We start from the raw sequence: 72089 nt of genomic DNA on the forward strand, positions 1-72089 counted from the left end.
AATAACAATTTATCTAGTTTACTAGTCTTTTAGCAAATAAATAATCTAAGCCAGATAAAAATAACAAATCAATTTAATCACAAAACAATCACGAAAATACATATACCATAGTAAAAAGTAACTAATTAACATTTTTAACAACTAATAACAATTTCTCTATTTTACGAATTTTTTTAGCACACATGTATGATGGGGCTAAGACTCAAGTTAGGACAGTAGGAGGCGACTCTGAGAATTTTTCGGTTGATATGGGGTTACACCAAGGCTCTTCGCTCAGTCCATTCTTATTCGCCCTGGTGATGGATGCATTAACAAACCATATTCAAGGGGAGGCGCCATGGTGCATGCTATTTGCCGATGACATAGTTCTGATTGATGAGTCACGAGCCGGTGTTAACGAGAGACTAGAAGTTTGGAGACAGACTCTTGAATCTAAAGTTTTCAAGCTGAGCAGAACGAAGACGGAATACCTGGAGTGTAAGTTCAACACTGAGCCGAGGGAAGTGGGCGTGGATGTGAGGCTTGAATCACAGGTTATCCCAAGTAGAGGCAACTTCAAGTACCTTGGGTCGGTTATCCACGGAGAGGGGAGATTGATGAGGATGTCGCACATCGTATTGGGGTAGGATGGATGAAGTGGAGGTTAGCATCCGGAGTTTTGTGTGACAAGAGAGTGCTAACGATACTCAAAGGTAAGTTCTATAAGGCGGTGGTTAGACCGACCATGATGTAGGGGGCTGAGTGTTGTCCTATTAAGAACTCACATATCCAAAAGATGAAAGTAGCAGAAATGAGGATGTTGAGTTGGACGTACGGGCACACTAGGATGGACAAGATTAGAAATGATGATATTCGGGAGAAGGTGCACGTGGCTCCCGTTGATGGCAAGATGCGGGAAGCGAGGCTCAGATGGTTCGGACATGTACAGAGGAGAAGCCCAGATGCTCCAGTATGGAGGTGTGAGTGACTGGTTGTGGAGGACACGAGAAGAGGTAGAGGGCGGCCTAAGAAGTATTGGGAAGAAGTGATCAGGCAGGATATGGCGAGGCTTCAGATTTCCGAGGACATGACACTTGATAGGAAGTTGTGGAGGTCGAGTATTACAGTTGTAGGCTAGGAGGTAGTTGAGTCTTGTGTTACCTTGTGCTATTGTGAGCCTAGTCTGGTAGAGTTTTGTTTGAAATAGCTAGGGGCATTGTCGTGTCTTACTATTTTCTCTTTTCGGTGCAGGACCTATTTACTAGCCATCATTTTTGTTTTGCGTTTTTCCTTCTTCATTTTATGTTCCCATTTTTCCTATGATCTCTATGGTGAAACTAACATTCTCTCCTTTTTGTTTTTCTTATTATCTTGAGCCGAGGATCTTCCGAAAATAGCCTCTCTACTCCTTCGGGGTGGGGGTAAGGTCTGCGTACATACTACCCTCCCCAGACCCCACTTGTGTGATTGTACTGGGTTGTTGTTGTTGTTGTTATTTTTAGCACACTAATACTACAGTCCGGATAAAAAACAATAAATTAGTTAAATCCAAACAATCACAAAATAGTATAGAGCACATACAAAATAACTAATATGCATTTTTTATACAATTTTTAATTTTTAATAAAAACTAAGTCGGAATATCTCAAATTTAAGGTTTTTTAGAAAGTTGAAGATTTTGTGATTTGGAGCCGAAACAAGCAACAATGTCTGAGATAACGCCTTAGCTAGCACGTGGGACCGAGAATCTTTACTTTTTTGGGACGAGTGGGCTTCACTCAAGTTTTTTTTTGATTAAAAATGGAAGGGGGGACCGCTGGGATTTTAAAATTGGGGTGGGGGTGGGGTTACGATGATTCTGTTTTGGAAGAAGGAAGAAGACGATCTATATTATATATATAACGTCTTTTGTTAAGAATATATATATAGGGTCTTAACAAAAGACGCTATAGTTTTCCGCTTTTTTTAATTCAGATATAGCGTCTTTTTAAAAGACGCTATACTTAACTGGCCAAACGGCCGTTAAGACACTATATATATATATATATATATATATATATATTTTGGTCACTATGTTTTGTTTCTATATATTTTTGTTCTTTGAGTCTAAAAGAACCACATTTTGGTTCCGGACTCGGCAGGTTAGAGGTTATGTAACTTTTTCTTTTTTTTTCCTGTTGTCTTTTAATAGTACGAGTATCATTCTTCTTTTTGAATAGCAGTATAACTTTTTATCTAACTTTATTGCCAATAATTTTGCGCGTGATGAAATAAGGACAAATCTAGAGTTGCCCCAATCTTTTGGGGTTGGGTGGGGAAAGGCAAAAAAGGGGGGTTTTGTGGTTTAAAAGAGTAACAGCACAACATTTTGGTAAGCATTCGGTATTTTTGCCTCTAAAGTTTTTTTGACATTACTAGTTTTAGTATCCGTACGACATGCGAATAATATTATGATCCTGCTAAATTCTATAAATTAAAAAGAACAAATTATATGAATAACTATTGACATAAACTTAAATATTATAACCCCATATATAGCCGGTGATTCTAACAAATAAAAATACAATATGATTCAAAAATAAATACTCCTTCCATTTCAATTTACATAAAATATTTTCTTATTAGTATATTCCAAAAGAATGACACGTTTCTGTAATTGGAAATAATTTAACTTTAAATTTTTTATTTTACCCATTTTACATATAATGAGAAGTTCTTACACTGATGCAAATATCATGGCCCCACAAAACTATTAGGATCATAAGTTTTAAAAAATTTCTTTTTTGTTCTTAAATTTCGTGGCAAGTCAAACTATCTCATCTATAGTGAAACTGAGTGAAATCATACTATATAGAGTAATAACAAATAAAAATACATTTAATAGTATCTTAATTTAAATTATAAAAATATTATATTATTATATCAACATAATAAATTCTCACATTAACATCAACTTCTACCAACTTAAAATTACACAATGACAAATTAATATATACATACATGATAATTTATTAACAACCAATGTATTCTAACTTTTGGGAGTTACCAACTTATAAAACAGTTGCATCGTAATTTATATCTCAATAAATTTGCTAATTACCTCAATTTTAACCGCACAATTAAAGTCACATTGTTTTTAACAATTTAAATGATACATTTGGAATATAGTTAAGATTAATATATTATAATTAAATAAATGTTAACCTACTTTAAATATTTTTCCTTCTACCATGCAGATGTACTAAAAGAAGATGAGTTCTTATATGTAATTCTTAATTAAATGAATCTTACCTTATGATTTTGTGATTCACTTTATTTTGTGTAAATAAATATCCCAAATAGTGAAATTATATTCATCTATGTGTTTACCCTATCCAAATCTATTTCATTCTAATTGAAACACGCGCACACACGCGCGCGGCGCGCGCGCGCACACACACATATATATATTCGACCCATTGGTTGCTCGATCAATTGGCTCATACAATTTGAGAGAACATAAATAGCAACAACGTGCTAAAAAGTTATTTTCCATACCTGAGCCATTAGAGAAGAATCTGTCTTCCCTTCTTATATATTTTAGCATAGCAACTGCTAGCACTAATAGAAAAATAAAAATAAACAAAAAAATGTATGTATTGCTTCCAAACAATTGAGATATAAAATACGATCCAATTGTTTTATAAGTTGGTAACTCCGAAAAGTTAGAATATATTGGTTGTTAATAAATATCATGTATGTATATATTAATTTGCCACCGTGTAATTTTAGATTGGTAGAAGTTGATGTTGATATGAGAATTTATTATGTTGAGATAATAATATAATATATTTTTATAATTTAAATTAAGATATTATTAAATGTATTTTTATTTGTTATTACTCTATATAGTATGACTTCACTCAGTTTCAATATAGAAGAGATAGTTTGACTTGACATGAAATTTAAGAGCGAAAAAGAAAACTTTTGAAACTTATGATCCTAATAGTTTTGTGGGGCCATGATGTTTGCATGAGTGAAGAACTTCTCATTTTATTATTTGTTTAGAAAAAAAATTCTCTATTTTTTGTTCTTTGTCTATTGTTATTGTGTTACCCGTTACTTAATAGGGTTACATTATTACTTAACTTTTTATTAGATTGTCACCTACTTTATATCCCTATATGCTACTTCTATTATAATATACTATAATGAATATGGGTTTTCTTTCTCTTAAAATAATCTTTTTATTTATTTTTAATCTTTCACTATATAATATTTGCATTTATCAATAGTGTTTTTGAATATTAATTATTTATTTGCTTTATTTTATCATTTAAATTAATTCAAAGTATAAATTCTCTCACACTATCTTTATTCCCCTCTTTCTAAATTATTTTACCTGGTAAGTATGATATTTTATTTAATTTTTTCATTTAGTATTTTATTCAATAATAGACAAAAATAAAAGTGCATATGATCAAACTATATAGTACTTCACCAAAATATTACAGTATTTTTATTATTAAACTTCTAGTAATATTATTTTTAGCCTTTAAAAAAATTATTTTTATTGTATACTTATTTAAAATTCAGAAAACTTAGCCTAAAACAGATACTTTGGATTATCAATTATGAAATAAATAAATTACTAAATATATCTACATTCTGAACTTTAGGTTAAAACCTTAAAATATGTTCTTCAACTCATTAAAAAGTATTGAATATTAAAATAAATTAAAATTGCACATTAGATTATGGTAGGATATATTCTTCTCACTCGATATTAGAAAAGGAATCCAAATACTATTGATATCAAATTATTTACTTTCCAAATAAAAAATTTCAATTAGAAATTAAAATATTAGTACAATGATTGAATTTTATTTTTTAAAAAAGAATTTTTATTTCAATTTGATTTCAATAAATGAAATTTCATATATAGTTCTTAAATGATATTTCCTTATTTGACAATCTCCCACAAACTCTTTAAGATTGCCAAGTGGCTTTATAGTAACTTGCCACTTCGCCTAACCACAATGCAGACTTTCTTGCTTTAATATATATATAGATACTACAATGTGTACCCTAAAAATATTGGAAATTTGGAATATACAATTTTCAACACCGTTTTCTATTTCGAATTTCTTAAAGTATCAAGTTATTCTATTATTATTTTTTCAGTTGATTTTAATTTCAGACTTGAAAACCATTGGAAGAAATAGGAACAGAATAGCATTATTTTGGAATTTGATAGATCATAAGCTATAAATTTATCTTAATGCTAGTAATCAAAATTCAAAAAAAGTAAAATTTAGATAATAACAGTTGTCAAAGGTAATCAGAAATCAGAATCATAGTTGTCTAGGAAACGAAAAATCCGAATAAATCTTTTTTCGTTTGATAAAATATTTTTGAAGAATCAGAAATTTTTGGAATCAAATTGATTAATAGATTATGTGACATAAATATACTAACACTAGGTTATTATGCCAATCCAATAAATACATTATATGTATTTACATAAAAGTATCACATGATTTACTAATCTAATTCCGGATATTACAATATTTCTTTAGGTCAAAATATCACATGAGACAGTGCAAAATATATCCTTTTTCTTTATTTTTTGGGGGAAAGTGCACGGTTGGCCACTAATAACACATGTATTTACTTTTAAGTCACCGTTTAAAATGTCTTTAGTATTTAGCCACTGCTTTAATAAACTTTAACTGCCCGGGCGAAAATACCCTTCTGGCATGTCCTTAACTTTTGTACTTAACTTCAGGACTACATGTCCTTAACTTTTGAACTTGGAACTCTAAGTTCAGGACTTCAGGGCTACATGTCCTTAACTTTTGAACTTAGAATTCAAACTTCAAGACCAAACGTCCTTAACTTTTGAACTTGTAAGTCAAAGTTAAGGACATATTGTCCTTAACTTTTGAACTTGTAACTGTAAGTTAAGGACTGCTTGTCCTTAACTTTTGAACGTGCAACTGTAAGTTAAGGACTGTCTGTCCTTAACTTTTGAACTTGGAAATCAAAGTTAAGGACCTATTGTCCTTAACTTTTGAACTTGTAACTGTAAGTTAATGACTGCCTATCCTTAACTTTAGAACTTGTAACTGTAAGTTAAGGACTGTCTGTCCTTAACTTTAGAACTTGTGTCCTTAACTATTGAACTTAACTTTAGGACTTCAAGACTACATTTCCTTAACTTTTGAACTTGAAACCTCTAAGTTCAGGACCATGTCCTTAACTTTTGAACTTGTAACTGTAAGTTCAGGACCAATTGTCTTTAACTTTTGAGCTTGTTAGTCTAAGTTCAGGACCTATTGTCCTTAACTTTTGGGCTTCTTAGCCTAAGTTCAAGACTTATTGTCCTTAACTTTTGAGCTTGTTAGTCTAAGTTCAGGACTTCAGGACCTATTGTCCTTAACTTTTGAGCTTGTTAGTCTAAGTTCAGGACCTATTGTCCTTAACTTTTGGGCTTCTTAGCCTAAGTTCAAGACTTATTGTCCTTAACTTTTGAGCTTGTTAGTCTAAGTTCAGGACTTCAGGACCTATTGTCCTTAACTTTTGAACTTGTAACTGTAAGTTCAGGACCTATTGTCCTTAACTTTTGAGCTTGTTAGTTTAAGTTCAGGACCAAGTGTCCTTAATTTTTGAACTAGTAACTCTAAGTCCAGGACCAAGTGTCCTTAACATTTGAACTTGGAACTCGAAGTTCAAGACCATGTGTCCTTAACTTTTAAACTTGTAATTGTAACTCACAAACCAGAACCAAGACAAATTAAAAAGAAGAAAAGAACAACGAAATGAAGAGGACGTGCCAAGAAATGATATTATTGTCAATTCCATGGTTAATAACTTGAAAAAAAATCATGTTTTTGACATGCTTCATTAACAAGGGTAGCTGCTTGTTTTGTTGCAAAAGGATCACCTGAAAGTACTCCTCCTAAGTCAATATGTGGTACTTGAAGTTCTCGAGCATTAGCACAAGGTTTCTTGTTATCTAGCCATATGAATTGGCTTGGTATATTCGACTCATTTCACCACTGAAGCTCACAAACCAGAACCAACACAAATTAAAAAGAAGAAAAGAACAACAAAATGAAGAGGACGTGCCAAGAAACGAGCATCTCTGCTGCTAGATCCACAGCTTCTACTGAAAGCAAGGTGGAAACATAAAGTACTAAAATTTTTGCTGGCCTTCTCACCGAGCAGAGAACCTAAACTATCTTCATTAGAGGAGAGACGTAGAAGAAAGGGTAACACAGTCTTTTCATATTAATTTTAATAGACTAGTGACTACTATTGTTAAGCATTAAAAATGTTGGATAAAAAGTAAATACCACTTTAAAAAGTGGCTACCCCACACAATTTTTACTTATTTTTTTGGGTAACACTAAGCATTGTTAGTAGAATATTTAGCTATATAAAATACTTATAAATTAGTTCTTTGTCCCAGGAATCTCAGTCTGATTATGAAACCAGAACCTTACCTGCTTCCATAAAGAGCCAAACGTAAAACGATCATCTTCCACCTCCACTTCGTGGAGCTTGTAGAGCTTGTACTGGATGGGTAAAACTTTAATACGTTTGACACTTTAGTTTAGTGTAATATAGGAATTGTGAATGATATAACTGTAAAAATCTTAATACATTTGGTGCAAGCAGCATGCTAACTGGTATGGCTAGTTTGGTTATATAGTCATGAGATTAGTTTTGTTAATCTCAGACATCCCTCCTTATATTTTTGTTAACTATACTCTAAAAAGATGATTTTTGTGTTACAAAGAAAAAAAAAAGTAATTTTTGTGTTACAAAGCCAAACTTGAAAGATTATTGATAAAATATACTTTTAAAAAATATATAGTATTTTTTACCAAATATTGTCCAAGCAACAAAGCATTCAACTCAATTTCCCATTTGCATTAACATTGATAGTTAGAATTACTCATAAAAGTACATGATGGAACAATGAAGGTAAACTCACACATGTTACTTTAAGGGGAAAAAGATAACTATACTCTAGTTGAAACTATTAATTACCATGGTTTTAGGAGCTAGTAAGAGGAAAAGGGTTGAGTTGAATCGCCTTTTTGTTTACCTTGAAAATGGTAATTACAATTAGATTTGATTTTGTGGTTCTAAAAATACGTGATCTATTTTTATGCTAAGGCAATAGATGCTAAGTATGGGACTAGAAAATAAGATAAGAACTTGAAAACAATAAGTTTAAGCAAACTGAGTGGCTGAGAATTGGGGCTTCGAGCCTGACTATACGTGACCTCAAGGTCGAGCTCGATACTAAGCTATTGGTAGCCGATGAAGGGCTAACAATATTGGGAGCTTTGATGGAGGCTCTTTATGATCAATAATGAGCAATAAATGAAGAACAATTAATAGAACACAATAAATTTTGGCAATAAATATAAGTAGTGAAATCAAGAGAATATGTTTAAGTTAGAGAGCAGAGAATGTTCTTGTATTAAATGTTGTGAGTAATGATGTGTTACAAAATAACAAGGGTCCCATTTATATACCAGGGGGAATCCCAACATATTACAAATGCATTTATTACAAAGATATATGGCTGGTACATCCATTTAATGCCACAATACGGGCTTGAACTAGTCTAATAGACTAGGTCGGCTTTAGTCACGTGCTTTGGGAACTTCCCATTAGCCCATCATAGTCGCTGATTTGCACTGCCTCAAGATCGAGCGTATGGAAGCGCTCGGAGTCGGGCCTCGAACCTAGACTCGAGCCTTCCGAGAACGGACTGCAGGATATCATAATGATCATAAAATCGGGCTCTTTGATTTTAGCCGTGTACAGATAGTCCCCACGTTTCTTAGAATGAAAATGATAAGAAACGGTCTTGATTCTCGCCTATTCAATACTTACTACCATGACGTCAGTCCATCAGAGCATTAAATGCCATGACTTAAAAGCCATGCAGCAGTCGCTGTCAACACGACTATCGAGAAGCTCACAGACCGCTACTGGTTCGGCCCTTCCGCTTCCCAAACACTGCCCATACGTCCTCTATAAATACCTCAATTGCTTTGTTATTCACACTTTTACAACATCTTCAATCCCATAGAGCTAAGTTTACCATCTCCTATATTCCTCTCTTTTCTGCGCTTGCCTCCTCGTTTCCTTTATCAGAAAACTTTTTATAGCCATGACTAGGACCTCTAAAACAGTGCCTCGGAAAGAGGGCACTGCTTCTTCGTCTCGACTATCCAGGGGTAAACCAAAAGTACCCCCAACTGTCGAACAATGTACCCCTACTAAATTCGATTTTGTATCCGATTTTTTCGTCAAAAATCCTCCTGCTACACAAGGCTGATGTGAGCACGTGTCTCGATACATCAGCGTGGTGACCGATACAAATAGAGTGAAGGAAGACTGCCAATGTGGGGCAGCAGTGTTAGTTGAGATTCCCAGACCTGCCGAAAGCATAGTAGACCATAAGGCTGGCTTTCTCAGTATATATACATACCCCTTTACTTTAGGTTCCGTAGATTCTTCAGACCCTTCTTCTCCGTCGATAGATCCGGTGATCCACAACTTCTGTCATGAGTACCGGGTGATGCTTGGCCAAATTTATCCTTCATTTTGGAGGATAGTCTATATGCTCCGATATTTCTCTAACCAAGTCGAGGGAATGACCTTCACTCTCAATCACTTGATCAGACTATATAGCCCCCCGTCTCTTTCGCGGTTTGATTAAGCTTCATCCTCGATCTACGAGGACATTCTTTTCGAGCATTGATGAGGACAAGGATCAGGGGTGGATGAGCTGGTTCGTCCGAGTGTGGACCTCGGACATAATCCCGGCCAATAGGATGCCATTCCCTGAGGAATGGAATACGCAGCGTGAGTGCCCCTACCTTGAGCATGTTTTATTTCCCTTTCATCCCCTTTTGAAAAATGACCTTTCTTTTGATTGTGAAGCCACTGTTTGGTACCCTGGGACAGTTAAGAACCTATCGGGATGGATTAGACAGTCGGACTCCAAATTTCCTTATATTGAGCGTCTTGGCACAATTTGGCCAGAACGCGGTGGCAGGCCAAGAGCCACGGTATATTTTACCGTTATTTTTAATATGTTTCCTTATGAGTATCCTTTTGTTTGATGCATCATGCTTGTGCAGGCCTCGGGGATGGAGTGCCGATGAGGCTGGCTTCTGCTGGTGAAGAGGATACCTCGAAACCGGGCAAGGGTAAGAAGAGGAAGAAGGATTCCACGGTCTCGACTTCGGCTGCTATGGCAAGTCCTCGTACCAAGGATGAAGGTAATGATGATGGTGAATGTTCTTTGGTATAAAGGATGAGGCGAGGCAAAGATGCTCCGCAAGTTACCGGGCGGAAGGCCGCCGAATTGGGGGTGGTCGATTTGGACCAGACCCGCGATGAGGAGACCCTCGAGGAGGGCTTAGGGACAGTCCCCGAGTCTCAAGTCGAACATGGCACAGTCCGTGCTGATGAACCCGCTGCTGGTGACTCCGAAGGGCCCGAACCCGAAGCATCTTGCGGGAAGATGAGTCCCTTAAAGAAATTAATGCCCTGAGTGGCCTTAATCTGGGCCCTCCGTACTCACCGAGGGAGATCAGGATACCGCTGGTGGGGGGGCCTTTCATGGAGGGGAAGATGAGCTCAAAGACCTCCTCGCTGGTATCGACGATAATACTAATCTTGATTCTCCCGTTGCTCTGGAGGAGCTGGAGAGGCTTCAGCAGCAGGTGATACTCTCAACATATCACTTATGCTTTAAATCTTTGTGCTCGACTTTCTGATTTTTCTGTGTTGTTGTAGGCTAAGAAGATATATGATCATGCCTTCTCTAGGCTCCAAGGTGAGTTTTCAAGCTGTGGGAAGGAGGTCGAGAAGCTTACCTCGGAGTTAAAAGAGTCGAGGACCTCCTCTGCCCGAAAAGGGGAAGAGTTGAGCCGCCTTCATGCCAGTTTAGAGGGGGTTTGCCAGGAAAGGGCTGGCCTTGCTAAGTAGGTAACATGACATCCATGAGTTCGTTTTTTTATTCTCGTAGCTTGATACTTACAAACTTGTTTTGTGTTTGCAGATAGGGCAAAAGGAAGCCATTGTGGGGCGACTTCATGATGAGGTCGTAGCCTCGGAGAGAGACATTTTGTGGCCAGAGCTGGCATCGACTCAGGGTTTTCTTCAAAGTGTCCAAAAGGAGGCTGTTGCACTATCTGCGGCCAAGTCTGAGGCCGAAGAGGATGCGTCTTCGTACAGGAAAGATGTCGCTACTGCGAATGAAAGAGCCCGAGAAATATTGGAGAAAACCAAGTAGAAGATGGCTCGGGCCATCACTTATGCTCATGCAAAGGCAAGGAGGCAAGCTCTTGAGGAAGCAAACGCTAAAGGCGCCGATCTCTCAGCTGAGATTGAAGAAGCCCGAGACTTGGAGGAAGAATTGGCATTCTCAGCCACTTCGAATGAGGGTTCCGGAGATGACCCGGAGAGCAGTGAAGGCGAAGAATAGACCCACATTGTCTTCCATTCCTTTTTGTGTATGAATTTCTTGGGGGAAAAGGTCTTTGTAAAGACACCCCTTGTAAATATATTTTGGCAATATAAGAAAATTTTTCCGCTTCAAGTTTTTGAATTTATTCTCAACGCTTAAGCAAAGTTAATCTATTGAATTTTGATGTTGGCTCTTTGGAGCCCATATTTGGAGTAGTCGAAACCCTCAAGATGGGGCACCGTCTCGAGATTAGGTCGATAGCTTTTTAGAATCGATGCTTGTAATAACAGAAATCCTCGGGGTTTCAACGGCTCCCGAGCATTGTATGGCAGTATCATTTATGTGCCACAGTTGTGAAGCGACCGGGGTAGTCCCACCAGTAGACTTCCCCCAAAATGGCATCGACATGGTCAGAATTAATTGGCCTTCGGGATAGGCAAATAGTCGTTGTTTGCTCTATATATATGCACTTGCTTATCTCTTTTCCGAGGACTCCGCTACTTTGAGTAACTATCCCTCTTATAGAGCTCTTTTCTGTGCTAGTTCTCTTACTATTTCAAAAGCTTTCGACCAAGTCTTTACCTTCCATGGTTGCTACATCCAAACCCGTTCACCAAGGAGAGGAGAGTTCCGCCTCTGCTTCGCGCTCGGTCGGTGGTACACTGCCGATATCTGGTGAGCTAACCTTGAGATGCTTTGTCACGAGAAGGGACTTTGCGTTAGAGAGACCTCCCAATGTTTAGGGTTATCAGGAGCACGCGTCGACATTTATTTCCTCAATAGGGGAGGATCACCTCGAGGTAGTTAGAAAAGACTGCGGATGGGGAGAAAAAGTGGTATTGCAGGTACCTTTCCCGGAAGAGAGCATCATGGCTTATGTCGAGGGGGTTTTGAACGTATATACGTACCCCTTTACATTGGGCCCCCTCGATAGAGTCGTGCTCGAATTTTGTAGGAGTTGTCGGGTTACCCTGGCACAGGTTCACCCGTTGTTTTGTAGGATAGTACTGATGGTAAGGTATTTTACAGATAAAGTCGGGCTCGAGTTTACCCTCAGTCATCTTCTTAGACTTTACCGACCCTTGCATAATCGAGGCCTGATTACTGTGCGACGCCGATCCACTCGGCCCTTTGTTGCTAGCAATGAAGAAGATGGGGACCGAGGTTGGATGATTCATTTCATTTGAGTGCAGACTGTCGATATCCCCGCAGAGTTCCTTCCATTTCCTGAGAAATGGAATTTTACACATAAGTGGTACACTGGTATTCTTATTATTTTTGCCTGTGGTGAAGACAGACTTTGTAAAGATGCTTTCTTTTTCTTTTCTTTTTTTGTAACAATCCCATGGATGCCACATAAGGTTCTCGACTTGGTGGATTGGTTTCGGAGACTGGCGACTTGCTCGACTTATGATGAGCATAAGTGGCGAGATTTGGCCAAGGGTAGATAAGAGGCAAAACTTCATGGTACGTGGTGTGTGGCTTGCTCTCTTTGAAAGGTACTTTCTTTTATGTGTACTAACTCCGTCACTGCAGGTATTAGAGATTTTTCTGATATGAGGCCGAACCCCCTTGTGGAGGAGGAAGAATCGTCGGCTTTGGGATCGAGGACTAATAACAAACGGAATGAGTCTTCGAAAGGCGAGGGTGCTCATAGCGAGTCAAGCCCTACTTGAAGGTTCAAAGAAGATGTATCCGCTGATCCTGCGGCATCTGAGGCTTCTAGCCTTGGAGAAGTGGTTCCTTTCTTACCGCCGTCTTCATTTCCCACCGAAGATACTTCAAGGGATACATGTGTTTAGCCGTCGTGCTCGCCCCCCGTCGAAGGTACTTCGAGGGATGTTCGAGGCCAGGGGCCGCCTAGATCAAGCGGGGTCTCGGGCGACCATGCCACCAATGAGATTGGTTCAACTGGGGCCGGTGAGACCAAGCCAGTAGGTGCACGCTCAACCTTTGAGGAGGCTCAACGGCTTTGTTCTATGGTGAGCCTTGGTCGACATCGTTGATCTTTTGATTTTATATTTTTGTTTTCTTATTGAGCTTCTTTTTCATAGGCCTTTGACAAGCTCAAGTCTGAGTTGCTCCGCTGTGAAGCCCGGTTAAGGAAAGCCTTGGATTGGGAGAAATACCTCAAGCTTTTTTGTGATGAAAGGGGAAAATAATTGAGGCACCTTCGGTACGAGGAGAATCGAATCCTGAACTACGAGAGTCACCTTGAAAAATAGGTAACTTTTGCTCTGAGGGAGTGCATGCTCCTTCTTCTATCCTCAGAGATTAATATTTTGATACCTCAGTTGCAGAGCAAGACAGAGGATTTGGAATGCCTTTGGGGCGAGGTTGGCCAGGCCAAGCGTGAGTGTAATGAGCTAAGGGCTTATATTAGATGCTCGTGCTGCGGCCAAGAAGAATGCTCTGGCCAAGGTTTTTGCCCTCGAGGTGCAGCTACGGAATGCCTGTGAGAATAGCTCGATTCAGACGAGCAAGATTGCAAGGCTCGAATCCGACCTTTTAGAGATGAAGGCCAAGGTCGTGGACGCCCGGGCTGAAGCAGAAGAGATTCGGGCTAAGGCCGATAAGAAACTGGCCGTTTATTTAAGAGACGCTACTGATGTTCGAGCAAAGTTGAGAGATGCTTCTGATCAAGAGAGCAGAAGCAATGAGTATGTCCGGTGCAAATCGCAAAGGGAAACCCTCGAAGAGATTCATGCTAGGGGCTTCGATCTCTCGGAAGAGATAGCATAGGCCAGGCGGATGAATACGACGCCAAATTCCTCTTGTCTGATGCCGAAGATAGTGGAGAAAAGGCCGATGGGGCCACAGTCCCCGAGGGGAAAATAGACTAGGCTTTTTTCTTTTTAATTATTTGTACAGTGTTCTCAGCGAACTTTGCGAATGGAGATTTTTGTATTTTTTCGCGTATGCGTGTAAAAGAAAACATTTTGGTTTCATCTTTCATGCATTTCCCTCTGCTTGTGTATGTCTTCCTTTGTTTCGAATTCATATGTTTGTCGACGATTAGCCAGGTGAACTGGACCTCGGGTAATGACCCTTAGGTATATAATTCGGCCATGAGGCATGTTAGGCTGGCCCGTAGGCTATTACGCATAAGGTCAGTACGACCTTTAACATAGGCTGGCGACAGTGGCTCTTATGTGTTTGCCCTTAGGCGTATTTAGTTAACTGTTTTGGGCTCAGTCTTCGAGTCGAATTTCGACTCGAGCTCATTGACCCTTAAGTTTTTAAATTTTAAGCTGGCCCTTAGGCTCTTATGCATTGGGTCGGTACGACCTCTAATTTAAAGATGACAATAATGGCTCTTACGCATTGGGTCCGTACGACCTCTGTTATGGGCTGGCGACATTGTCTCTTACGCATTGGGTTAGTACGACCTCTGTTATGGGTTGGCGGTAGTGGCTCTTAAGCATTAGGTCGGTACGACCTCTTATGTGGGCTGTATTTTCCCTCGTTAAAGACTTTTTGAAGTTTTATGTTCGCCTAACTCTTTGACGACTCGATAAGAACCTCGATTGTGAGCCGTTATGTAGCGATAAATGAGCACCCCGCGAGGTTTCGCTCGACAGTTGAGTTGTTTTGAAGCCTATTATTTATAGTTGATATGATCGAAGCTCTTTTGATTATAACGAGGGTAGCCTGATTAACCGGTTCTTTTCAAAGTTATTTCGAAGTAATTGAAGGCTTGTAATTTTGTAGCGACAGTCGGGCATCCCCGAGTCACATGAGTTTGGCCGGGTCATGTGACCGGAGTCATTGTGTTTGGCCGGAGCTTTTTAGTCCCCGAGTGAAGTAGTTTCGACGTCTATATCGAAGGTATGCCTTTTTAGGGGTCTTATAAGTTCGGATATATGTCCTTAACTTTTAGATCAGGATTATGCCTTTTGTAAGGTCTTATAAATTTTAACATGCCTTATTTGAGGTCTTACAGATTTGGTTACTTGGCACAAGTATGATTCATGCCTTGCTTGAGGTCTTACAGGTTTGGTATTGCCTTATGGGCTCGGGGTTGCCCGCATGGGGTCTTATAGCCTCGACTTTCAGCAAATCGATGGGGTGACAATCGGCGACAGTCCCCGAGACATCGAATGTCTTTTGGCTCTGTAGCCATTTTTTATTAACTTGGTGCTGCCTCATTAAGGGCTTGCGAGTTCGAAGTTTCTGACCGGAGGTCGAGTTTTTGACGTAAGTCCCCGAGTGTTCGGGAAATTTCTGGCTTTGGAGCCATTTCTTGCGAAAGTATCAGACTTCTTTGAAGCGTAAAGCGTTTTGACAGAGGAGGAAATATTCTTTGATTACATGGCACAAGTATACACATTTTTGCCATCAAGGGCTCAATTATTCTATGCGGACACGGTTCATTCGATTGTTTTGCCTGGTACATCATTTTCCTATCGAGACCCATTTTGGCTCATCTTGACTTCTCCGAGAAAGCAATCTTCCGGGGGGATGCCCCCCCCAGTGTTCGAGGTTGATTGAAGAGAAGCCTTGAATTCTTGTTAAGTTCTCCCTAGGTAGCATATAGATGTTGCCTCGTTAAAAACCTTGCCTGTAAAACCCTTTTAAGGATAAAACCCGATCGAAGGATAAGAGTGTAACGTATGCTTTGAAACCTTAAGGTCTTCAAGCTGGACAATGCTTCGACTATTCTTGATCGGACGTCTGCACAAAGGTTAGTATAAGATGTACATAAAAAGGGAGATGGTTGTACCTTAGTGGTGATGGCTCTTCGAGCCTCGAAATGCCTTCAATGTTTGCTCTGAGGATGCGGCACTGTGCTTTGCTTGTTTTATTCGGATATAGCCGAGAATGTTCCCTATACACAGTTTTTATTTCGTCCTTCGTCGGAAACTTCATCATTTGGTGAAGGGTTGATGGTACTGCTCTCATTCAGTGTATCCATGGCCTTTCGAGTAAGGCGTTGTACTTCATGTCTCCTTCGATGACATGGAATTTGGCATTTTGGGTCGTGTCGGCCGCGTTGACCGGGAGGGTAATTTCCCCTTTTGTTGTTTCGCTTGCCATGTTGAATTCGTTGAGGACTCGAGAGGCAGGCACAATTTGGTCAAGGAGTCCGAGCTGCTCTACTACCCTCAACCTGATAATGTTGGCCGAGCTACCTGGATCCACAAGTACATATCTAATTTGAAATGTATTCACAAGAAAAGAGATTACTAGCGCGTCGTTATGAGGCTGAGACAGGATCTCGATGTCCTCGTCGCTGAATGTGAGAGCGTCCTCGGGTATGTAACTTTGAGTTCACTTTTCCCGGGTGATGGATATTTTTTTTCTTCTAATAGTGGGTTCCTGTAGGATGTCGATTCCTTCCATGATCATGTGGATGACATGTTGCGGCTTGTCTGCTTCGTTTTTCCTGTTTGCCTCTCTTTCTCGGAACTGATTTTTGTCTCGGTCGCTAAGGAACTCTCGGAGGTGCCCTTTGTTGAGTAGCCAAGCTACCTCTTCTCGGAGTTGTCTGCAATCTTCGGTCCTATGATCGTGTATGCCGTGAAATTCGCACACTAAGTTTGGGTTCCTCTACGATGGATCTGATAGTGTAGGTCTTGGCTATCTAGTGTCTCTGGTTTTATTGATGACGGATACGATGTCTAAAACATCAACATTGAAGTTGTATTCTAACAGGTGGGGTACCTCTATCTGTCCTATGTGTCTATTGAATTCGAATCTTCTCACAAGTCCCCGAGTATTATTACCTCGATCTATTCTTCGATTATTTAGGGGTATGTTACGCCTTGGGGCATTTCCTTATCTTCGGTGTATAGTTGGTACCTTTCTTTGTTTGGATTTGGCTCATTTGCGAGGAGTCTGCTTGGATATATCGAGCCTGAGGGGGCTCCCAATTGGTCGTCCTTGCCCTAATCTTCGACTGATACCGGTTGTGGACATCCGACCAAGTCACAGCGGGATTTTCAACCAAATTCTGCTTCAGCTGCTTCGAAGCCACTGAGCTTTGTTTGTTCAAACCTTGGGTGAAGGCCTATACACTCCAGTCATCGGAGACTGCTGGTAATTCCATTCGAATGTGAGATACGAACTCCTGCAGCATCTCGTTTTCCCTTCGTTTGATTTTGAAGACGTCGGATTTCCTTGTGGCCACCTTGATGGCACCGACATGTGTCTTTATGAAAGAATCTGCCAACATGGCAAATGAGTCTATTGAATTCGAAGCTAGGTTGTGATACCATATCATGCCCCCTTTCGAGAGTGTTTCTCCGAACCTTTTTAGCAGGACGGATTCGATCTCGTCGTCCCTCAGGTTATTACCCTTCATCGCACAAGTGTAAGCAGTGACATGCTCGTTGGGGTCTGAAGTTTCATTTTACTTTGGAAGGTCGGGCATTCTGAATTTCTTCGGGATGGGCTTTGGAGCGGCATTTGACGGGAATGGCTTTTGTACGAATTCTTTGAATCAACATCCTTCAGGATTGGGGGTGCGCCCGGGATCTGATCAACCCTCGAGTTGTAGGTCTCTACCTTTTTGTCAATGGCTTCTATTATTTTTTCGCCCGACTCAATTCTCTTTGTGAGGTCCTCGAGCATCTTTATAATAGCGGGGCCGGTTGCTCACCCGTTGTTGCTCGACCTTTCAGGGACTTGTTCGGTTTTCGGGGTCGTTTTCGGGGCCGCTGTACTTGGGGTTTTTTGTGGCTTTGCAGTTGAGCAATTGCCAACTGTTGTGCCTGTAACATTTTAAAAATAACGTGAAGTCTAACCTCTTATTCCTCTCAAGCTGGGGTTTTCTGAGCTTCTTGTTGGTCTTCTTGGTGTATGCTCCTGTTAGTGTGGGAGCTTATATCGACGTGTTGGGAATCGCATGAGACCACATCTGCGGGTATTAGCTCCGGTGCATCCTCAGGGTTTCGTGGTGGTACACCAATACCTGGAGCAGCTACGCCATTCTCTTCATGGTCCTCAAGACCGTTGTTTTCATATGCATTCACTGAGTTAGACATTTTGACCTGAAATCAAAGATTCTTGGACAAGAAAAAATGTGAAAGATAACTTGCGTTATGTAGTAAACCAGCAAGAAAACAATCACTATTATTTTTAGCCCTACGGTGGGCGCCAAATTGTTTACCTTGAAAATGGTAATTACAATTAGATTTAATTTTGTGGTTCTAAAAATACGTGATTTATTTTTATGCTAGCTGTTAGGCAATAGAGACTAGTAAATAAGATAAGGACTTGAAAACAATATGTTTTAGCAAACTGAGTGGCTGAGAATCGGGGCCTCGAGCCTGATTTTACGTGACCTCGAGGTCGAGCTCGATACTAAACTATGGGCAGTCGATGAAGGGCTAACAGTGTTGGGAGATTTGATGGAGGCTCTTTATGATCAATAATGAGCAACAAATGAAGAACAATTAATAAAACACAATAAATATAAATAGTGAAATCAAGAGAATATGTTTAAGTTAGAGAGCAGAGAATGTTCTTGTATTGAATGTTGTGAGTAATGATGTGTTACAAAATAACAAGGGTCTCCTTTATATACCAGGGGAATCCCAACATAGTACAAATGCATTTATTACAAAGATATATGGTTGGTACAGCCATTTAATGCCACAGTACGGGCTTGAACTAGCCTAATAGACTAAGTCAGTTTTAGTCACGTACCTTGGGAACTTCCCGTTAGTCTATCATAGCCGTTGATTTGCACTGCCTCGAGATCGAGCGTATGGAAGCCCTCAGAGTCGGGCCTCGAACCTGGCCTCGAGCCTTCCGAGAACGGGCTGCAAAATAACATAATGATCATAAAATCGGGCTCTTCGATTTTAGCCTTATACACCTTTGTCAACAAATTATATTGTGTAAATATAGTGAAATTAAAATATTTTATTTGATTATATATAAAATATTGAATTCTCCTAACATAAGAAAAACTCGTATAATGGTAAAGGTGGTCGAAAAGTTGCTTTTATCACAAGCTTGAATCCTTACTATGACATTTTATTATTATGAGATCTTAATAGTCGGCCAGATTTACTGCTTACTTTCCTAGTTTGTATACATAGATATACAAATTATCAAATATTATATATGAATTATATTTATTATATACATTCGCCAGTTATTTTTAGTTTAAGCAGTTGGTACGATTTAAAATAATTCTTTCATATAACTATTAAGCAAGATGGGCTAGCATGTTGCGAAGAGCCCAAACAAATGATCACTAATATTCTTATTTTTGGAGATCGCCCTTGCTGATACATGTAATGGGCCTAATTATGATGAAGAGCCCAAACAACTGATCAATGAAGCCCAAGCCCAAGTTGTCTAGGGCTCTATAATATCCTCCGTCCCCTTTCCCTTATAAATGCAATCACCTAACTCTTCTTAACTTCAATTTTCAACACAATAGACACCAGGTTAAGAGAAGTTCCCCTTTCTCTTTGTGTTACAAAGAAAAAAAGAAGTAATTTTTGTGTGACAAAGCCAAACTTAAATGATTACCGATAAATTTTACTTTTAAAAAATATATACTATTTCTTACCAAAGTCCAAACAACTAAGAAAATATTTTATTTGATTATATATAAAATATTGAATTCTCTTAACATAAGAAAAAAACTCGTATAGTGGTAAAAGGGATCCAAAAGTTGCTTTTATCACAAGCTTGAATTCTAACTATGACATTTTATTATTATGAGATCTTTAACAAGTAATCGGCCAGATTTACTGCTTACTTTCCTAGTTTGTATACATAGATATACAAATTATCTAATATTATATATGAATTATATCTATTATATACATTCGCCAGTTATTTTTAGTTTAAGTAATTGGTAGACGACTATTTAAGATAATTTTTTCATATAATTATTAAGTAAGATGGGCTAACATGTTCTGATGAGCACAAACAAATGATCACTAATGTTTTTATTTTTGGAGATCGCTGCTGATACATGTTGGTAACCAAGATGGGCCTAATTATGGTGAAGAGCCCAAACAACTGATTAATAAGGGGGAAGTGCACTGTTAGCCACTAATAACACATGTATTTACTTTTAAGCCATTGTTTAAAATGTCTTTAATCTTTAGTCACTGCTTTAATAAATTTTAACTGCCCGGACGAAAATACCCTTCTGCTCATGTCCCTAACTTTTGAACTTAACTTCAGGATTTCAGGACTACATGTCCTTAACTTTTGAACTTGGAACTCTAAGTTCAGGACTTCAAGACTACATGTCCTTAACGTTTGAACTTAACTTCAGGACTTCAGGACTACATGTCCTTAACTTTTGAACTTGTAACTGTAAGTTCAGGACCAAGTGTTCTTAACTTTTGAGCTTGTTATTCTAAGTTCAGGACCTATTGTCCTAAACTTTTGAGCTTGTTAGTCTAAGTTCAGGACTTCAGGACCTATTGTCCTTAATTTTTGAACTTGTAACTGTAAGTTCAGGACCTATTATCTTTAACTTTTGAACTTCTTAGCCTAAATTCAGGACCAATTTTTTTTTCTAGTACCGTATAAAAACTAATATTCTCATCAAGGACATGACAAAATGTGCCTTGTTAATTAAAACTCGACAGCAATATAATTATGTGTATGCGCACACAAGCTCTGAATTTTGCTTATATAAACAATAGCTTGGAGATAATCAATATAGTAAAGTTTGAATTCAAGAGACAACTAATTATCAACAACAAAAAAGAAGAGAAAAGTACTTTTTCTTGTCTTGAGAACTGAGAATTTCAACTTTGAGAAAAGCTTTCGAATTTTGTTGCCGACGACTAAGCCATCTGAACCGGAGTTTCGAGTTCATAGAGAAGCGAGGGTTTGAGAAGAAAAACAATGGAAGAAAGGGTAAAAATATCTTTTCATATTAATTTTAATAGAGTAGTGGCTATTTTTGCTCAACATTAGAATTGTTGGATAAAAAATAAATATCACTTTCAATAGTGGCTACCACACCCATTTTTACGACTGAAGCACAAGCCCAAAATGCCTAGGGCTCTATAATATCCGCCCTTATAAATGCGGTCACCACGTCAATCTTTCAATTCTCTTCTTAAATTTTAGCTTTCTTCTAATTATTTGAAGAGGCATATCTATGTAGTCTTTGTTCATAAGTATTTATTTTCCTATTACCTTTTTCCCTAATTTGTTTTGTGTTTAGTGCTATCTTTTCTCAAGTTGTTATTTTTTCTAATATTTGATTTTTGATACTCCTATTAAATAAAGATCTATCTTTGTCTCTGATGATGATAAAAAAATATAACTTTCGTTCTTCTGAGATTAATCATGCGGAAAGTTATGGAGACCTGAACTGAAGAGACAAATAGATTTTGATTCATACATCATTTCCTTTTAATTTCAATATTTTATTTGCAAAAAATAAAATCCCAATCTATTGGAAGTGGGCTTGTTCTTTTATTGAAATTAGTTTTTTGCTTGTTGAATTCGTTATGGTGATCTTATTTGTGTCTAATGATGATTATTGACACATTTACTGAGATTTTATCATGCTGAAAAATCTTTGGAGACCTGAACTGAATAAGATCAGTATTTCTCACGTTTTTCTGTCTTTTTTGGGTATTTGTTTAGGACTTACTTGTTCTTGTAATTTTCCGGTCCTTAATAATACTGAGTTTCAACTCCAATTAATTAATGCGATCCACATAGGAATTCAAACAGATAGTAAGTAAATTTTTTCACCCAAAAGCAAGTATTTTAAAACCTAAAATCCTAAAATCAAGAATGTTGTTTTGATTCAATTCTAGATCCAATTGATATCTTCTCATCGTATTTATTTAGTAACCTACATATAACTTTAGATTAAAAAATCCTAAAGTGTAGCTTCGACAAAATAGTTTTCTCTATTCTAGTAGTGAGATAATTAATTGTGGATATTGCACGTAGAAAGGGGTATTAATTATTAGGTTTATGTAGAATTTGGATGGTTTAATATCATTACTCGATCATGATTAAACTCGCAAATTTGTTCTTACCAGTTAGGTCAATAATATGTTTCAATTGAGAGTTATAATCGAACAAAAAATAGGGGTTAAATCAGATTTGCTCAGAAAAAAATAGCATATCAAAGCAAGAAACAAATACTAACAAAATTTAGGCCTTCAATTTCGTCAGAAGTTATCGTATTGTCACCAGCTAATGTCTAACAAACATTGCTTCAAATTCTTCAGAAATAGGATAAGTAGTTAAGTATATGCACAAAATTGGGTTGAAATAAAAGGAATTAAACGAAAATTTGTACACAAAATTAGGTATTTGTAGGAGCAGCATCAAATGACTTTGCTTCCTATGTTAATTTGCACCTAGAAAGTGGCATGAAATGGACAGATTGAGTGAAAATTGGATGGTTTGAAATCATCGTTGAATTATGACTAAATCAGCAAATGTGCTATTACTAGTTAGTTCAATAATATGTTTAAATTGAGTTATAATCGAACTAAAGTTAGAGAGTTAATTCAGTTTGTGTTAGAAGTAAAATCATTATAAAATCAAATAACACAAAATAAAATCATTATCAAATCAAAAAACAAATAATAAATAAAATGACACCTAATCTTTTGCTCATTTATGGGCTTTTCTTCCCTAACACTAAACTCTTGAGAAATGGGAAACAACACGGTGGTTCAATTTGTTTGCTTCTCTAGCTTCTACTTTCTATTTAAATGGTACAGGAGAGAATAAACACACAAGTATTAACTTTAGGTTGAAAATTCTTTTTTAGTCAAAGAAGCTGTAAAAATTGTGTCGCCCCCATTTAATCTATACCCATTTTTTAAAAACTTTTAACTTGTACCCACTTTTTAAACAACTTCAGCCCTCTTTTTCCTCCTCCTTCTCCTCCTCAAAATTATATCCCCCTCAACCTCTTTCTAAAGTCCGAAACAGTGTCTCCAAGCTCTATGATATCATTAGAGGTATTTGTGTATGAAAATCCAACACCAACAGAGGATTCCAAGAACAATAAGTTTGCAGATGGAAATATTAATATTAATATACACAATTATTAGTACTACGAAGAGACTTTGAAGATATTTGGTTACACAAGTGAAAGAGGCACAAGCTAAAGAAGTAATTGCTGCAGTTCGTTTTCAATTTTGTTTTGTATTTTAAATGTGAAGAGTATATCGGAAACAAATCTCTTTGTAATTAATCGTCTAATATCAGTAAAATGCTAAGATTTTTTTGTCGACCATGAAAAACACTTGGCTTGAAAAGAACAGGTAGCCTGCTAAAGTTTAATTCACTCTTTTTCTTCCCTGATAAATGTTATATTTTTATGTTATTGGTTTACAATTTGTTTAAGCTTTTCAAATTGATCTTATCATGATGAGGTATTGATGTACTAAGATTACTTTTCTGGGACGTTCTTGAATAATCAGCCTAGTATTACTCCTTCTAATGTTGATTAATTAGAGCACATATTTGGTTATATAAGGAAGATTATTTTCTTGATAGTATCATTATGAAGGGAAGAAGGCTCTAGAGCTGAAGTTCGCCAGTTACAAACACAAACTTCAGCTTTAGAGCTGAAGTTCGCCAGTTACAAAATAAAAACTTCAGCTCTTGAGCTGAAATTCTCCAGTTACAAAACAAAAACTTCAACTCAAGAGCTGAAGTTCGCCAGTTACAAAACAAAAACTTCAGCTCTAGAGCTGAAGTTCGCCAATTACAAAAACATTAAATTTGCTACTTCAGTCCCGTCTACTAGAATGCTGAAGTTTTGCGTGATTGCCTTTGCTACTTCAGCCCCGTATGCTGAAGTTACGCGAAAAAGTGGGTACGCTTGCAATTTTTTTTACAAAACGGGCACAAATTAAAACGTGACCTAAAAAGCTGGTATAGATACAAATGCCCCAAAGAAACTGTTATTACACTCAAAATATTGATCCAAAACCAATATATCAAAAATTCCTTTAAATTCAATATTTGCATATACTCATGATCGAATGAATAATTTCACACATTATAATTTAGTATTTGTAAATACTAAAAACTAAGTATTCCAATATTTATGCACTAATAGGTTAGTGTTTAGGGAAATTTTTATAATGCAATACAATTTAGAGTCTAATTACCATATATAACTTTAATTTGCCTAATTATCATTCGTACCTACGGTTTAATTGCTACGATACACCATTTACTGACTGTACTCATTCACGCAGCAAATACAATCAAGGCAAAATACAGAAATATAATTAAATAGAATGCTCTCATTGAGAGCCGAACTCAAGATTTCCGGTTACTAAACATGCGCTCTAACCAACTAAGTTGCAAGAGCTTGTTACTCTTTTGTTTCAGTTCAAAACAACTAATCTTTTCTTTTAGTGCTATACATGGATTTGCTATAAAATTCAAATATAGCTAAGAATGATAATTTTCTGAAACTATATCTACAAATGATAATTACATATATATATATATATATATATATATATATATATATATATATATATATATATATATATTTGCTGTGTCACGTAATTTTCGGTAATTTTACGGATCATTGCAAGTTGGGACAAAAAAGTGATTTGCAGGGGGCATTTGCATCTATACCCGCTTTTTGTGTCACATTTAACCTTGTGCCCGCTTTGCAAAAAAAAATTACAAACGTACCCACTTTTTCGCGTAACTTCAGCATACGGGGCTGAAGTAGCAAAGACAATCACGCAAAACTTCAGCATTCTAGTAAACGGGCCTGAAGTAGCAAGTGTGTTGAACCAAGTGTGCTGAAGTTTTTATTTGTAATTGCTGAACTTAAGCATAGTAGCTGAAGTTTTATTCTCTATTTGCTGAAGTTTTTGTTTGTAATTGCTGAACTTAAGTATATTAGCTGAAGTTTTGTTTTCTATTTGCTGAAGTTTTTGTTTGTAATTGCACTAAATGAGTTGAAGTTTTTTGTCCTGGATTCATTAGTTTTGCTATTAAGTTTTTTCAAAAACTTCATCAGAAACTGCTGAAGTTATTTAGTTCATTTATAAAAACTTCAGCACTAAATAAGTTGAAGTTTTTTTTGTCCTGGATAAGCTTTTTCAAAAACTTCAGCAGAAGATGCTGAAGTTATTTAGTTCATTTGTAAAAATTTCAGCACTAAAAACTGAAGTTTTTTTGTCCTAGATTCATTAGTTTTGTCGTAAAGCTTTTTCAAAAACTTCAGCAGAAGATGCTGAAGTTATTTAGTTCATTTGTAAAAACTTCAGCATTATATAAGCTGAAATTTTTGAAAAAGCTTTCTAACATACTAGATAAATAATCAGATTGCCAACAGTATCTAAATCATAAATTTTGGAAATAATAAACGTGAAAAGAATATAATTATCATGAAAAGAATCACTAAGTGTGACCTTAAACTTCCCAGGAAATATTCACAAATTATTATCTACTAACTTACATATTTATTTATAATTTATTTTTAAATAATCTGATAAACCTTATGACAATCATCCCATGAATTAAAGTTTCATAGCAGCACCAACAGCAGCAGAAGAAAAAAGAAGAAGAAAACGAAGGAGGAGAAGGAGGAGGAGAAAGGGGGTTGAAGTTGTTTAAAAAATGGGTACAAGTTAAAATTTATAAAAAAATGAGTATAAGTTAAATAGGGACGACCAAATAAAGCGCCCGGTACAATTTTTACGATTTGCAGTGCCACCCGTGAATGGGCTTCTTTTGGTGCCTCTCGTGAGGACAGTCAAAATCACGCTTCAGAAAAACATACGCTAATGATGAAGCGTATGATGAAGGTTATGCACCAAAAGAACCAAATGATGAAGCCAAAAATTGTTAGAATTGATTGTGAAGGTAATTAATTAGGTAAATTAAGTGGAAACAACCAAAAGAATGTCCCAAAAAAGGTCTTACATTACAATTTCAAATGCACCAAGTTGTCACGAATTCTTAAAGTCTAGTGGTATTAGTGAATTAAATACAATAATTGTGCCTATAAGCAATTTTTTTTTTTTAAAAAAAAAAAAAGTGCGCGAGTTTGGGAAATATGCACGGATGGATAATTAGTGGTTCACCTGATAGAACAGGGGCAGCTTTGAGTGTTGACCTAAACTTCATGAATTATTCTTGGATTTTGATTTTTCTCCAATTTAGCTGCTTTTCTTTCAATGATATCGGTTTCATTATGTTTGACAATATTATTTTTCAATATATTTCACGTGATTTTAAAAAAGCAATATGCAATATTATGCAAGAGTAGCGTAGCCATTCACATAAAGTTATTGACAATCTTTTTTTCTGATATATTTCAAAAAATATATACGTTTTATACTAAAAATTCGTTAGTTTTAGTGTTCTCATTTTACCTAAACTCGTAATATTGTAAGCAACTATGATATATAGTATATTTTTATTTATATGTCAAACTTCTTAACTCCTTGTTCGATCTAACACTTTTCTGTTTGTGTAAAATAAAATTTGAGAAAATGACAAAACTGATTCCTTATGTTTGGATATAGGTTTACCACGGTGAATATATATATATATATGAGTAGTTTTGAAACTCTATATTTGCCAAAAGTGAGTACATTAAAAGGACTATTTTAAATTTACCTCCAATATAAGGATTATTTTGTCATATTTTCTCAAATGAAGTGCACAAGAGCAACATAGAGTGTGGTATAAATCACGGGACTACTAATTCCGTATCTAAGAATTCTATCGAAAGTGAGAAAATAATCTCATATTTATCACGATATTATATATAATCCATGTAACCAAACAACCCCTAAAAAAATGCTAGGGAATAACATTTGTTTGCCAACGATTAAGGAGACATTTGGACATAATAAAATAGTTTTTTTTCCCGAAAAATATTTTCAAATCATATTTATTTATAAAAACTGAATTTTAAAAGATGACTATCAAAATACTTGAAGAAAAGTTTCTATATTTGAAAAAGTTGATTTTACCACTTTTCATGTAACATTGGTTTCTCCTCGCCACAGATAGAAATATCGATTGATGATTGGTCACGGCCAACTCTAATCCTAAAAAGGATAAGCGATCGCTGGAAATATAATCCGATCTAATAGTTTGGAGTCGAATCCCAAAGAGAACTAAGGCTTATCTATATCTGTTTAATATCACTAAGTAGACAAGTTTGAACAATTTCCTAAATTATAAAGATTGAGATTTGTATTTCTAACTAATTAACTGGCAAATACTACAAAGCAGTACAATTATCAACTAACGAGACAAAGGGTTGAAGACTAAATTAAGGAGGTCTAGAGTTATGATTTCCCCAATTATCGGAATCCTTCTAGCTATGTTCCCTACAATTTTTCCAATGTATTCTCTACTGATCGTGAGCACTTTAGGTGTCGTAATTCTCTCTCGAGCAACTACAATAATTTACTAGACATATTCTCTCGAACTACGCTAGTTGGCTTTATCTAGCCGCTCATTATGACCACGTCAACACTTTGTTATTTCTAAACCTGTCTTTAAACCCACTGTATTGATTTCTCACATACGTTAGGAGTGACGGTGTTCATCAACTACCTAAATATGTATCCTTTCTCAAGCAACACATAATAAATAGGCACAGTCAATTGATGGACATTCAATCAACAACAATAAACACGTAATTGAATAAGTAGAGAAATCCAACGGCTCAATTATATAAAAACATAACAAGAATTTATCCTACAAAAGGTTCCATCAAAACCCTAGATAACAAATTAGTTATTCATAATATTATATAAAACTACAATACTAAAAGTCATAACCAACAATAAAAAAATAGGAAGAGGAAGAAAAAACTTGTAGAAGAATTCTCCCCTTGCTCCTATTGTGTCTCTGCCTCCTCAGGTCGAATCTGTGTCAAAATTGGTCTCCTCAGCCTCCTTAGGTCTAAATTATGTCAAAAGTATGTCTCCTCCCTCAAAAATACCGTTTTTCATGTATATATATACCAAGTAGGGTCGAGCCCAAACAATTATACCTTCTCCTACACGAAAAAGGACAATTTTTTCAGGTCTGGACGCCGCGGCTGGGGTCCGACCGCGGTACAAACGCGGTATATGGAAGGTATACTGCCTCAGCCAGCCTTAGGTCCGCGGTCCTGGTTTCGACCGCATTTTTCACCCTGTTCCGTTTGGAATTTGGAAAAACGTAAAATATAAAGGTTGTATCCCTTTGAATAACCATATATTTTGGAGCCCAAATGAAGTTTAGAGAAAAAAAGTTATGTGCATTCTACTAGACAGTGCGCAATATGCCTACTCAATTTGTCGTTTTGTTGCTCTATCATCCGTTGATCCCCGAATACGATCCCGACTTAATTCCTTAAGTTTTTACTCAGACTTCAAAGCTCCAAATCACTTTAATTCATTCCATAACATTTACATAGCTCGGAATCACTCCTACAAAGCAAAAAACACACAATTAGTGCAAAACAATAGCGATTAAAGCGCAAACTCAACTAAAGTGCAGTAAATTTGAGTGTAATAAGCGACTAAAATACGTAATTATAGCCTATCATCAACACCCCACACTTAAACCATTACTCGTCCTCGAGCAATCAAACTATATTTTATATAGACATGGCCATTTAAAATAATTCTCATAACTCATCACACCAAGAGTATTTAAAATAGACTAAGCACAAAAGCGTAACATCTTCACCTCAAGATTTGAATCACAAGTACCATGCATTATTCACAACTTACCCACTTACTCTAACATAGAGGTCACTGACATTACCTTTCCTTCATGAATCAAGTGCCCTCATACAACAAAAGAGAGTAGTTCTGCATAATAAAATTTAAGAACACCTAGGAACTCAAGATAGAAAGAATTCACTCACTCTTAGAAATAACATTCATATGCCACAAAAGATGCACCATAAGCTTGCCCGTAGTGTACTACTCCACTAATCGAGCTCATTCAATCTAGGATCAATTAGGACTTTATTTGGTAGTAATGTAGGCTACGGGGCAGGTAGGATATATTTAGATATAAGAGTGACTACGCCTCCCTAAGCACTTTAATACATATACTTTAACATTCAAACCCAATACTTATGTCAAACCAAAACTCCACCTTCACATCAATGTATATTACCCCATTTTTCTTTAAGCACACTTACATCAAGAGCCATCACTTATCAAGGAATTTTTGTATTACAACAATCCAATTATTATTATTTTTTTCCAATTCAAGCGGCTCTTACTTTTTCAAAACAGTGCACCTTTCTCCTTATTTAATTTGTTCCACTCAAAAGCCAAACCAACCACCCCACACTTTAACCTTTACAAAGTTCATAAACCATTCAAGTGCTCATGAGAGGTTACAATGGTTCAAATAGATGGTTAATTCAAATAAATGGGTAAGGCTTGTAATGTGGTTACCAGAGAAACAGGATTACAGTCTCAAAGGGGTTAACTACAACACATAATAATTAGGCGGGTAAAATATACATATCTGGCTCAACAAAGAAATGCCTATATCACTTTCAAGACTGAATAAAACTACTATTTCGCTTTGCAAACACACAGGGCAAGTTCTAGGCATCAAATACAATGCACAGAATATAACAAATCCTTACACACACATGGCACATAACTCACTCAGGATTGGTTTCATAGACATTATAGTCAAAGAAGTTAAGCAAAGTTAAGATCATATAATTTAAGGTACTTCTACAAGAGTCAAAAACTGAGCCTAAGTGTCACAACCAAAGTACTCACTATTCTCAAGGTATAACAAAGTCAAGAGATATTGCTTCGTTTCAAAACACAATGGCTCATATTCCTAAAAAAACTAACTACACCCGGTTCAAATAAAACCCTTGGAAAAGAACCGCGGCACAAAGAAAAACCAAGGGGGAATTGCTACACTACCTAACAAAAGAAAATCTTTTTATTTTATTTTTTCTTTAGACTTAAATCTCTCAAAAAAATTGTCTAATAGATCCATCGTCGGGAAAAGTCCAATCTTTTCTATTTAAAAAAAATTAAAAAAATTATTCAATTAAACTAACACAGCTAAAATAGCATCGAAAGTCATCCAGACAATCTCCTCGCCCCACACTTAAAATTGTGCATTGTCCCCAATGCACACCCATACATACAAGAGGGTAAAAAAGACTCTCTGGCAGGCCAAAGGCCGAAGCATTAACAGCTCATGGGGTACTCAGGCTTCTCCCAAGCTTGGTCCTTCGTGCAAGTAGCTCACACTTAGTTCCAACCATTTGGTTTGCTGTTGAATCCTTCCAATAGCTTTACTTTCCATGTTCTTAGAAATAAAAAATCGACACTACAAGAATAATACAATAAAAATAAATAAATAAATAAAAAAAACTAAATTAAAAAATAAAAAAAATAAAGCTGGGTTGCCTCCCAACGAGCGCTTGATTTAATGTCGCGGCACGATGTGAATCACTTTTTCCCTCCACCTCGAGCTTATGAATTGAACCCTCAATTTGGCATCAAGTTTTCGGCTATGTTCCAGGGGTGGAGGAACAAATCTAATTGGCCCAAGCAACCATTGTACTATTCTACACTTCTTGGCTTTTAGATGAGGTATGTAGTCCTGTCTTTCTGGCAAGAAAAATTCCAGAATGTAGGCACATTGTTCCTCACTCCTTAACTTCTCAATCGGCTCGGATGACTCTATTTCCATATCGTCATCCAAGCAAAATGTAGAAAAATATTTGGAGTGTGGACCAATGCGCTCAAACACATGAACTTCAGGTCTTTTAACATCCTCAACATCAATGATACTAGAGTCAACAAAATTTATATCCTCAATGTCCTTGGCTGGCTCTAGTCTCACTTCTTCAACATTGACATCCTCAAATTGTAGTTGGCTAGGTTGGTGATGTTCTACTCTGACCTCCCCAATTAACACCTCAAATTCATGTTCTTCTTGGCTACTATCCTCAATATTGGCTTGTTGAGCATTAAAAGCTCCAACCACTTGACTCAATTGAGCCTCCAATTTGCGAATAGTTGCCTCTTGCCTTTCTATCTGTAATTGGTTTTCATTATTTTATTCCAGACGACACTTTAACATATCCTTGATCTCCTTCAGGTCCGCATCCCTAGGTTCTTTATTCCTATTAACTTTACAAAAAAAGCTAGAACCATCATAGTAAGGGGTTGGGGTAAGAAATATATGCCCAACCATAAAAGTAATCATTTTTACCACCACATACATCACACACATTCCACAAATAAGATTGAGTTGGTGCACATAGCTCGTTCTTAGGAACGTTTTGAAACTTTTACCATGGGTGGTTTCCTTCACAATATGTATGAATATCAATAGTAGAATTATCTACACCTAAATTCCCATAATTCCAAGATGTCATGTTTCTCAAATCAACAGTTATAAAAAAAACAAAACAAAATAAAAATTCAAACTTGAACCCTAGCAATATATACATCTACAACTACACCGTTAGTTCTTCGGCAACGACGCCAAAATTTGATCACGACCAACTCTAGTCCTAAAAAGGATAAGCGGTCGCTGCAAATATAATCCGGTCTAAAAGTTCGAAGTCGAATCCCACAGAGAACTAAGGCTTAGCTATATCTGTTTAATATCACTAAGAAGACAAGTTTGAAAAATTTCCTAAATTATAAAGATTGAGATTTGTATTTCTAACTAATTAACTAGTAAATACTACCAAGCGGTAAAATTATCAACTAACAAGACAAAGGGTTGGAGACTAAATTAAGGAGGTCTAGAGTTATGATTTTCCCAGTTGTCGGAATCCTTCTAGCTATGTTTCCTACAATTTTTCCAATGTATTCTCTACTGATCGTGAGAACTTTAGGTGTCGTAATTCTCTCTCGAGCAACTACAACAATTTACTAGACATATTCTCTCGAACTACGCTAGTTGACTTTATCTAACCGCTCATTATGACTACGTCAAGGCTTTGTTATTTCTAAACCTGCCTTTAAACCCACTGTATTGATTTCTCACATACGTTAGGAGTGACGTTGTTCAACAACTACCTAAATATATATCTTTTCTCAAGCAACACATAATAAATAGGCACAATCAATTGATGACCGTTCAATCAACATCAATAAACACGTAGTTAAACAAGTAGAGAGATCCAACGGCTCAATTATATAAAAACATAACAAGAATTTATCCTACAAAAGGTTCCATCAAAACTCTAGATAACAAATTAGTTATTCATAATAGTATATAAAACTACAATACTAAAAGTCATAACCAACAATAAAAAAATAGGAAGAGGAAGAAAAAACTCGTAGAAGAATTCTCCGCCTTGCTCCTATTGTGTCTCTGCCTACTTAGGTCGAATCTGTGTCAAATATTGGTCTCCTCAGCCTCCTTAGGTCTAAATTATGCAAAAGGTATGTCTCCTCCCTCAAAAATACCATTTTTCCATGTATATATACCAAGTAGTGTCGGGCCCAAACAATTATACCTTCTCCTATGCGAAAAAGGATAATTTTTTAAGGTCTGGACACCGTAGCCGCGGCCCGACCGAGGTACAAATGTGGTATATGGCAGGTATACTGCCTCAGCCCACCTCAGGTACGCGGTTGCGGTTTCGAACGCGTTTTTTACCCTGTTCCGTTTGGAACTTGTAAATATTTAAAAGATAAAGGTTGTAGCCCTTTGAATTATATTTCCAACCATATATTATGGAGCCCAAATGGATTTATGAGGAAAATGTTATGTGTACTTTATTAGACAGTGCGCAATATACCTACTCGATTCGTCGTTTTGTTGCTCTATCTTTCGTTGATCCCTGAATACGATCCCGACTTAATTCCTTAGGATTTTACTTAGACTTCAAAGCTTCAATTCACTTTAGTTCATTCCATAATATCTACATAACTCAGAATCACTCCTACAAGGCATAAAACACACAATTAGTGTAAAACATTGACGATTAAAGCGTAAACTCAACTAACGTGCAGTAAATTTGAGTGTAATAAGCGACTAAAATACGTAATTATAGCCGATCATCAACACCCCACACTTAAACCATTGCTCTTCCTCGAGCAATCAAACTACATTTTATATAGACACGGCCTTTTAAAACAATTCTCATAACTCATCATACCAAGAGTATTTAAAATAGACTAAGCACAAAAGCGTAACATCTTCACCTCAAGATTTGACTCACAAGTACCTTGCATTATTCACAACTTACCCACTTACTCTAACATAGAGGTCACTGACATTACCTTTCCTTCATGAATCAAGTGCCCTCACACAATAAAAGAGAGTAGTTCCACATAATAAAATTTAAGAACACCTAGGAACTCAAGATAGAAAGAATTCACTCACTCTTAGAAATAACATTCATATGCCACAAAAGATGCACCATAAGCTTTCTCGTAGTGTATTACTCCACTAATCGAGCTCATTCAATCTAGGATCAATTAGGACTTTATTTGGTTGTAATGTAGGTTACGGGGCGGGTAGGATATATTTAGATATAAAAGTGACTACGCCTCCCTAAGCACTTTAATACATATACTTTAACATTCAAACCCAATACTTATGTCAAACCAAAACTCCACCTTCACATCAATGTATATTACCCCATTTTTCTTTAAGCACACTTACATCAAGAGCCATCACTTATCAAGGAATTTTTGTATTACAACAATCCAATTATTATTATTTTTTTCCAATTCAAGCGGCTCTTACTTTTTCAAAACAGTGCACCTTTCTCCTTATTTAATTTGTTCCACTCAAAAGCCAAACCAACCACCCCACACTTTAACCTTTACAAAGTTCATAAACCATTCAAGTGCTCATGAGAGGTTACAATGGTTCAAATAGATGGTTAATTCAAATAAATGGGTAAGGCTTGTAATGTGGTTGCCAGAGAAACAGGATTACAGTCTCAAAGGGGTTAACTACAACACATAATAATTAGGCGGGTAAAATATACATATCTGGCTCAACAAAGAAATGCCTATATCACTTTCAAGACTGAATAAAACTACTATTTCGCTTTGCAAACACACAGGGCAAGTTCTAGGCATCAAATACAATGCACAGAATATAACAAATCCTTACACACACATGGCACATAACTCACTCAGGATTGGTTTCATAGACATTATAGTCAAAGAAGTTAAGCAAAGTTAAGATCATATAATTTAAGGTACTTCTACAAGAGTCAAAAACTGAGCCTAAGTGTCACAACCAAAGTACTCACTATTCTCAAGGTATAACAAAGTCAAGAGATATTGCTTCGTTTCAAAACACAATACAATGGCTCATATTCCTAAAAAAAACTAACTACACCCGGTTCAAATAAAACCCTTGGAAAAGAACCGCGGCACAAAGAAAAACCAAGGGGGAATTGCTACACTACCTAACAAAAGAAAATTTTTTATTTTATTTTTTCTTTAGACATAAATCTCTCAAGAAAATTGTCTAATAGATCCATCGTCGGGAAAAGTCCAATCTTTTCTATTTAAAAAAAAATAAAAAAATTATTCAATTAAACTAACACTACTAAAATAACATAGAAAGTCATCTAGACAATCTCCTCACCCCACACTTAAAATTGTGCATTGTCCCCAATGCACACCCATACATACAAGAGGGTAAAAGAGACTCTCTGGTAGGCCAAAGGCGGAAGCACTAACAACTCATGGGGTACTGAGACTTCTCCCAAACTTGGTCCTTCGTGCGGGTACCTCACACTTAGTTCCAACCATTTGGTTTGTTGTTGCATCCTTCCAATAGCTTTATTTTCCATGTTCCTAGAAATAAAAAATCGACACTACAAGAATAATACAATAAAAATAAATAAATAAAATAAACTAAATTAAAAAATAAAAAAATAAAGTTGGGTTGCCTCCCAACAAGCGCTTGATTTAACATCGCGGCACGACGTGAATCACTTTTTCCCTCCACCTCGAGCTTATGAATTGAACCCCCAATTTGGCATCAAGTTTTCGGCTATGCTCTAGGGGTGGAGGAACAAATCTAATTGGCCCTAGAAACCGTTGTACTCTTCTACACGTCTTGGCTTTTAGATGAGATATGTAGTCCTGTCTTTCTAGCAAGAAAAATTTCAGAATGTAGGCACCTTGTTCCTCATTCCTTAACTTCTCAATCGGCTCGGATGACTCTATTTACATATCGTCATCCAAGCACAATGTAGAAAAATATTTGGAGTGTGGACCAATGCGCTCAAACACATGACCTTCAGAACTTTTAACATCCTCAACATCAATAATACTAGAGTCAACAAAATTTATATTCTCAATGTCCTTGGCTGGCTCTAGTCTCACTTCTTCTACATTGACATCCTCAAATTATAGTTGGCTAGGTTGTTGATGTTCTACTCTGACCTCCCCAATTAACACCTCAAATTCATGCTCTTCTTGGCTACTATCCTCAATATTGGCTTGTTGAGCATTAAAGATCCAATTACTTGACTCAATTGAGCCTCCAATTTGCGAATAGTTGCCTCTTGCCTTTCTATATGCAATTGTTTTTCATTATTTTGTTCCAGAAGGCACTTTAACATATCCTTGATCTCCTTCAGGTACGCATCCCTAGGTTCTTTATTCCTGTTAACTTCACAAGAAAAGCTAGAACCATCATAGTAAGTGGTTGGGGGAAGATAAGAAATATAAGCCCAACCATAAAAGTGATCATTTTTACCACCACATACATCACACACATTCCACAAATAAGATTGAGTTGGTGCACATAACTCGCTCTTAGGAACATTTTGAAACTTTTGCCACGGGTGGTTTCCTTCACAATATGTATGGAGATCAATAGTAGAATTATCTACATCTAAATTCCCATAATTCCAAGATGTCATGTTTCTCAAATCAACATTTATAAAAAAAACAAAACAAAAAAACAAAACAAAATAAAAGTTCAAACTTGAATCCTAGCAATATATACAGCTACAACTACACCGTTAGTTCCCCGACAACGATGCCAAAATTTGATCACACCCAACTCTAGTCCTAAAAAGGATAAGCGGTCGCTGCAAATATAATCCGGTCTAAAAATTCGAAGTCAAATCCCACAAAGAACTAAGGCTTAGCTATATCTGTTTAATATCACTAAGAAGACAAGTTTGAACAATTTCCTAAATTATAAAGATTGAGATTTGTATTTCTAACTAACTAACTAGTAAATACTACCAAGCGGTAAAATTATCAACTAACGAGACAAAGGATTGGAGACTAAATTAAGTAGGTCTAGAGTTATGATTTCCTCAATTGTCGGAATCCTTCTAGCTATGTTTCCTACAATTTTTCCAATGTATCTCTACTGATCGTGAGCACTTTAGGTGTCGTAATTCTCTCTCGAGCAACTACAATAATTTACTAGACATATTCTCTCGAACTACGCTAGTTGGATTTATCTAACTGCTCATTATGACCACGTCAAGGTTTTGTTATTTCTAAACCTGCCTTTAAACCCACTGTATTGATTTCTCACATACGTTAGGAGTGACGTTGTTCAATAACTACCTGTGAGCACATGATTTTTGCCCTGTATGAATTACTCCCATAAATTCAAAACAAAGCAATTTCTTCCATTGTTTACAATTTTGTGGCATTTTCTGTTAATTGTTTGCATATTGCCTGGGCATGTTTATTTTTATTTAATTAATAAAAATACAAAAATAGGCTGCATTTGCATTTAGGATTTAACTTTGTATTTTAAGAATTAATTAGTAATTAAATTGCTTTACAAAAATGGAAAATCACAAAAAATAGTTTATTTTGCTCTTTAGTTTTGATTTCTGAATTTTGGTAGTTTTTCTTTAATTTGGTATTTAATTAGTCATGGTAATTATTATCTAAAGTTAGTTAATTCTTTTTGATGGGATGATTTATTTAGGAATTAATTTAGGTTTATGTTTAATTTTAATTTTAATTTAAAAGGAATTAGAAAAAAACTAATTTGAAAAAGAAAGAAAAAGAATTGAATTAGAAGCCTGGGTTTGGGCCATTCTTGTTTAAAAATCCATAGGGCCAAATATTGTGCCCTGAAACCCGTCCCGTTTCTCAGCCCAGACCCGCCCCAATCTAGTCCGCCCCACCTCAAAATTAAAACGACACCGTTTAGTCAATATAAATCTGAGCCGTCGAGGTTAACCGATCTAACGACTCAGAAGTGGGAGATACTTAATATATAAAGGTATGAACCAGCCCCCCAGACCCCTACCCCCTCTCAACTCCTTCTCCGAACCCTCATCACCTTCGCCGTGAACCGTCTGCCGGAAATCGTCTCCGCCGGCGGCGGTACTCCAATCGACCCCAAATTAACACCATAGATTCCCCTCCTTCTCCTCTTCCCAAATCTCCAAAAACCCTCCCTCGAATCCTACTAGAACTCTTCGAATCTTGAATCGAAGAGAATGACCAAAATCCTAACTCGTCCAATCGGCCCAAAATTATACCCTATAAACATCTCGTTCCCCTCATCTCAAATCCCCACTCCATTCCCCTCAAATACTGCCCGAGCTTTTCAAATCTTAAATCAAAGATTGAACCCTAAAATCCCAAATCTCCAATTTCGGATCTTATTGAAGATTTTAGGTCCATTCCAACTTTATTCGTGTGTTTTGGTAAAAAAAAAATACACGATTAATCTCGGATTGGTCCGGAATCTGAAGAGTTTGAAGCGTCAATCTATACTTCTCATTTGTTCAAGGCTCTTAGGTATTTTCCCATTTCTTTCGTTGTCTTTCCTTCATTTTGCCTCTCATTTTTCTATCTATTGTTTCTGTCTCTTTTTCTGGATTCTTCTCCGTTATTTTGTTTTTTTAAGGGTCGTTTTGTCATGCATGTGAGTTCTAAACCTCTTTCTTTAATTAATACGTTTTAGTTTGTTAATTAGGTTAGTTTCGATGTTCTAGTTCATTAATTGGACTTTGAAAATTATTCAAATAGGCTTCTATTTTTGTTTATCTTTAAAATATTTGGTTCATGCCTATGGTTTGGGCTGGGTTTTGAATTAATTTAGCCCGGGATCAGCTTGACCCATACCCGTAGGTTTCAGTAGTAAAAAATGGGTCATTAAGGGGTAATTTGGGTAGTCTAGCCTGGGGAATCTTGAGTGTAACTGAATAGGAAGCTTCCAGAAAGCTGTGGAGGGGATTTGTTTGCAATACTGATTTTTAACTAAGGACATTTTAGCTAAAACAAAAATTGACAAAGGGGCAGAAGTGCAAAAATTGACTCCTTGAGTCTGCCCTAGTAGTTTGCCTATAAAGGCATCCAAAACTTTCCTTTCAAGGCAGACTAAAAAAAAAGATTGAAGAGCTAGAAATCTATAAAAAACTTCAGACAACTAGAAATATAAAAAGAATTGATGTTTCGTTAAGTGTTTTGAACTTTAAGATCTCTTGTGATTTCTGAAGCAATTTTCTGGTTCGCATAGATTTGACCTGGTTTGAGGTTAATTTCTGAAAGGTTTTGGGCCAAGTTGTGTTAAAATTACTGTTCTATTGAGCTTATTATCGATTCTGGGGTTTCAAATTCCTTAATTTGGGGCTGTGTTCTAGTTGGTGTTGTTGTTCATCTGCTAATACTATTCTGTTGTACTTATCCCCATCTCTTCTCTTATTTTGCTCTCCAGGTACACATTTTCTAACTTAAAGCTATGTATGAAGTTCTGACTTGCAGAATGGAAATGAAATAGTTTAAATATGTCTTGGTTCTTTAGTGATATTGTTCCCATATCCCACGATTTTGTATTTGTTTAGTATAGTGGCTGTTTATTATGATGGTTGTAACTAATAGGTTGCTAACATGAAATTGGATGTAACAATTACTACTCGATTAGTTGCAGGACTTAGAGTTTGTTATAGTAGTTTAATTGGACTGGGAAGGACATTCAATTGGATCGTGTAAATTAAATAGTTATACATTTTTGTTTCTCGGTATAAGTCTCGCTGCACCTGCTCCCTTATCATTTTTGTTTCTTCCTTTGCAAATTAAGGTTTAATCTCAAACTGATTGTGATGGGTTAGGCATGCAGGCTACTGAAAATGTTTAAGGGATGATGACTGGTAGCTGCAGTTTGTGAAATTCATTGTAGTGATACTTTACTTGGTCATTTCATGTGTTTAATGTTTGTTCGTAATGTTAATGCTCAACAGATCCATCTTTGGGACTATGGCTTCATGATGTCCAATTAATCCCAGTGCTCTTTGCTACCATGTTTTAATTTGGGCTCTATTGGGCCTGAACGCAAGAGAGCTGTTCTGGGATGGGAATAATGCATTAAGCCTTAATCCTGAATATCCACTTCTCCACCCCATATGTGCAAACTGGGCTTGTTATCGAGTGTGGCCCAAATTATTTCAGTTCGTGAGTTCTAAGTGCAGTACGACATGGGGTTTAGACTCGAAGGGAAAACGGACCATTGTTTATTTATTTCGTTTTAAGCTATAGCTTTAATCTACCATTTTTGAGTTCTTTTGGGCTTTATCTTTATTTAATATGGATCACTAGGAAGTGAACCATAATTAGATAAATTATGATGAATATCCCTCATGAATTATTTTAGAAACTTTTAAGTTAAATAAAATGCGGCGCGCCAAGCCAAACAAATTTTTAAATGCATGGCCCTCATTTGATCATTTCTTTAATTCGAGGCGTGCCATTTAGCAAATTTCTATGGCCCTCACAAAGTTAAAAATGCGTAGTTGCTTTAGGCTCGTTATTTTAATAATTTACCTTCCTAAACTCGTGTGCGCATTTATGTGACCCAAATCCATAATCTCAACAATGTCAGCTGAAATGTGTTGCGAATTGCGGGTGCAATTATGTGACGTGATTTGAAACATATTTTTAATGACATTGCAATCTTCCTTGAATTAGTTAAATAAAAGCGGATTAAAGTAAAAATGCACATAGGTTTAGAATTGTTTAAAATCAGATATTAAGCCAATTATCACAGTTGAGCGACCGTGCTAGAACCACAAAACTCGGGCATGCCTAACACCTTCTCCCGGGTTAACAGAATTTCTTACTCGGATTTCTGGTTCTCGGACTGTTAACAGAGTCAATCTTTTCCTCGATTCGAGATTTGAACTGGTGACTTGGGACACCCTAAAATTATCCCAAGTGGCGACTCTCAATTTAAATAAAATAATCTCGTTTCGATTATCATTTTAAGTTAAAAAAACTCCCTCATATACTCCTCTTTCGGGGGTGTAGTAAAAAGGAGGTGTGATAGCTCTGGCGACTCTACTGGGGATCGAACCGAGAATCTCTGGTTCAGGGTTCAGAATTCGAGCTTAGATGAATTGTTATATTTGGCTTTATTTATCATCTGATTTTTTACATGTTTGGGCCTAATGTGCTAAATGTTGTTTTTACCGCTTTGATATTATCTGAACTGTATATAAACTGCTACGAAACCCCTCTCTTCTCTCTCCCGAGGAGTGCACGCTGGTCGTGACTTCTTTCTGTTAGTGTTATATCCCAAATAGAACGAGGTTCAGACAAGTTGTAAAGCCGGATGATCTTTTGGTTACTGGTACGCAGCCCCCCGGCTCTAGTTGTCCCCTCGGGTAAGCCAGGTCTAGAACAATAAACCCAGGTCTTTAAACCTAGTATAACAATACCTCATGCCGGATCCCTAGTAGGAACGTTTGTTTGCATCATGTGCATTTTGACTTATGAGACTCAACACAGGGGTTGAGTCTGTCTAGGACAGGTGCACCCGAAATAAAAAGACCATCCTGATGCATCTTACTTGCTACTTGCGCATTTATTTGCTTCGGATTTGCATGCTGACCGGCTTTGGAATGAAAGGAGAGAATTTGGAAAAAAATATAGCAGTGTAGAGGGTTAAGGGAGTGAATCACCTGTTTAAACAAAAACCAGTACTCCAAATGGCGCTAAAACTCTGCCGAATTTTTGAAAAAAAAAAAGAAAACGAATTGAAAAATGAGAAGGGAGTTTTGTTTTCAAAACTAGTTCATTTTATTTGCCCGAACTACGCCAGTTTGATTCCCACCGGATGTGGGATATGTAGGCAACCCCCATCGGGTCCAACTTTCTTTTTGCAAAAATAGCCCAAAAGAACAAAAATTTTACTTTTATTTAAAAATAATTGGGGTGGTGACATTCTTGTCACAAATAGCCAAATGTCTCAAAAAGGGCGCCGGAAGGCTGCTTTTGCAAGAACAGCCTCCTGTGGTCATTTTTTTCAAGGCTTTCACCGGTTAGCCAACACAGCCTTAAAATCTTCGTCTCCGAGGTGCTGAAAGGCCGTACTTGCAAAACCAGATTTTATTTTTAAATAAAAAAAGAGAAAAAAGTGTCAATTTTGTCTTTGAGTCAAATGAGTCTTGATTTTTGCTTAATCACCCTAATAAATGTGCAGAATGAGCACGAGTCCAAGTTTGCCAATAACAGTCATAAACAAGATCCCTTTGGAGTTGCATATGTGGTGGGAGGATTTGGGGAAATCGCAGCAAGATAAAGTCAATCTACATTTGGGAGGTCTCATCGGGTTGTTAAAAATCAGATCCAGAGGAGATGTCATAAAGGCTTTGGTTACGTGTTGGGACCCGGCCCATAACGTATTTCACTTCTCGGATTTTGAACTCACTCCAACTTTGGAAGAGATAGCAGGTTATATGGGAAGTACTGAAGGGCTGAGACATAAGTATCTGATCGCTCCAAGAGAAGTTAACTCTCACAAATTCATGGATTTGTTAAAGATAAGCAAGGGAGTCCCGTACTCCGAGTTGGAGGGTGGTTTTTCCACTCTACGCTTTATATATCAGAGGTACGGGCATGTAGGAGGGTTCAACGACCCGGAAAGCGGGGTTTGTAGCAAAGGAAACCGAACAAAATGGGATGAGCATAGGCGTTTCGCCTTCATGGTAGCTTTCCTAGGCCTTGTGGTGTTTCCCCTAAAAGACGGGAATATCGATTTGTGGGTGGCAGGAGTCGTCAAGGTCCTGATTACCAACGCCAAGAGCATTCTTGCCCCTATGATAGTGTCTGAGATATACCGGGCTCTCACAACATGTAAAGCTGGGGCAGATTTCTTCGAGGGATGCAATTTGCTATTACAGATGTGGATGATTGAGCACCTGTGTCATCGCCCTTAGTATATGAGTTATGGATTTACAAAGAAAAGTTGCATTGAAGAGTTTGACACAAGGATTTCAGGGTTCAGGCTGCTAGAAAGGTTTGGAGATAGGGTATCCCGCCTTCGTTCCATTACTGCGGGACAAATAGAATGGACATTGGGTTGGCTTCCTATTGAAGAAATTGTGTATATGCCCGCCACTGGTCCTTACTTTCTCCTAATGGGTATGCGAGGTATTCAGCCCTACGCTCCTTACCAGGTGATGAAACAGTTGGGAAAGTGTCAGGTGATGCACCCAGATGAAGATCTTAGCATTTATGCGGTCGAGGTTAGTTCCGATGGCCAATTTCATAAGGAAATAGTTCGTTCTATTTGGAATGAATGTCAGTATTTGACGGTGAACACTCGAGTGCGTGATCTATCTAGAGGCGAAGTCTCACCTGCCTACCTTGCCTGGTATAGAAAGAAGAACACTGTAAGGTCTGAACAAGAAAGACCAGCCAAAAAGCCTCATATTCAGGAATTCGTTGAGGCGTTGCAAGAACAGTGGGCTTGGTTGGCTACGGAGAATGAGTACAGGGATACAATAGGAAAATTGGAAAATCAAGTCAGAGAACTGCAATTCGAGAATAGCTTGCAAGTTGCGGCAGATGAAGGAGAAAAGAAAAAGCTAGCCAAAGAAAACGAGGCTCTTCGAGCCCAAATTCAGAAAATGAAAATAGCAGCAGAAAACCCCACCCGAAGTGCTAAAGATGAAAAACTCATAGATAACCTGAGGCAGAAAGTGAATGATAATAGTTTTGATTTGAACAAAGCAGAAAGTGAACTAGCCAAGGCTCGAAAGCAATTGGCTAAAAAACACAGATGAACGAGCACGCCTGATTAAGCAGTTGAAAGAAAGGTATGACAATGAGGTCGCGAGATTAAAGAAAAGGGTTATCGCCATGGAAAACAAAATGATCAAACAAGCTAAAAACTTCAAGGTTGAAAAAGAGCATTGTTATACAACATTGGCACAATTAGAAATAGATTTGCAACAACTTCAGGAGCAGAATCAAGTGGCCGAGCAAACTTTGGAGGCCAGGGCCTAGTAGATCGGGCGTTTGTTACAAGAAAAGCGCGTCATAAGATAGAGAATTAGAAACATCGCCGATTACATTGTTTTGAAGTGCCAAGACTGTGAGGATATGACTCGCACCACCTTCTTCGCGGCAGTGACGACATTTGTTAAGCAGAGTATGAGTGACTTGGACCGACTTCAAAGAGATCTTGCATATAGGCCCGCGACGAGACCGAATGATGTCCCGCGGGCACCAGGAGCACTGATGTATTCATGATTTTTCATTTGAGTCTGTATTTCCTTTTCCGTTAGAGTCTGTTAGTTGTGTTGAGTCTATATTTTCTTTCTGCTGGAGTTTGTCATTTGTTTTCAAGTCTGCATTTTCTTCTTTTGAGTATGATAGTTTATTTTTGGAGTCTGTATTTCGTCTTTTCATTAGCGTTTGTTAGTTTCCCTTGGAGTCTGTTAGTTCTGAGTCTTTGTAATCAAAGCATTTGCTTTTATGAAAATTGAAAATCCCAAAAAATATTTTATTATTTACTTTCACACTTATCTCCCAGAACTACGCTCGGTCTGATTCATGCGGGGTCATGATACGTAGGCAATCTCCATAGGATTCGCCATAACCAAAAAAAGGAAAAATAAGAAAAAGAAAAGAAAAAAGAGAAAAATAAGAGAAAGAAACAATGGCAAAAAAAGAGGGAAATGAGAGGATAAAAACAAAGAAAAGCAAAGGCCAGAATGAAAAGAAAGAGAAAGAGAAGGAAAGTTGTAAATGAAAAAGCCGGGATGACGCAAGCAGTCGATCAAACGCATGATAGAAACGGTTAACTGCTTAGGTGCATTCATTCCCCAAAATGTGCGGTTACCAATCTGTTAAAGCCCTAATTGCTAACACAGTTGTTGTTGATGTATTGAATCCATGCATGTGGTTAGTTGATTGGCATTCTGGCAACTCACTCATACAACACCCGATTAAAAGACAAGCTGAACATGGCCAACCAAGAATTGGAGGCAAATATTGTGGACCCGTCAAAAGAGGCAGAAAAATTGGATGTTAGTGTGATGAAGGAAGAGATGTATAAGTTAAAGCAGCAAATGGCTTAAATGTACCAAGCCTGGGCAAAGGGGCATCTGCCACCGGTTTATCCCGCCAACCCTGCTTATATCCCACCATTAGCTCAATCTCAGGAACCTCCCACTATGAACTCATCTCCAGCCTTTCCCCTCTACCAACAATGCCACGACACCACTTCCCATACATCACAAGCTCCTCCACCCAGACAAGTCCCGCACCCTCCCCCACCAATCACATTTATATTTATGGCACCTCCACCTGCTGCATTACACCGATCGTCTAGTGAACCTCTGTTCCAGACTCACGACAACCAGTATTATCCCCCTGAACCCACCTTCAAAATCCCGGAACCATATTCCTACACCCTTTATCTTGATCTCCCGGCAGAGACCGAGAAGCCACCTAAAAATCCCGAACATGATGAGATGATCAGAAAGGTCAAAAGTTTAGAACAATCATTCAGAGATATGAGGGGGCTGGGAGGTCAAGTAAGTGTGGCTTATAAAGATTTATGTTTGTTCCCAGATGTTCAGTTACCAACAGGGTTCAAAATTCCCAATTTTGATCTGTATGACGGGGGCATGGTGACCTAGTAGCACACTTAAGAGGATTTTATAGCAAGATGAGAGGAGCAGGGGGAAGAGATGAATTTCTGATGGCATATTTCAGTCAAAGTTTGAGTGGATCGGCATTAGAATGGTATACCAGACAAGATCACAGCAGGTGGTACACATGAGACGATTTGGCCCAAGCCTTCGCCTTCCATTTTTAGTACAATCTTGAAATTATCCTAGACCGTCTGTCATTAACAAAGATTGAGAAAAAGCTCGATGAGAGTTTTAGAGAGTATGGATTCCGTTGGAGGGAACAAGCCGCGAGGGTTGACCCTCCGATGAAAGAAAGTGAGATGGTTGATTATTTTTTGCAGGCTTTGGAGCCTACTTATTTTGGTCATTTGGTGTCAGCAGTGAGAAAGTCCTTTAATGAGGAGGTTGTAAAAATGGGAAGCATGGTTGAGGAGGGACTTAAGTCCAACAAGATCATGAGTTATTCAGCAATAAAGCAACCGCCCAGGCCATTCAAAACGGTACTGGGGGTGTACTCGGGAAGAAGAAGAACGAGGACGTTGCGACAATTGAGTTGGGAGCTTGGGTCGGATCCAGGAACCTTCCATGTTACTACAACCCACCTCGACCCTATCACCAAACTTACCCCCACACTCCATATAGCCCACCACAACACTACTACCCACCTCCAGATCCCCATTTTCCGTCCATCACACACAAACCTATACCCAACCCCCTGCTCACGCACAATGGCGTACGCCAGCTCCACAAAATCCATACCCAGCTCCCCAAAATACCCATCCACCCCCAAAAGCCTACAGAAATCCCCCTGGAATAGGTTTTCGGCCCAATCAAGCCTTTAAGAATGAGAGGTTGCAGAAATAGAAGACTTTAACTCCATTGGGAGAATCATATACTAGTCTATTCCACAGATTGAGTGAGTTGGGTATGTTGAATCTGATCGAGGCTAAACTACCAAATACCCCTCCCAGAAATCTTGACCGCTCGGTTAGTTGTGAGTATTGTTCAAGGACCCCGGGTCATGACACAGAGAAATCTTGGAAATTGAAAATAGCTATTCAGGAGCTCACTGATACTAATCGGATTGAGGTCCAATCCTCGGAGGCACCCAACATCAACCAGAACCCGTTGGCGGCCCATCATGAGAAAAATATGATTGAGATTGTGCATAAGGGAGGGGAGCCTAAGAATCCTTCGCAAACTATCATGATGATTCGGGCTAGTAAAGCCAAGCCATTGGAAAAGTCAACAAGTGAGAAGTCTGGGATCAAGTTGAACGGGGCAAATAATGAACCATCTGTGGGGGTCAAGAAGGGGTCCTCAAGTGACGTTGAAGGAAAACATGAAAGAGCAAAACTGGTTGTGCCAGGAGTGACAAACAAGCCTATGGTAATTGTGAAGGGTGCCAGCACATATCCTATCATTATCAAACCGATAACTTAATTACCGACAATCAACAACAAGGCAGTCCCATGGAATTATGAACGAGTGACAGTTACTTACAAGGGGAAAGAGGTTAAAGAAGAAGTGTGTGAGACCCATGGTTTGACTCGATCGGGGAGATGCTTTGCCCTCGAAGAGTTGAGAAAAGCTAAGATCTCCAAAGATAACCCAGTATTGGTGAAGAAAGCTGTGACCAAGGAAGAAGTAGAGGAATTCCTGAGAAAGATGAAAGTGCATGACTATTCCATTGTGGAGCAGTTAAGGAAGACACCGGCTCAGATCTCGCTATTGTCATTATTGATCCATTTAGACGAGCACCGTCGGGCTTTGATGAAGATCTTGAATGAAGCCCACGTTTTTGACAAAATCTCAGTAAACCACTTGGAAAAGATGGCTAACAAGATATTTGAGGTAAACAGAGTCACTTTTTCTGATGATGAGTTGCCCGTGGAGGGTATTGAGCACAATAGAGCCCTCTATGTGACGGTGAAATGTGAAGATTCCGTGGTTACTCGGGTACTGGCTGACAATGGTTCCAGTGCAAATATTTGCCCTCTTTCCACTCTGAACAAGTTGAAGGTGGATGATGAAAGAATTCACAAGAACAGTATCTACGTTCGGGGATTCGACGGTGGAGGGAAAGATTCAGTCGGGGACATAGTGCTTGAGCTTACAATAGGGCCAGTTGAATTTACTATGGAATTCCAGGTGCTCGATGTGGTTGTTTCTTACAATCTGTTGTTAGGTCGACCCTGGATTTATGCTGCCAAAGCGGTCCCGTCCACCCTACATCAAATGGTTAAGTTTGAATGGGATAGACAGGAAATTGTTGTGAATGGCGAAGATAATTTGTATGTTCCCAGTGATGTCATTATTCCGTTCATAGAATTTGAAGACGACAAGGGGCCATGGGTTTATCAGGTTTTTGACATGGTATCGGTAGAGAAAATTCCTGAAGGGAAGTCCGTGCCGACTCCAAGGGTAGCTGTTATATCAGTCATGGTAGCCGTTGAAATATTGAAAAATTGTTTTGTACCGGGAAAGGGTTTGGGTGCAGCTCTGCAAGGTATCGTACAACCGGTTTCTCTTCCTAAAAACTTGGATACATTTGGTTTGGGGTTCAAGCCCACAGTCGCAGACGTAAGAAGAGCCAAAAAAAATGAAACAGAAAGCATGGGCCCTTCCAAAGCCAGTCCCGCGTCTTTCCAGATCATTTGTCAGGACTAGTACCAGAAAACGCCCAGTGACGACGGTTCCCAGTTCGTTGGTTGATATGGATCGAGATTTGATGGAAAAGTTCGAGAGGATATTCGACGAAGTGAACATGGTGGAAGCTGGAGAGGGTTTTAGCAAGGCGGATGTGCAATTTGTTGGGCCCGCTGCAAAGATTAACAATTGGAAAGCTACTCCTCTCCCCACAAGGAAGGAGTTTTGGTAGTTTGCTTTGATTTTCTTTCAGTTTATCTGGATTATCCTAGGGTTGTAGTTCAGATTCTATGTTCCGTCCGTTTGGATGTATAAGCCTTGTTATCTCTAATTTCAATGAAATGCAATTTCCCTTTTTCTCCCTTCCTGATAGTTTTATTTTTTTTTCTTTTCTTCCTTGTACAGTTCTTTTTATGATGGTTTCAATGATATGACATGCATGAGGAATCTCCAGCCCAGTCTCAAAAGCCAATCTAATTCCGAAATAGTAATTCAAGAAATAAAGTGTGAGGATGAATCGGAATATGATGAGGATGAGGCTTTGGAAGAGATTAGTAAAGAATTAAGCCATTTTGAAGAAAAATCCAAGCCTAACCTGAGTGATATAGAAACAATCAATTAGGGGACCAAGATAATGTCCGAGAAACTAAAATAAGTGTCCATCTTGAACCACAACTTAGAGAGGAGATAATTAAAGCGTTGTTCGAGTATAAAGATATTTTTGCATGGTCCTATGACGATATGCCAGGTCTAAACACTGACTTGGTGGTTCACAAATTGCCCACTGACCCGACATTTTCCCCTATCAAGCAGAAGCTGAGGAAGTTTAAAACTGATATGAGTGTAAAGATTAAGGAAGAGGTCACCAAACAGTTTGAGGCCAAGGTCATTCGGGTCACCCGGTATCCCACCTGGTTAGCCAATGTTGTGCCTGTGCCAAAGAAGGATGGCAAGACCAGGGTGTGTGTTGATTATCGAGATCTCAACAAGGCAAGTCCCAAGGATAACTTCCCACTGCCGAACATCCATATATTTATCGATAATTGTGCGAAACATGAGATTGGTTCTTTTGTGGATTGTTATGCAGGTTACCACCAGATCTTAATGGATGAGGAAGACACAGAAAAGACAGCATTCATCACGCCATGGGGAATGTATTGTTATCGGGTCACGCCATTCGGTTTGAAAAATGTTGGGGCAACCTACATGAGGGCAATGACGACCATATTCCATGACATGATACACAGGGAGATCGAGGTTTATGTGGATGATGTAATTGTCAAGTCTAGAAAGCAGTCTGACCATGTCAGAGATCTGAGAAAGTTCTTCCAAAGGCTTCACAGGTACAATCTCAAGCTCAATCCTGCAAAATGCACGTTCGATGTTCCGTTTGGAAAGTTGTTGGGATTCGTAGTTAGCCGCCGAGGTATTGAATTAGACCCGTCAAAGATCAATGCTATCCAGGAGTTGTCACCTCCAAAGAACAAGACCGAGGTGATGAGTCTGTTGGGGAGATTGAATTACATCAACCGGTTTATTTCTCACCTCACGACAACTTGTGAGCCCATCTTCAAACTGTTAAAGAAAGATGTTACGGTTAAGTGGACAGATGAATGTCAGGAAGCATTTGATAAGATAAAGGGGTACCTATCAAACCCACATGTGTTGGTCCCGCCAGAACCAGGGAGACCTTTGATTCTATATTTGACGGTCTTGGACAATTCATTTGGATGTATGTTGGGATAGCATGACATCACCGACAGGAAGGAGCAGGCCATATATTATCTCAGTAAGAAATTCACATCTTACGAGGTTAAGTACACTCATCTTGAGAGGACGTGTTGCGCCCTAACTTGGGTAGCCCAGAAGCTGAAACAATATTTGTCATCTTATACTACTTACCTTATCTCTCGCTTGGATCCGTTGAAGTATATCTTCCAGAAGCCTATGACCACGGGAAGACTCACAAAGTGGCAGATTTTGCTCACAGAATTTGACATTGTCTACGTGACTCAGACTGCGATGAAAGCACAAGCATTGGCCGACCATTTGGCTGAGAACCCTGTGGATAAAGAATACGAACCTTTGAAGACATATTTCCTTGATTAATAGGTAATGCATATTGATGAGTTGGAATAGGTTGAAAGGGCAGGATGTAAACTTTTCTTTGATGGGGTTGCTAACATGAAAGGCGTTGGGATAAGAGCGGTACTTGTTTCTGAAATAGGGCATCATTACCCTGTTACGGCTCAGCTTTAGTTCTGCTATACTAACAACATGGCTGAGTACGAGGCATGCATTTTGGATTTGAGGATAGCTATGGATATGGGTGTCTATGAAGTCTTGGTCTTGGGTGACTCGGACCTTCTGGTGCACCAGATTCAGGGAGAGTGGGAAACACGGGATTTAAAACTCACACCGTATCGACAATGTTTACATGATCTTTGTAAGCGATTCCAATCAATAGAGTTCAGGCATATTCCGAGGATTCATAATGAGGTCGCTGATGCTTTGGCTACTCTGACGTCAATGTTACATTACCCAGATAAGGCTTATGTGGACCCTTTGCATATTCAAGTCCATGATCAGCATGCTTATTGTAATGTGGTGGAAGAAGAGCTCGATGGGGAGCCTTGGTTTCACGTTATCCAGGAGTACATCAGGATGAGAGTGTATCCCGTACAAGCCACAAGTGATCAAAATAGAACAATTCGACGGTTGGCAAGTGGATTTTTCTTCAGTGGATGAGTGTTGTACAAAAGAACTCCAGATCTTGGATTGCTGAGATGCATAGATGCTAGGCAGGCCACAACTATTATGACTGAAGTACATTCTGGAGTCTGTGGACCGCACATAAGTAGGTATGTGCTGGCAAAGAAGATTCTCCGGGCAGGTTATTATTGGCTCATTATGGAGCGAGATTGTATCAGTTTCATGCGTAAATGTCATCAGTGCCAAGTGCATGGAGATTTGATTCATTCTCCACCATCTAAATTACACACGATGTCTGCACCGTGGCCTTTTGTTGCGTGGGGCATGGATGTCATTGGGCCAATTGAGCCGTCAGCATCGAATGGGCACAGGTTCATTCTAGTGGCCATAGATTATTTCACAGGTTCATTCGAATGGGCAGAGGTTCTGTAACCAAGAAGGAGGTGGTTGATTTTGTGCACTCAAATATCATTTGCCGGTTCGGGATACCGAAGGTAATCATCACAGATAACAGTGCTAATCTCAATAGTTATCTGATGAAAGAGGTATGTCAACAGTTTAAGATTACACATCGCAATTCCACCTCATATCGCCCCAAGGCGAATGGAGCAGTCGAGGCATCCAACAAGAACATAAAGAAGATACTTCAGAAAATGGTGGAAGGGTTCAGACAATGGCATGAGAAGTTGTCGTTTGCGTTGTTGGGTTATCGTACTACTATCCGTACTTCAGTAGGGGCGACTCCTTATTTGGTGTATGGCACCGAAGCAGTTATACCCACAGAAGTGGAAATTCCATCCCTTCGAATTGTCGCGGAGACTGAGATCGATGATGATGAGTGGGTCAAAACCCACTTGGAACAATTTAGTTTGATTGACGAGAAAAGATTGGCAGTAGTGTGTCATGGCCAATTGTATCAACGAATAATGGAAAGAGCATACAATAAGAAGGTGCATCCACGGAAGTTTGAAGTGGGTCAGTTAGTACTGAAATACATTCTTCCTCATCAGGTTGAAGAAAAAGGAAAATTTGCTCCAAACTGGCAGGGGCCATTCACCGTAACTAGGGTGTTGTCAAATGGTGCTTTGTATTTAACAGATATAGAAGGCAAGTGCGTAGAAATGACCATCAATTCCGATGCAGTCAAGAGATACTATGTATGATTCCCTTGTTTAATTGTACTTGTTTGTATTTGGCATGTTTTGAATATTGGAATGACGAAGGCATTTTGTTCTACTATCTAAACACTTTATCCCTTGTCACCCCTTTGAGCCTTATTTATTTTCTTTCATACCCCTTTTTCGGAATCAGTAGCGAATATCAGAAACACAAGCGTGAAAGAAAAAAAAAAGAGAAAGAAAAGAATGAAAAGATAAATAAACGAATGAAAAAAGAAGAAGGAGAAAAACAACAAAAAGAGAAAAAGAAAGTAAAAAGACAGAGAAAAGAAAGAGAAAAGAGAAAATCACAACAACAAGATAATTTCTATGACATGAATTACGTTCGACCTGATTCCTTTTAAGGATACGTAGGCAGCCTCATGGTTTGGTCCCATCAAAATAAAAATCCAAAAGGCCCCAATAAAAGAAACTGGGGGCAGAAATTGTGGTTGTTATCAGAAATCTGATCCCGAAAGTTGTAATTTTGAACCCATTCGAATTGTTTTGAGCTTTTTATACCCTTTCTTTCTAAACCCATCCAAAAGCTACATTACGGTCCAAAGAAAGGTCTTCTGATCAGTCTTCGAGAAATGCCAAGTCAAGCAGGTAGAGGTGATTCATATCAGGGGCAATACTCTGGTCCAAATAGGAAAAAGAAATAAAAAATGAGAGAGTCTTATTGATGAAAACCCTCACGGGCACCATAAGGCGATGAGAGCTGAGAGAAATGAAAATGAGAGAGTCTTATTGGTGAAAACCCTTATGGGCACCGTAAGGCGACAGGAGCTGAGAGAAATAAAAATGATAGAGTCTTATTGGTGAAAACCATCACGGGCACCTTAAGGCGAAAGTGAGTTGACAGATGGACGAGTGAGAGAGGTCTGCTGGTGAAAACCTTTCAAGGCACCGCAGGATGAACAAGGTCAGGATTTGGGTGAAGAAATCAGGTTATGGAAATTCCGGTGCAATAAAGAATGGCAACTGAAAGTTGATTGGGCGGACAGATTGGGCCGATTAATCCGAAATGCATGTCATGATCATTGGTACCAGCTGCTCCACTCATATAAGTTTCTTTTCTTTTTCCTCTTTAGATAGTATTCTAGTTTTGGATTTTCTTATCCTTAACTCTGAATGTCATTGCATTTCATTTCTTTTGGGTTTACTTCTATAAGATGTTCCCAATGTCAGTTATGTTTAAGCAAATAAGAAGGAATTTCAAAGCTCACTACCAGCTTCAAGATTGCAAAGCACAGTGCAGCCAGAGCATACCAAAGATAACATGATGTAAAGTGGGATAAAGTGCTAGCAAGAGTTCCACCAACAAAATGATTTGGTAATTTCATGGGAGATGTAGAGGTTCAGTTAAAAGGGTCATAGATGTGAAACAATGGTTCGGGTATATAACACTCGGGTCATCCAAAGTCATAGGGGTTTGAAAGTCAGTCAGAAAGGCAAGCGGTTCAGGGCCAGTTCGGGGAAGCCAGTCAAAACAAAACAATGCAGAGGAGAGACCTGCAGCAAGAATGCCATCAACTAACCACCACATTTTAAACTGACTAATTTTTCTTTGATTAAAACAAGGGCAAGAAATTTTGGTTGTTTCGAAGAAACCCTCCGTGGAGAAAGGCAGTCACCAAACAGGTTTGATTTTTGATTCTCAGGACCCTCCTGGAAAATGGGACCTAGTTTAAAGTTCAGAAATAGCATAATCTAGCATAAATGTATCTCAAAGGAATATAAGTTAGCTTAGAAGTTGGCATGTTCGAGATATGATTCAATTAGGAGTTTCCAGGACCCTCATGAATAATGGGACATAGCTTTAAGATTTCGATTAGATAACAATATTTAGCGTAAATTTTGCTGTAGGATAGTATAATTCAGCCATAAAAGTTGTCACTCTTAAGATAAAATTTGACCTTTGAGCTCAGGACCCCCCTAGATAATGAGACCTAGCTTTCAAATTCTTAGTAATATTTGGTAATATGATTCAGTTTAACACTCACATATGTGCCCAACTACCAAACTAGGGCAAAATATTTTCTTTGTTTTGTCTATTTTTGTTGAAATCAGGTACCCACTTGGAGAACAGGGAGAAGCAGTTCAAATTTAGCAATCGGGAACCCGCCTGGAGAGCAAGGAATACTTTCAAGTTAGCAGTCAGGAGCCCACCTGGAGAGCAGAGAATACATTTCAAGTCAGCAATCAGAAGCCTGCCTGGAGAACAAAGGAATACATTCGAGTTCAACAGTCAAGAGCTCGCTTGGAGAGCAGGGAATACATTTCAAGTCAGTAATCAGGAGCCCTCCTGAATAACAAGGGAATACATTCGAGTTCAGCAGTCAAGAGCCCGCCTGGAGAGCAGGGAATACATTTCAAGTCAGCAATCAGGAGCCCACCTGGAGAACAAGGGAGTATAACTCAAGTTTTAGTTTTCAAGTTCTTATTGATATTTGGTAAGGCGGTTCATTTTACACTTACATATGTGCTCAGATACCCAAAATGGGGCAGAAAATTTCCTTTGTTTTTGTCTATTTTGTTGAAATTAGGAGCCCGCCTGGAGAGTAGGGAATACATTCATGTTCAGCAGTCAGGAGCCCGCCTGGAGAACAAGGGAGTACAATTCAAGTTTTAGTTTTCAAGTTCTTATTGACATTTGGTAATGTCATTCGTTTTACACTTACATATGTTCCCAGATACCCAAACTGGGGCAGAAATATTTCCTATGTTTTTGTCATTTTGTTGGAGTCAGGAGCCCGCCTGAAGGGTAGAGAATACATTCAAGTCAGCAGTCAGGAGTCCGCCTGGAGAGCAGAGAATACATTTTAAGTTAGCAGTCAGGAGCCCGCCTAGAGAGAAGGGAATACATTTCAAGTTAGCAGTCAAGAGCCCGCCTAGAGAGCAGGGAATACATTTTAAGTTAGCAGTCAGGAGCCCACCTGGAGAGCAGGGAATACATTTCAAGTCTAGCAGTCAGGAGTCCGCCTGGAGAGCAGGGAATGCATTCAAGTTCAGCAGTCAGGCATCCACCTAGAGAAAAGGAAAAACATCTCATATTACAATTCAAGGCGGCAACAAAGGGATTCCACTGGGAGAATACAAGTCAACAAGGCAACAAGAACCACATGAGAAAGTTTGAAGGTATACATAGGATTTTGTAATGCATCGATCATAGTCTAGTCTAGCTTCTTTTTATTTTATCACGGTGTGATAAGGGGATACAGTAAGCAGCAGCAGCAGCAACAACAGTGAAATTACAGCTTCGTAGTAGTCCCAGCTACCAATACTTCCCGAACTACACTGACCTGATTCCTTTATAGCCGAGGATATGTAGGCAACCTCAGAAGCAGGGTGCGGTCAGATCTTTCAAAAATACTTCCCACGGAGTATTCAAGCGGGCAAAAATCGCTTGCATCCACTCACTTTATTTTTGCACGAAAACTCTTCGTGTTTCCGGGAAAAGAGAGGCAGCTGTGAGCACGTAATTTTTGCCCTATATGAATTACTCCCATAAATTCAAAACAAAGCAATTTCTTCCATTGTTTATAATTTTGTGGATTTTTGTGGCATTTTCTATCAATTGTTTGCATATTGCCCGGGCATGTTTATTTTTATTTAATTAATAAAAATACAAAAATAGGCTGTATTTGCATTTAGGATTTAACTTTGCATTTTAAGAATTAACTAGTAATTAAGTTGCTTTACAAAAATGGAAAATCACAAAAATAGTTTATTTTGCTCTTTAGTTTTGATTTCTGAATTTTGGTAGTTTTTTTTTAATTTGGTATTTAATTAGTCGTGGTAATTATTATCTAAAGTTAGTTAATTCAATTTGATGGGATGATTTATTTAGGAATTAATTTAGGTTTATGTATAATTTTAATTTTAATTTAAAAGGAATTAGAAAAAAACTAGTTTGAAAAAGAAAGAAAAAGAAATGAATAAGAAGCCTGGGTTTGGGCCATTTTTGTTTAAAAATCCATAGGCCCAAATATTGTGCCATGAAACCCGTCCCGTTTCTCAGCCCAGACCCGCCCCAATCCAGTCCGCCCCACCTCAAAATTAAAACGACACCATTTAGTCAGGATAGATTTGAGCCGTCGAGGTTAACCGATCTAACGGCTCAGAAGTGGGAGATACTTAATATATAAAGGTCTAAACCAGCCCCCCCTTAGACCCCTACGCCCTCTCATCTCCTTCTCGAACCCTCATCACCTACGTCGTGAACCGCCTGCTGGAAATCGTCTCCGCCGCCGGCGGTACTCCAATCGACCCCAAATTAACACCATAGATTCCCCTCCTTCTCCTCTTCTCAAATCTCCAAAACCCCTCCCTCGAATCCTACTAGAACCCTTCGAATCTTGAATCGAAGAGAACGACCAAAACCCTAACTCGTCCAATCGGCCACAAAATTACACCCTATAACCATCTCGTTCCCTCATCTCAAATCCCCACTCCATTACTGCCCGAGCTTTTCGAATCTTAAATCAAAGATTGAACCCTAAAATCCCAAATCTCCAATTCAGGATCTTATTGAAGATTTTAGGTCCATTCCGACTTTATTCGTGTGTTTTGGTAAAAAAAAAAACACGATTAATCTCGGATTAGTCCGGAATCTGAAGAGTTCGAAGAGTCAGTCTATACTTCTCATTCGTTCAAGGCTCTTAGGTATTTTCTCATTTCTTTCGTTGTCTTTCCTTAAGTTTTCCTCTCATTTTTCTATCTGTTGTTTCTGTCTCTTCTTCTGGATTCTTCTCCGTTTTTTGGTTTTTTTAAGGGTCGTTTTGTCATGCATGTGAGTTCTAAACCTCTTTCTTTAATTAATACGTTTTAGTTTGTTAATTAGGTTAGTTTCGATGTTCTAGTTCATTAATTGGACTTTGAAAATTATTCAAATAGGCTTCTATTTTTGTTTCTCCTCAGAATATTTGGTTCATGCCTTTAGGTTCAGACCCATGGTTTGGGCTGGGTTTTGAATTAATTTAGCCCGGGATCAGCTTGACCCATACCCGTAGGTTTCAGCAGTAAAAAATGGGTCATTAAGGGGTAATTTGGGTAGTCTAGCCTGGGGAATCTTGAGTGTAACTGAATAGGAAGCTTCCAGGAAGCTGGGGAGGGGATTTGTTTGCAATACTGATTTTTAACTAAGGACATTTTAGTTAAAACAAAAATTGACAAAGGGGCTGAAGTGCAAAAATTAACTCCTTGAGTGTGCCCTAGTAGCTTGCCTATAAAGGCATCCAAAACTTGCCTTTCAAGGCAGACTAAAAAAAAGATTGAAGAGCTAGAAATTTAGAAAAAACTTCAGACGGCTAGAAATATAAAAAGAATTGTTGTTTCGTTAAGTGTTTTGAACTTTAAGATCTCTTGTGATTTCTGAAGCAGTTTTCTGGTTCGCATAGATTTGACCTAGTTTGAGGTTAATTTCTGGAAAGTTTTGGGCCAAGCTGTGTTAAAATTACTGTTCTATTGAGCTTATTATCGATTCTGGGGTTTCAAATTCCTTAATTTGGGGCTATGTTCTAGCTGGTGTTGTTGTTCATCTGCTAATACTATTCTGTTGTGCTTATCCCGATCTCTTCTCTTATTTTGCTCTCCAGGTACACATTTTCGAACTTAAAGCTATGTATGAAGTTCTGACTTGCAGAATGGAAATGAAATAGTTTCAATATGTCTTGGTTCTTTTGTGCTATTGTTCCCATATCCCATGATTTTGTATTTGTTTAGTATAGTGACTGTTTATTATGATGGTTGTAACTAATAGGTTGCTAACATGAAATTGGATGTAACAATTACTACTCGATTAGTTGCAGGACTTAGAGTTTGTTATAGTAGTTTAATTGGACTGGGAAGGACATTGAATTGGATCGTGTAAATTAAACAGTTATACATTTTTGTTTCTGGGTATAAGTCTCGCTGCACCTGCTCCCTTATCGTTTTTTTTTCTTCCTTTGCAAATTAAGGTTTAATCTCAAACTGATTGTGATGGGTTAAGCATGTAGGCTACTGAAAATGTTTAAGGGATGATGACTGGTAGCTGCAGTTTGTGAAATTCATTGTAGTGATACTTTACTTGGTCATTTCATGTGTTTAATGTTTGTTCGTAATATTAATGCTCAACAGAGCCATCTTTGGGACTATGGCTTCATGATGGCCAATTAATCCCCAGTGCTCTTTGCTACCATGTTTCAATTTGGGCTCTATTGGGCCTGAACGCAAGAGAGTTGTTCTGGGATGGGAATAATGCATTAAGCCTTAATCCTGAATATCCACTTCTCCACCCCATATGTGCAAACTGGTCTTGTTATCGAGTGTGGCCCAAATTATTTCAGTTCGTGAGTTCTAAGTGCAGTACGACATGGGGTTTAGACTCGAAGGGAAAACGAACCATTGTTTATTTATTTTGTTTTAATCTATAGCTTTAATCTACCATTTTTGAGTTCTTTTGAGCTTTCTCTTTATTTAATATAGATCACTAGGAAGTGAACCATAATTAGATAAATTATGATGAATAACCCTCATGAATTATTTTAGAAACTTTTAAGTTAAATAAAATGGGGCACGCCAAGCCAAACAAATTTTTAAATGCCTGGCCCTCATTTGATCATTTCTTTAATTCGAGACGTGCCATTTAGCAAATTTCTATGGCCCTCACAAAGTTAAAAATGCATAGTTGCTTTAGGCGCGTTATTTTAATAACTTACCTTCCTAAACTCGGGTGCACATTTATGTGACCCAAATCCAAAATCTCAACAATGTCAGCTGAAATGTGTTGCGAATTGCGGGCACATTTATGTGACATGATTTGAAACATATTTTAAATGACATTGCAATCTTCCTTGAATTAGTTAAATAAAAGCGGATTAAAGTAAAAATGCACATAGGTTTATAATTGTTTAAAATGAGATATTAAGCCAATCATCACAGTTGAGCGACCGTGCTAGAACCACGGAACTCGGGAATGCCTAACATCTTCTCCGGGGTTAACAGAATTCCTTATTCGGATTTCTGGTTCGCGGACTGTTAACAGAGTCAATCGTTTTCTCGATTCGGGATTTGAACCGGTGACTTGGGACACCCTAAAATTATCCCAAGTGGCGACTTTGAATTTAAATAAAATAATCTCGTTTCGATTGTCACTTTAAGTTGGAAAAACTCCCTCATATACTCCTCTTCCGGGGGTGTAGTAAAAATGAGGTGTGACACTACCTAAATATATATCCTTTCTCAAGCAACACATAATAAATAGGCACAGTCAATTGATGGTCATTCAATCAACAACAATAAACACGTAGTTGAACAAGTAGAGAAATCCAACGTCTCAATTATATAAAAACATAACAAGAATTTATCCTACAAAAGGTTCCATCAAAACCCTAGATAACAAATTAGTTATTCATAATAGTATATAAAACTACAATACTAAAAGTCATAACCAACAATAAAAAAAATAGGAAGAGGAAGAAAAAACTCATAGAAGAATTCTCCGCCTTGCTCCTATTGTGTCTCTGCCTCCTTAGGTCGAATCTATGTCAAAAATTGGTCTCCTCAGCCTCATTAGGTCTAAATTATGTCAAAAGTATGTCTCCTCCCTCAAAAACACCGTTTTTCAATGTATATATACCAAGTAGGGTCGGGCCCAAGCAATTATACCTTCTCATACGCAAAAAAGGATATTTTTTTCAGGTCTGGACGTCGCAGCAGCGGTCCGACCGCGGTACAAACGCGGTGTATGGCAGGTATACTGCCTCCGCCCGCCTCAGGTCCGCGATCGTGGATTCGATCGCGTTTTTCAACCTGTTCCGTTTGAAATTTGGAAAAACGTAAAACCTAAAAGTTGTAGCACTTTGAATTATCTTTCCAACCATATATTAAAAGAGCCCAAATGGAGTTCTGAGCAAAACGTTATGTATATTTTACTAGACAGTGCACAATATGCCTACTCGATTCGTCGTTTTGTTGCTCTGTCATCCGTTGATCCCCGAATACGATCCCGGCTTAATTCCTTAGGCTTTTACTCAGATTTCAAAGCTCCAAATCACTTTAATTTATTCCATAACATCTACATAGCTCAGAATCACTCCTGCAAGGCATAAAACATACAATTAGTGCAAAACACTAGCGATTAAATTGCAAACTCAACTAAAGTGCAGTAAATTTAAGTGTAATAAGCGACTAAAATACGTATACATTGAGCTGAGATATTTGGACAAGAGTCAAAGTGTTGTTTTCCAAATGCAGTGACTATATACTAAAACAGAGAGCCGTGTGCAGCTTTTTACATATCAAGTGCATAGATTTGTTACTTACTGAGGAAAAGTTGTGTGTGATAACTGATAAGAGGGTAGGGTGAAGTAATTTTTTCTTATTAATTGGCGTGTGGTAGACGTGTGTCTTTTTGTACTTCTTGTGAACTTTTTTTTGGACTTTTGTATTCTTGGGAGTATCTTTTACTGATGCCTTGATCTCTAGAAAATCTTTGTCCATATATTACGGGATAAACCAACATTTTGCCGCAATTAAGGGGCTTATTTCGTTGGCAATATACGCCAGAGATTAGGGCTGTTCATTCGGATCGGATATTCAAAATCCGAATCGATCCATTCAATTTCGAATTTTAAATTTCGGATTGGATCGGATTTCGGATTGTGTTTATTAAAATTTCGGATTTCGGATCGGATTCGGACTGGTATATTTTAATCCGATCCGATCCGAAATTCAAAATTATTAGGTAATGTATAAATACTACACTTTTATTTCGGATAACCAGACTTCCTTTGCATCTTCCTCCAAGTTATTACCTTTACAATTGCTAGATTTAGCTATATTGGCATCATAGTACTCTCATAATTGCATAAACATGAATTTTTCTTAATGTATTGCCTCTTTTACAAAGAAAATATACATATTAGTTTGCAACTTTGAGGCATAATACGATCCGAAATCCGATCCGATCCAAACTTTAAAATCCGATCCAATCCGATATAATTCGGATCGGATTCGGATTGCATTTTCTAGAATCCGAAATCCGAAATTCGAATTCGAAATGTGCTAAATCCGATCCGATCCGATCCGTGCACAACCCTAGCAGTGATTAGTGTTATTTGTTGCATTTGAAGTTAGATAAAAAATTAATTTTTCACCAAGTTCAAGGAATCAAAGCACCTAGCTCACCCCAAAAAATCAAGAGGTTGGAGAGGACCTAAATTTTAAAGTGAATTTAGATGTATATTTTTGTTTAAACATAATTTCATATGTTCTAGAGTTACATAAACAATATGATAAATTATAACTTTCTTATAATTATAAATGTTTGAAAAACATTGCAATACATGCAGGACATAGGTCAACTTATCCCAAAGACATGAGAAAGTGAAACTAATAAGCATTTGTGAGTATTTGAATGTACATATTATCTCATTTGGCAAACTACTTAGCGCTGATCCTTTTTTTGGTGCTATGAAACTAAGTAGGCCTTTGGACATAAGAATTGTAAAATTTAAAAAAATGATGAATTTTTTTTTCAAGTGAAAATAGTATTTGAAGTTTAGAGTTGTATTTAGACATAAATTTCAGTTTGGGTTGCTTTTGAAGTTTTGTGAGTGAAAATTTTGAAAAATAGCTTTTGGGAGTTTTTCAAATTTTTAAAATGCATCTTTAAGTGAAAATTTGAAATTTTATGAAACGTTAATTTCGAAAAAAGTATTTTTTTTTGAAAAAAAAAGAAAAAAAAAATTGTATGTCCAAACGGCTTCTAAATCAATGTTGAGCTATTACGCTTTCTCCACGAAATACGCTACTTTTAAGCCTATCTCCTTATTGTATTAGCTTGATCACTTCCCTTTTCACTAAGATATTGCCTGCAATTATTCATGTAAGCAATATCACCTTACTCCGCCTTCTTTCTTTTATGTAGGTGAATAATGTACCATGGGTGGCGTGGGTGGGTGGGGAATTAATTAAGAAATCTTATTCAATTTCTAAGAGTCCATTTGAATTGACTTAAAAAAAGTAATTTTTAAGTAAAAATAGCTTTTAAGCTAAAAAGTAATAAGTTGGGGTTATCCAACTTATTGTTTTTGGCTTGTTTTAAACAGTTTTTAACTTAATTTAAGCATTTTATAGCTTTGCGAAACATTAAAAAAGAGTTTAAAAGCTGGTTTGATCATCTTAAAATCCAATCCAAACACTCTCTAAGAGCTTACTCCCTATGTCTCAATTAATTTGAAGGAGCTCGGATTTCGAGAGTAAAACTTTTAATTTTGACCATGAATTCGGACATAGAATTTTGAATTTTTTTTATGCAACAATAACAACATACCCAATATTATCCCACACCGTGGGCTCTGGGATTTTAAATTTTTGTATGCATGATTTATATATTTGAAACTATATAAAAAGTACTATAAATCACAATGATTAACAATTCAAATATTTAAAAGACATATAAAAAATTGCGATCAAAGAAAAACTCGTAATCAGAATTCCACGATATAAATGAGAGAGAGAGAGCGTATAAAATAATGTCATAAAATAATAATAATAACAACATTTTTTCATAACAAAATGTAATAAAATCATCAATTTCATATAGTAAAAGACTTCATAAGAAATACAGTACTATTGAAACAGAGATCCATTTGCATCTGCAGCAGCTTTTTATTCATGTGGTGGTTGGAATGATTTGTCATAATGGGCGTGTGGTGGACGTGTGTCTTTTTGTACTTCTTGTGAACTCTTTCTTGGATTTTGTGTTCCTCTATAGACTTTTATCTGTTGCAGCTGTCGTGTCGTCGTATGTGCGTTGTCCGTATATCACTAAATATACTTTTTTTAGTTTCATTTATATAGACGTGTTCAAATTAGCATGAATATTTAAAAAGATTAGTCTCTATAAACGTGCGTTGTCCGTATATCACTAAATATATTTTTTTTAGTTTCATTTATATAGTCGTGTTCAAATTGGCATGAATATTTAATAAGACTAGTCTCTATAAACGTGCGTTGCACGTTATATGATTTGGAATTACAAGAAATTATATATATCTCTTTTTTATTAATGTTATTGTAGATTTTATGAACTCTGGGCATCATCATTGCGTTCATCCTCATGCTAATGGGGTACTAAATTCGTAGCTTTTATTTTTATTTCTTATACTTATATTACTATTCTATTTTAATCACAACACCTATGGATAATTTTTTGGAAAGGTTTTTAACTTTTTTTTCCGTGAATGATTCACGTAATAGAAATTTGGTGTAATTACACACAGCCACAGTAAATGGACAGATACAAGAGGAACATTTAATAATTGAAGTCCTTAAAAACTCAACAATATTGAAAGTACGTGTTCAAATGGTCTTAATTTCGACTGAAGGTATAGTAATAAACAATGTCAAAATCGGTGTTGACAAAAGTAGAAACTAAAGCAAACAGGGAGAAGAATACAATAGGAGATTATACGTGTGTATGCATGTGTGTTTGGTTTTATTTTCTTTTTATTTATAATAAACAATAGTACTTTCAAATTAGAAAAGAGAAAGTTTCTAAACCCAGATTATTCGTATAAAATTGGAATTGGAAGCATCCAAACTTTATAATATATTTTCATAATATGATAACAAAACTTAGATGTTCTTTAATACCAGATCTTTATCTCTACGTATAAACGAAACTTAATTGTGATAGATGAGATATCTTTCAATTCTATGTATGCTTGCTTGATGTGTCGTTGAAGGACGGTTTGTTTTCCACATAGTTTTTTTTCCCACAATGTCCTTTCGTTTTACCAATTAAAAATCAAAGATTAGATTCAAAATATACCATCAACGTTTAATTAGCATAAATTATGTATGTCCTAATAATATCTCTTGAAATTATTCAAATTTAACTAATATGTGGAGATAAAATCAATAATTGGAGAGTGACATCTTCTTTTGACATGGTTGGTTTACTCTTTCTTTTTTTTGTTCGAAATCTTTAAAGAAACCTCCAACAATAACAATACGAAGATTTCTTGCTAGAAGAAACCAAAAGGGATGTATTTTCGATGTTTTATTTTTTTCCCGTCCAAACATCTTTCTTTATATATATTTCTCGTGGGCAAACGGCAAACTTCAGGTGATTTCAAGTTTTAATTATCAAGTGAAAGTCCTAAAATTACTACTATCATATTATCTTATGTATAATTATGTCTTTGAGAAACAATAATATTCAAACACAAAATATAGTAAATTATATAAGTTTTGCTAAAAACCATCTTTTGTTAAAATTAAGAAGATAAAAATACTGTTCTGCAAATAATTAAACAACCTTTAGACTTACAAAAGGAATTAAAACAACCTAGCTAATCAAAATACGTGAAGAAAATAATATTACCTCCGGAGAGACTCATATCCTGATAATTAAAGAATGCAATTGAAAGCAATGTAATCAAAGATTTGAATTTGGAGGGAGTATCTTCTACTTATAATTATATATAACTAAAGCAAGACTACATGCAAGCGTGGCTTATTATCCATTGAGATACACACATGGAGTAATTTTTTGAGAGAGAATTCATGTGATTAAGGAAATTAATTACCTTTAAAAAGTTCAGCGTGTGCAGCAATTGCACTTCAGATAAATACATGTAATTAAAACTTGATGAAAGAAACGAAAGTAATCTCACAAAGAAGAACATTAAAACAATATATCAGTTAAAAATATGTGAACATTAAACTGGTCAAAGAAATTATTTTCGAAGATGAGCATAATTGAAACAAAGTCAGTTCCCAGAATAAGAGGATTAATACTAATAATAATAAGAAACAAATTACACGTGCTTTCAGTACCAGTTCCATATCCACGATAATACACAATAATGTGGAGGTTGATTACACGTGCTTTCGGTATTACCTATAAGCTTAATTAATTCTTTGATGAACTTTAATTTGTATGACAAATATTCACATAAAGCTTATCCATGTCCCGAGCTTCAATTGTATAATCAACAAAGCCCTTCATGTATTGGTAATTGATAAGAGATGGTTCAATATGTTCGTATCCTTGTGAAGTTGGTATGGATTTGAACCCAAAATCAGAAGGACATAAAGTTAGAACTTGATTGGGAGTAGATCAATCCCATGCAAATTCGTATTAGTGTTACAAAACTGATGAGCAAGTGAATGCATCAGTGTTATCGATTCTCTTATGAATAGATTTGCTTTTCTAATTTCAAGAGGATTGTATTTGTTAAGGCACAAAAATCCAGAGGCAATATTTAGTTAGAACTCTATTTAAAGTGCTTTCTTAGCTTTTACCAAAATAACCTATATTAAATTAATATTTTAGGGCTATTTTAGTCACTTAACTTTGTATTCATGCTTTTATAATAATATAGATTAAAGAAAAAAATTATATATATTGAGGCAAATGAATTAACTTAATTTGGATTTTACCATTACTTACTTAACTTTAGGTAATTAATTCATATTTTCCCCTCAAATTTTCAATAACTATAGCCAACTAATATAATTTACGCATTTTGATCAATATTACATCAAATCTCAGCCGTACATTGCCAATGAAGCAAACCCCCCTTAATCGTATGCATTAAGGGGTTGCTTTATTGGCAATGGCTGTGATTAGTCATTTGTGAAATAAAGAAAGTCATGTTTTCTTAATTATTTTTCGGATGGTGTCCGGCATTGGTATTGAAGTCTCGATTAATTTAAATTTGTGCCGTATAAGATTTATTGAAAAGAAAAGCACTTTTTACGAGAATTTTTTCATTACGACCCTTGACGATAAGGAAGTGATAATAACTAATATTTTCTCTGTATTAATTTATGTGAACTCATTTGATCGAGCATGGAGTAAAAAGAATGGATGGGTGACAGGTTATTGGTTATGTACTTTTTTTTTTCCTGTTGTCTTTTAATAGTACGAGTATCATTCTTCTTTTTGAATAGAAGTATAACTTTTTATCTAACTTTTTTGCCAATAATGTTGCGCATGATGAAATAAGGACAAATCTAGAGTTGCCCCAATCTTTTTGGGTTGGGTGGGGAAAGAAGAAAAGGGATTTTTTGCCTCTAAATTTGCCATTTGCCACTATACCACAATGTGTACTCTAAAATATTGGAAATTTGGAATATCTAATTTTCAACACCATTTTCTATTTCGAAATTCTAAAAGTATCAAGTTATTTTATTATTTTTTGTTTTTTCAGTTGATTTTAACTTTCCGACTTGAAAACCATTTGAAGAAACAGGAATAGAATAGCATTATTTTGAAATTTTATAGATCATAGGCTATAAATGTATCTTAATACTAGTAATCAAAATCCAGAAAAAGTAATTTTTAGATATATAATAACAGTTGTCAAAAGTAATCAGAAATCAGAATCATAGTTGTCAAGGAAACGGAAAATCCGAATAAACCTTTTCTCATTAGGCAAGAAAAATTTGAAGAATCAGAAATTTTTGGAATCAAATTGATTAATAGATTATGTGACAGAAATATACTAACACTAGTTGATTACGCCAATCCAATAAATACATTATATGTATTTGCATAAAAGTATCACATGAATGATATTACAATATTTCTTTAGGTCAAAATATCACATGAAACGGTGCAAAATATCTCTTTTTTTCTTTATTTTTGTGGTAACACTAAGCCTTTTTAGTAAAATATACAATAATATAAAATACGTATAAATTAGTTCTTTGTCCCAGGAATATCAGTGTGTTAATGAAACAAAAAACCTTACCTGCTTCCATAAAAGGCCAAACGTAAGACGATCATCTTGGTCACCTCAACTTCTTTTCCCCTATATATATACGAACAACAGCAAAAGAAAAGAACCACAACGGAAATTAATAAAAAAGGTTTTTTGCGGATTCATTTTAGTAGAATTTAGTAAGTAAAAAAACCAACATCAACATGGCTCATGAATCTGAGAAATCTTTATTGGATCAACACAAGGAGAAGCATTTCACCGCCGGTGAAATTGTGAGGGACATAATCATCGGAGTTTCCGATGGACTAACGGTGCCGTTTGCATTGGCGGCGGGCCTGTCAGGGGCAAATGCGTCTTCTTCTATTATTCTTACCGCTGGTATTGCTGAGGTTGCTGCTGGTGCCATCTCCATGGGACTTGGAGGGTACGTGTTCTTTTTATTTCTTTCTTGTTTTTATTTATTTATTTACAAGCGTTAGTATTAGAGGCGAGCTCAGAATTTAAACTTAGATACCTTCTTTATGATAAAACTCATTGTACTTTTAAAATATAAGCTTACAATTTAATATTTGTTAAAATTTCAATGATTTTTGTCAAAAATATAATTTTCATGTCACACATGTGTATAATTATTTTTCGTGTCAAAAATATTGGATTCAGTCGAACTCATGTAGGATACCATCGGCTTCTGATGAAAGTTATGATTGGTTTTGTTTTGAGTTTTAGTTGATTGATTTATGAACAAGTACTTGGACAGCTTAATTCTTTTTACTTGATTAAACTTTTATTAATATTTATTGATACAATTCCTTTACATGGATTTATAGTTACTTGGCTGCCAAGAGTGAGGCTGACCACTATATGAGAGAGCTTAAGAGGGAGGAAGAAGAGATCATTTCTGTACCAGATACAGGTATAACTTCTCATGGCACAAAGTGGTGTACACATAATTTTGTGCCAGCGGTTTCAATCCATCTGAAACTGATGTTGACCTTATAATATTATTTTCAGTGGTCTTCTATGTGTATTTATATTTAAAAAAAAAACATTATGTACCTACATTCATTTAATAAAAAATCTCGGCGGCACGGTGTTGGATGGCATAACTCGAAGCAGTGTGTGTGTGTGTATCCATTACTGATGGCACAGCTATCTCTGAGGTTTACTTTGAAGGGAGTTTCTTTTCCCTGGCATTTAAAGGTGGTTGCATAGGAAAGAAACTCTGTTTTATATACAGTGTCACCTGAGTCTATATATTAAGTACTCTAAAAGTTTGAGATGACTATTTAATTTATTATACTTTCTCAAATTTTGTTTGTTTGTTTATTGTTTTTGTTGTTGTTTTTGTTGTTGTTATTTTCATCATTGTTTACGGTCCACTAAAGGGTAGCTCGGTGCACTAAGCTTTCACTATGCGCGGGGTACGGGGAAGGGTTGAACCATAAGGGTCCATTGTATGCAGCCTTACCCTGCATTTCTATAAGAGCATGTTTCCACGGTTCGAATCCGTGACCTCCTGGTTAGAGGCGGACCTATGTGTAGTGTGAGGGGTCACCAGACTCTGTAAACTTCGGCAGAGATCTTGTATATGTATATATGCATACCTTGAAAATGACTATATAAATAACTTGACACCCTAAACACTAAAAGCCTTTATGGGGCACCGTTGAGTAAAAGAGTGGTGCTCCCCTCACGTTAAAATCCTGGGTCCGTCTCTGCTCTTGGTCACGTGGCAACAACTTTACCAGTTACGCAGAATCCTTTTCATACATTAAGGATGGTATAGCTTTGTTAAGCACATAACTTGTACCAAATTGACATTAACCTCTCTGTCCCTCAGAATGCTGACTAGAGTTTTGTATTTGGTAATGGGTGGAGAGAGAAGGAGGAAAGAAGGGATACCTAGATGACACATAGATTGAAGTTTAGTTACTAGTATATGAGGAAACTAGTACTTTCAAGAAATGAAAAGGTTATTATGTCTTGGTTTTAAAATGTTCTAACTTGCAAATTACTTGGCAAGGTTACTTGATTTAACAAAGAGCTTGTGGTATAAATTGCAGAAGCAGCGGAGATTGCAGAAATTTTGTCACAGTATGGGATTCAGCCCCATGAATATGGACCAGTTGTGAATGCTTTGAGGAAGAATCCACAGGCATGGCTTGACTTTATGATGAAGTGAGTCTTATCATACTTTCTCTTTTTCTTCCTACTATTTGGCTGATTATGCATCTAAGTCAAGATTTTCTGTTACCATACATGTTATAGTTGTTTTATTCATGCAATGTCTAATTGATAAGCCGTCTAAGTTTCAATATGTAATTTTATTTGTGTTGCCTTATAGCAGGATTTTTATTATATTTGACTGAGATGGGTTTAAATCGAGCGATATGGACAGTGATGATGATTTATATAACTGACCCCAATTTGCTTGGAATTGGTGCATAGTTGTTGTAGTTGTTGCCTTAGAGCAGGAGGGAGATATGGAAGTATGTAAATTCCATTTGAGATTTGACTTGGACCACAGAAGAAATCATGATTTGGGAACTTTATCCCGACCTACTTAATGGCAGGCCACTTAAAGTGGAGCACACACTTTGAATAGCTTTTATGGCCCCTCCATTTAGTTTGGTATTTAGCTGATCGATCACTCGTTTCTGGTCCTGCTCTTCAACTTTATTCAGCTAGTAGGATGGATAAGTTAAACTTTCTGGTTTATCTGATCATCATACCTCCAGAGAGGCTTTAGGCCTTGATTAAACCAAACAAATTAAACAATAGTGAGAGTGTTTGAATTAAAATTTTATTTTCAGTTGTCTATATTTCTACTTGAATTGGATAAAAGTTTGCACCGTCCTATAATGGTGAATATGATGATATTGTTTCGACCTTTTATTTGATTTGCTTATTGATCTGGCTTTTTCTAAATCACATCAAGTCTACTGCAAATTCTGCGATTTGAATTCACATGGCACGGACAAACTATAATAAGTTTTTGTTTAATGGCAGATTTGAACTTGGTTTAGAAAAGCCAGATCCAAGGAGAGCGCTGCAGAGTGCGTTTACCATTGCCATTGCTTACATCTTGGGAGGACTAGTCCCTCTGATCCCATACATGTTCATTCCAATCGCAAGAAAGGCTGTCGTCGCTTCTGTTTTGGTAACTTTACTGGCCTTACTAATCTTCGGCTACGCCAAAGGCCACTTTACTGGAAACAAACCGTTTAGGAGCGCCTTCCAGACAGCACTAATTGGAGCAGTTGCATCTGCTGCTGCTTTTGGCTTGGCCAAGGCTGTTCAAGGCGGCTAGGACCCTGACATTTCTGTTTCTTGTAACGTAACTTTCTGCTTCTCATCCTTTTGAAAATGCAGACTTGTGCTCTTCCTCACTAGTTTTCGTGTACCATGGTATGATAGATGTTGAGGCATTAATTTGAATCGCGTTTAAGATTTAATGTGCTTTAATTTGTTGTTCTTTTCATTTTTAAAGTATATTTTAGAACATAATATTCCACGATATAGCTAACGCCATCTAAAGTATGAGTTTATGCAACATTCTCCTGCTAAGTTTCAATGGCAGAGGGGGAGAAGGTACCCAGCATGAAGCAAAAGAAGAGAAGGGCAAAAGAACTTAGATTTGTCTGACAGGACATTTTATTTAGCTTATGCAGATTTAGAAAATACAGTTAATAAAACTAAGAGAAGAAAAAATGTTTTCCACGGAAAATATTTTCCTAAATGATAGTGCTCTCTCTGTCCCAATTAATGTCTCATACAATTTTTTTTGTCCCTCTCCCAAGAAGAATGTCATACTTTCCTATTTAAAAATAATTTAACTTTAAACTTCCTACTTTACGATGAGGTGATTTATAGACACATAAATAAATATTTATGAAAAAGCACAAGTTTCAAAAGTCCTCGATTCTTTCAACTTTATGCCGAATCAAACACTGCCACATAAATAAGTAAATATATTCTTTCTTAATAAAGATGAGCAGTTGAACCTCTGAACTTAAAAAAACAAACTTTTCCTTTCTGGGTTTACCGAATCAAAAATCACGCACAACATCAGAACTTGGAAAGATTTGATCATAGAATTATTGTTTCCCCTTTCAGAGATCATTAGCAGGCTACTAAAAATTAAGTCATCCAAATAATTCTGCGCTGTTTGTCTAAACTCGTATGTTAAACAAAAATTACGTCGCAATAATACATTTGGTGTCGGTTCATCAAACTTAGGCCAACACATGGAATCATAATTAAAATATAACTCGAATCTATCTCAGAGATCACACACGAAATAAGATTCATAAAAAGTACTAGTAATGTCTTTACTTTCATCAATACATTGGTATCCAAGCTTAAAAGAAGAAAAACAAATACAGAAAGAAACGAAGCAATACAACCACAACAGAACTTGAAAGATGGAACTTTTACAAGAAAATAAATCACTCCACATCATAGTAAACTCGAAATGTAAGAAACCCATAAAATTGTTTCAAGCTGACAAGTGAAGCACATTTATTTAAAATCAAAACAAGTAATCAGATGAACAGACTGCAAAACAGGAAATGCGTCTATGCCTTTGATTCTGTCCTGCAAAAAGGAGGAGAATAAGTAAAAAAGGAGAAGTGTCGAAGATAGGTTTTCGTTGCTAAAAGGAGTCTCTTTGTGGTCTTAAAAGAAATCACTAAATCATTCATAGTAGTCCATCAAATAGAGTACAAAAAGTATACATAAGCAGAATAACAGTATATGGTATTGCTATTCTCAATCTGGTCAAACCATTTACATGTTTCAGTAACAAGCACGAAAAGAACTGAGTGATGGATGTTGATATTAAGGTGCTCGGATTCTGTACTATAACACAGTCGTGTTGCCCAAGTTAATGTTTGCCAATCCACTATGTAAGGGGAAAAGAAATTACTAGTCCACTATATAATTTCATGGATCACTAACTCGAACTAATGAAATAATCACGAAAATTATACAGGAATGTATGGAGATAGATGCAGTCTTATTGAAAACCTTTATGGATAATGACACAAGGTGAACAAGAGTTCGGCTAACCTTATTTCAACTTCACTTTGTGGCCTAGGAATCAGCTTCAGTAAGGAATAGTGAGCTTGAATTTGACGCTTTCTGGAGTTTGCTTCTCTTGTTTCTTGCATTCTATTTCTTTTGCAGATTCGTTGGCTTTTTTGGTGTTGTCCAGCGTCATCTCTTGAAGGTACTCTAAATCAGCCAGCTCAAGTGGCACAGCCTTAAGATCAACACAGGAGACTAGAATAAGGTTCCGAAGTCTTGGGAAGGGACAATTTGATGCCTCCCATGTTTCAAATTTTGCGTTTTTAATCTGTAACACCCGGAGTTTCCTAAAACCTCCTGTTTCCACCTTCCAGGACTTCCCCGTGAATGCATCTTCTTTCAACTTTAAGACCTCAAGGCATTCCAGCTGCCCCAACCTATTCGCCTCGTTCCATTCAAACCTTGTTTTTGATAGAGTTAACTTCTTCAGTTTCGGTAAGCATTTTAAGAATGCTAAACTAAGGTGAAGAGCTTTACTTAAGTCATCATTGAGCAGTGTC

General features: G+C 37.1%; 2 protein-coding genes, 1 non-coding gene and 1 pseudogene across 3 annotated transcripts; 3 read left to right on the forward strand and 1 right to left on the reverse strand.

The window, feature by feature from the left end:
* Positions 1-21692: 21692 nt before the first annotated feature.
* LOC138890976 (small nucleolar RNA Z159/U59) lies at positions 21693-21777 on the forward strand. The gene has a single exon (XR_011407338.1). It is a non-coding gene; the product is annotated as a small nucleolar RNA Z159/U59 (small nucleolar RNA).
* A 29132-nt stretch (positions 21778-50909) lies between these two features.
* Positions 50910-51781, forward strand: LOC138889391 (uncharacterized). Its single transcript, XM_070172695.1, has 2 exons — positions 50910-51021; positions 51354-51781. The coding sequence occupies exons 1-2, from the start codon at positions 50910-50912 to the stop codon at positions 51779-51781; spliced, it is 540 nt and encodes a 179-aa protein (XP_070028796.1).
* Positions 51782-66509: 14728 nt separating this feature from the next.
* LOC104235700 (vacuolar iron transporter 1) lies at positions 66510-69956 on the forward strand. Its single transcript, XM_009789511.2, has 4 exons — positions 66510-66925; positions 67329-67414; positions 68565-68679; positions 69511-69956. The coding sequence occupies exons 1-4, from the start codon at positions 66705-66707 to the stop codon at positions 69809-69811; spliced, it is 723 nt and encodes a 240-aa protein (XP_009787813.1). The 5' UTR covers positions 66510-66704; the 3' UTR covers positions 69812-69956.
* A 1652-nt stretch (positions 69957-71608) lies between these two features.
* Positions 71609-72089, reverse strand: part of LOC104235701 (putative late blight resistance protein homolog R1A-10) — a 2350-nt pseudogene continuing 1869 nt past the window's right edge.

This window comes from Nicotiana sylvestris, chromosome 4 (genome assembly GCF_000393655.2).
Source record: "Nicotiana sylvestris chromosome 4, ASM39365v2, whole genome shotgun sequence".
Classification (NCBI taxonomy): Eukaryota; Viridiplantae; Streptophyta; class Magnoliopsida; order Solanales; family Solanaceae; genus Nicotiana; species Nicotiana sylvestris.

Coding starts and splice junctions, on each gene's coding strand:
- LOC138889391 (XM_070172695.1), top strand. CDS start 50,910: ATGTCTGCACCGTGGCCTTTTGTTGCGTGGGGCATGGATGTCATTGGG. Junction 51,022..51,353: donor GGCCATAGATTATTTCACAG/GTTCATTCGAAT, acceptor GTACTTCAGTAG/GGGCGACTCCTTATTTGGTG.
- LOC104235700 (XM_009789511.2), top strand. CDS start 66,705: ATGGCTCATGAATCTGAGAAATCTTTATTGGATCAACACAAGGAGAAG. Junction 66,926..67,328: donor ATCTCCATGGGACTTGGAGG/GTACGTGTTCTT, acceptor ATGGATTTATAG/TTACTTGGCTGCCAAGAGTG. Junction 68,680..69,510: donor TGGCTTGACTTTATGATGAA/GTGAGTCTTATC, acceptor GTTTAATGGCAG/ATTTGAACTTGGTTTAGAAA.